The sequence below is a fragment of the Suncus etruscus genome, chromosome X, assembly GCF_024139225.1.
Source record: "Suncus etruscus isolate mSunEtr1 chromosome X, mSunEtr1.pri.cur, whole genome shotgun sequence".
Lineage (NCBI taxonomy): Eukaryota > Metazoa > Chordata > Mammalia > Eulipotyphla > Soricidae > Suncus > Suncus etruscus.
In genome coordinates, this window is record NC_064868.1 from 79,526,297 (window position 1) to 79,598,385 (window position 72,089).

The window sequence follows — 72,089 nt, forward strand, 5'->3', positions numbered from 1 at the left end:
GAGATAGCACAGCGGCGTTTGCCTTGCAAGCAGCCGATCCAGGACCAAAGGTGGTTGGTTCAAATCCTGGTGTCCCATATGGTCCCCCGTGCCTGCCAGGAGCTATTTCTGAGCAGACAGCCAAGAGTAACCCCTGAGCAACGCCGGGTGTGGCCCAAAAACCAAAAAAAAAAAAAAAGAGTTTATATGGGATGCTGGAAATCGAACCTGGGTTGTTCATATTTAAGGCAAGAGCCCTATTTGCTGTACTCTCTCCAGACCCTCAATTGAAATGAAAAAAAAAAAAAAACCAATAACAACAAATACTAAAAGCAAAATTTATGTTCATTTAGTGCAGATTTTAAGTGCAGAAAAGGATAATTATTGTTTTGGCTTTTGGGTGGTGCTCAAGGCTCACTACTGGATCTGCACTCAGGAATCATTCAAGGCAGGGTGAGGGAACCATATATGGTACTAGGAATTGAATGTGAGTTGACAGGGACCCTATCTGATGTACCATCTCTTCAGCCCAAGAAATTATTTGAAAGTATAAACTCCTATGACTACAATATAGATGGGGTGGAATATATATCGCTAAGGACCCCAACAAACTCCCACATGAGTCACACTTGGAGGGTTACACCCTAGACTCTACCAAGGTCTGCAAGGGCTTCCCTTTATTTATGAAGCCTCTTTCTTTTGTCCATTGTTTTGCAGTTCTGGGAGGGAACTTTTTCCCATTCCCTCAGGGAGGGAATTTTGTCCTTGCTTTCCTAACTTTGACTCTTCCCAAATAGGGACAAAGTTTTTCTGGGGAAGCAGCAGTTTATTGTTTGTTGTTGTTGTTGTTGTTGTTGTTTTTTGTTAAATAAAAGAGAGACCAGTTTGGGGATTGAAGTTAGAAGGACCCTCAGTTGTATTTCATTTCTCTATGTTTGGGAGGATGTTTTGGGCCATACCTGGCAGTGCTCAGGAGTTACTCATGGATTTGTGTGTGGGAAGTGCTGGGGGACCATATGAAATGGCAGGGGTTGAATCCAGGCCAACCCAACCATGTGCAAGGCAAACAACTTACCCACTGTACTATCAGACAGGCCCCTTTTATTTCTCTTTAACCCTAATTTCCTCACTTTAGAGAACAAATCATTTTTTACCAAATCATTTTTCTTTTTCTTTTTGGGTCATACCCAGCAATGTTCTGGGCTTACTCCTGGCTCTGAGTTGAGGAATCACTCTTGGTAGAGATAATGGGAATCTATGAGAAGCTGGAGATTGAAATCAGGCCGGCCATGGCTATAGTCCATCTGCTATTGTTATGACCCCTGAACAAAATAATTTATTAACAAATGATATATTTAACCAATATGAAATGCATCTTCTCCCACTCAGCTAGTCCATGTTTGCAGCTTAGGGAGATAAGGTCATGCCAAGCCTTTGGAATCTCAGATTATGGGTCATTTATATATTTTAAATTTTAATGGAAAAACTTTTAAACTTAGGGTTTGAACCTCTTTTGATTTTAGGATGCAGTTTGTGTCTGCAATGCTAATATGGGTTTTCCCACTTGAAAGGCTTATTAGTAGCTGGGATTAAACAAACTCTTTTATTAACGGTGGAACATCTTAAAACAATCACATATAGTTGTTAAAATAAAGAACAGTTCATTAGTTTTATATCTTAAAGATTGAGCCCTTCACCATGATTAATAAAGGAGAGTTGTTATCTGCTTTGGCCACCAAAATTCATGTACAAAAGAAACACTTTGGCAAATTAAAAGAAAAATGGTAGTATGAGCACTTGTATCAGTGCTGCTAATTAAAAGACTTAACTTATTAAGCCTTGAAAAGGGGGGAGGAAAAAAGAAATAAACAAGTATAATTTGCTAGATTAATTCTGTGGTCTGTTCCATTTAATCAAAGTATACCTTAGAGTGAAAATGACAAATCTGACTTGTCAGAAGGCTGTTGATAAGGAAGATAAAGGTCATATATTTTAATGTCACGGAAGGTCTTATTAAAAGAATCTTAATTACCTTAGGTACCCCTGAAACATTAATTAAATACTGTCCAAAATAATTAGGTCCAAGTTACTGATGGTTTAATTAAACCCCATTTCTTATTTTATAAGAAAACTAAAGGTCCAGTATCTCTCGTGGCAGCATAATTGATCGGATGTCAAAAAAGCAAAATAGTAACCTTGACCAACCACAGTGGAGAGGGTGAATGACTAAGGAAGGGCTAACTGGTTTTCATGGTGGTTCTAGCTGCTGTGCCCTACTAAGAAGGTGCATCTTTACAACTGTTCAGCTTCTGGGGAGCAAAATATGGGGGTGCTAGACTAGACTAGAGAAGTTAGGCACAAAGCCAAGGTGCATCACTGTTTAGGACTTGATAAGTTGATGCCCCTGGGCAGAAAATGTGAGTCACTTTCTATCTGTACATCATCCTGTTGGGAAAGGGTCCTACATTTTGTCAACTCAGCATCACAAATGTACCTTAAAAACTCAACTTGTCCATACAGACAGACCATGCACAGAAAAAGCCTTCCCTGGGGTCGGAGAGAGTGCATGGGAGGTGGGATGTTTGCCTTACACACAGGTAAACCCCACACCACACACAGTTCTCTGAACATTTTCAGAAGTGATTCCCAGAGCCAGAGAGTAATTTTCTGTATCCTTTTTCTTATAATAATAATTTTTATTTTGACCAAAGTGGATTACAAATCTTTCACAGTAATATTTTAGGTACATAATGACATTGAATCAGGGGAATTCCCACAGGCAAAGTTGTCCTCCCTCCAACCTCGTACCCAAGATGCATCCCATATTCCCCCTCTTTTACCCCCTGGGCTGCTAGTATAAGTGATCCCCTCTTTGTCTAGCTTGTTGTAGATTGGGTATCGATTCTGTTGTCATTTGCTTTGGATTTGGTGTTTAAAAACCTTTGGTCCATTTTGGTTTGTATTTGGGATACACTCAGCTGTGCTTAGGGCTTACTCCTGGCTCTGTACTCAGGATCACTGTGTCTTGGTTTGGAGTTTCAGATGGGATGCCAGGTGAGTGGCATGCAAGGCCAAGACCCACCATGCTGTCCTATGTTTTTGCCCTGGTCTGGCTCCTTGAATGACATAATTCACGCAAGTTCTGTTTGGACTTTGGCTGCGGGCTGTGTCGTGTCACACACATTAGGTGGTGTACATCCTGGCTATGTTGCTCACCTACCATATTAGGGTTCTCACTAAGGATTGCACTCCTTTTTGTGGTGCCAATGTCCACCTGACTGTAGTGTGGCCAGAGCATCCTTCCAGGTGACATCGCCCTCGTCCACCACTGCTTCCTCCACTTCTGTCACTGAAGTAGGTGACTTCAGAGTCGTGAAGCGGGGTGTCCCTCAGATTGTCCCTCAGCACTGTAAGGTGGTCCAAAATTTCCTCACAGTTATCGGGTTGCTCCTTTAATCAGCCAGGGAGCAGTTTCATAGGGTCCAGCACAGCAGGGTTCGATATAACTTGGGGCTCATTCAGCAGTAGAGAATGATATCTGGTGATTCTGGCATTGCTGATCTATCTACTCAGTGGGATCCTCAACATTTTCCCTATGGCATGAGTTGGGCATAAACATCATCCGTTGTCCTAGTGTGAGTTTCCCCACATCTTGGATCAGTGCTGAGGAGGCTGCCACTATGTGCAGGCATGGAAGGAAACTGAAGGCCACTGGCTCCAGATTTATATTTAGGTATACCACTGGACGTTGCCAGGGCCCCAGTTTCTGGGACTTCCTTTGCTAGACCTGATTTTTCATCTACATACAGTTGGAAGGGCTTGATTACATCAGGGCTGGCTAGTGGTAGAGCTATTTTTTTAAAAAAAAATCTGGGCTGGAGAGATAGCATGGAGGTATGGCATTTGCCTTACATGCAGAAGGAATGTGGTTCAAATCCTGGCATCTCATATGGTGCCCCGAGCGTACCAGGAGCAATTTCTGAGTGTAGAACCAGGAGTAACCCCTAAGTGCTGCCGGATTTGACCCAAAAACCAAATAATAATAATATCTTTATTTAAACACTGTGATTACAAACATGACTGTAGTTGGGTTTCAGTCATAAAAAGAACACTCCCCTTCACCAGGGCAACATTCCCACCACCAATGTACCCCATCTTCCTCCTCCCACACCCCCTGCCTGTATTCGAGACAGGCATTCTACTTTTATCACTCATTAACATTGTCATTGTTGTTGTTAGTGTATTAATTCTCTAACTGTAGTCACCCCTTTTTGAGGTGAGCTTCATATTGTGAACCCGTCCTTCTGGGCCTCATCTCTGAGAAAAATAATGTCTTTAATTTTTCTAAAAACCCATAGATGAGTGAGACAATTCTGCTCTATTCTTTCCCTCTTACTTATTTCACTCAGCATAATAGATTCTATGTACATCCATGTATAGGAAAATTTCATGACTTCATCTCTCCTGACAGCTTCATAATATTCCATTGTGTATATGTACAATTTCTTTAGCCACTCATCTGTTGAAGGGCATCTTGGTTGTTTTCAGAATCTGGCTATTTATATAGTGCTGCAATGAATATAGGTGTGAGGAAGGGATTTTTGTATTGCATTTTTGTTCCTAGGGTATATTCCTAAGAGTGGTGTAAATGGATCATATGGTAGCTCAATTTCCAGTGTTTTGAGGAATATCCATATTGTTTTCCATGAGTGCTGAACTAGATGGTATTCCCACCAGCAATGAATGAGAGTTCTTTTTTCCCCACATCCCTGCCAGCACTGATTGTTCTTGTTCTTTGTGATGTGTGCCAGTCTCTGTGCCGTGAGATGGTACCTCATTATTGTTTTGTTTTGCATCTCCCTAATAATTAGTGATGTGGAACATTTTTTCATGTCTTTTGGTCATTTATATCATTTGTATTTCTTTTTTTTAATTTTTATTGTGACCAAAGTGAATTACAAATCTTTCACTGTAACATCTAAAGTACATAGTGACAATGAAAGAGGGGCATTCCCACCACCAGTGTTGGCCTCCCTCCACCACTGTTCCTGGCATGCATCCCATATCTCCCTCCTTTACCCCCCAGCATGCTAGTGTAATTGGTCCCCACTTATACAGTTTGTTGTAGATTAGGTATCAATTCTGTTTTCGTTGATTTTGGGTTTGGTGTACAAGTCTGATTATTTTTTATTTCCGTTAAATGTTCATACAACTGTCTGGTCCTGGTAACATCCATTTTTCCTCCTCAATTTATGAGGTTGAATAAGACGATTCAGGTTATGTGGTCTGATGGAGATAAAAAAAAAAGAAATAAAGGAGGAGAAAAAAAGAAAGAAAAAAAACCTGTCAGGAGTATGTCTGGTTATTATAAATATCAATTTAGAAAAAGAAAGGGGAAAATAAGAAAAAGGTAACAAAACAAAACAAAAAACAACAACAAAGCAACAATTTGCAAAAAGAACTAAAAAAGGAACAAAAAACCAGGGGACCTGAGAGATAGCATGGAGGTAGGGCATTTTCCTTGCATGCAGAAGGACTTTGATTCGAATCCTGGCAACCCTTATGGTCCCCGGAGCCTTCCAGGAGTGATTTTTGAGTGTAAGCCAGGAGTAACCCCTGAGCGCTGCAGGGTGTGACCCAAAAACCAAAAACCAACACATAAACAAAAAAAATCCCACAAAGAAACCCAAAACCACTAGCTAAAAAAACAACCAACAAAACAAACATCAAAAGCAACAAACAAAAAGCGACAAGAAACAAAAAACAATTAAACATCCAAACCAGCAACTACATAAAACACTTTCTTCTTCTTCTTCTTCTTTTCTTCTTCTTCTTCTTCTTCTTCTTCTTCTTCTTCTTCTTCTTCTTCTTCTTCTTCTTCTTCTTCTTCTTCTTCTTCTTCTTCTTCTTCTTCTTCTTCTTCTTCTTCTTCTTCTTCTTCTTCTTCTTCTTCTTCTTCTTCTTCTTCTCTTCTTCTTTTCTTCTTTTCTACTTCTTTTCTTCTTCTTTTCTTCTACTTCTTTTCTTCTTCTACTTCTTTTCTTCTTCTTCTACTCTTCTCTACTTTTTCTTCTTTTCTTCTTCTTCTACTTCTTCTCTTCTCTACTTTTTCTTCTTTTCTTCTTTTCTTCTACTTCTTTTCTTCTTCTATTTCTCTTCTTCTTTTCCTTCTTCTTTTCTTCTTTTCTTCTTCTACTTCTTTTCTCTTCTTTTCTTCTTCTACTTCTTTTCTTCTTCTTCTTTTTTCTTTTCTTCTTCTTCTCTTCTTCTTCTCTTCTTCTTTTCTACTTCTTTTCTTCTTTTCTTCTACTTCTTTTCTTCTTCTACTTCTTCTCTTCTCTACTTTTTCTTCTTTTCTTCTTCTACTTCTTTTCTTCTTCTACTTCTCTTCTTCTTTTCCTTCTTTTCTTCTTTTCTTCTTCTTCTTCTTCTTTTCTCTTCTTCTTTTCTTCTTCTACTTCTTTTCTTCTTCTTTTCTTTTCTTTTCTTCTTCTTCTTCTTCTTCTTCTTCTTCTTCTTCTTCTTCTTCTTCTTCTTCTTCTTCTTCTTCTTCTTCTTCTTCTTCTTCTTCTTCTTCTTCTTCTTCTTCTTCTTCTTCTTCTTCTTCTTCTTCTTCTTCTTCTTCTTCTTCTTCTTCTTCTTCTTGTATCAGGCATTTCCGCTCAGTTGTGGATGATAAAATCATGCCTCTCTAAATAGGGATCTTTGTTTGTATTTCTTCTTTGAGAAATTGTTTGTTCATTTCTTCTCCCCATTTTTGAGCATTTAAAGGAGCCTACTGAAGGTCTGTTTTGCTGGGGGCCTCAGGTAATAGCAGCTACCTTTGTCAGGTCATATAAGGGCTGTGCCATCTCTGCAAATTGGAGAATCCAGAGACAGTAGTACCCCACCATTCCCAGAAATTTTTTCATTTGTCTGGAATCTTGGGAGTGGGATACCATGTAATGACAGCTTTCCTGGAGGAGGACAGCTCATACTCTGCCATGCAGGTCAAAGGCATGGTAAGTCAGCTTCTCCTAGCAGAGCTGAACCTTCCTTGCCAACACTCTGTAGCTTTAGTCTTATAAGTTCTATAGGAGGACTTGTGTCCCCTTCAGACAGTCCGTTGGATTCTCCTCTGTTACTAGAAGGTAATCAAAGTACTGAAGGAGAGTTACAGAGTGTGCCATCTCAAAATTCCCCCAAGATCTTCATAGAGAGCTTCCCCAAATACAGTGGAGAAATTCTTGAACCCTTATGATAATCATGTCCAAGTTAGTTGCCCATTATAACCTTCATCAGGGACAATTCACTCAAAAGCAAAGAGGGGCTGGGAATTCTTATTCAGTGGGATACAAAAGAATGCATCTTTTTAAGTCCATGACAGTCTACACAGTTCTTCTCAGTCCCCACAGAGAGAACAGGTTATAGGGGTTAAAGATTTCTGGGTGAATGTCCCCCGTCCTATTTACTTCCCATAAATACTGTACTGGTCAGTACTACCCTGTCTCTAGCTTCTTGACCAGTAGCAGAGGGGTGTTTCAAGGCCACTGCAACAGGTTCAAGACTCTCACTTCCCGGAGGTAGTTGATATGTTCCCTTATCTCTTTCTTTGCCTCTAGTAGGATGGCTGTTGATGTACTCAGATGGGAGATGTAGAGGGTTTTATTTGGACCACCACAACGGGTCTATTCATTAGCCCTGGAGCCCAGACCTCAGGGAACTCTCTCTGTAGAATGGCAAAAAGAGGGCTTGGGTCATCCTGGGACACTGAATCAAACATTAGATGCTCATCTAATGCTGCCAGGACATCTAGGCTGCTGGCACTTCCCCCAAAGTCACTTTTACATCAGTTTCTAATAGCTGAATCCTGGCTCATAATTTATGTGGGAGGTCTCCCTAATAAGCTGTAGGGGGCTGTCAGGAGCTCGATGAACTGAAGGATACCTGGCCGGTTGCTAGGTCCAGGGCCTGGTGGGTGGTCCATTTACTCAGTTCAGTCCCATTAGCTCCTTGAACTCAGATAGTCCCCCCTCCCTGACCTCATACCCTTGTCCTTTTTTAGGGAAAAAATTAGACCCCAGTATTGAACAGAAATTCCACTGGCCTCCCCTCCACAGGGATAAGGGCCTTAGGTTCAGGGAGAGACTCTGAACCCCAGCCCCATTACTCTCCTGTAGGGAAGGTCGTGGCCCTTCTTTCAGGGCACTTGCAAGTCCATTGTCCCTTCTTGCAGTAGGCATACTGATCCTTGCTCAGTAGTTTTTGTTCCAGTCTTCTGACTTGTACCCATAGAAGTCCCTGACCTCTGAGCCCTTCCATCCTTTTCTCATGTAACACCAAACTCTTGGTCTTCCTCTTGGTCTGCTTATTGTCTTCCTTTTGTACCCTGTTATTAAAAACCCTCTCTGCAAAATTTTACCCTCGAACCCTTTTATCTTCTGGAGCTTCTTCCTCATGTCAGGGGTGACTTGTCCTGCAAAGGCTAGGTTCACTTCCCACTAATTTTCAGGGGCTGTCAGGTTGATGGGGCTGTGCATCCTATAGGCCCCTAAGAGTCTTTCCAGAAATGCTGCTGGGGAGACATCCTTTCCTTAAGTAACTGCTATAATTTTAGATAGGTTAATGGGCCTCCGGCTGCAGCGCAGAGGCCTCCCAAGAGACACTGGCGGTAGAAGTCCAAATATTCCCTATCTTTATTGGTGTTGTGGTTCTACTCAAGCACTTTCAAGGGAAAACTATTATGCAGGACTTGCTCAGTCACTTAGCAGCCAAGCCTCTCTGCAGCAACATTGCTATCCTCCTGCTAGATGTAGTCTCTCTCTTCCTCTGTGAAAAGGGTCATAAATAACTGCTTTAAGGCTTTCCTTCCTAATAGATATCCATGCCCAGTGTCACAAGCAAGTTTATATAGTGTTTGCACAAGGAAGTCCACAATTGGGAAATAGAAACACTCAATGGGATGGTCAAATGCCTTGGGTGGTTCCCTAAAGTTTATCACAGAAAAGAGGAACCTAGTCTCAAAAACAAGGAAGTACACTTCAAGAACAGGGATCTACACACATAAAGCAGAGGACACCCAAATGGTCTTTCTATGGCTTTTCTCTGGTTCAGAGCTCAGGGCAACTCAGTGTCTTTCATAGACCATTTGTACTGATATTATATTTTAAAACCAGATGTAAGTAAATGTTCCCAGATTGAGCACTGGGAAAGTGTAGCAGTACAAAAGAATTTGAAGTAGCCCCTCTCTTAGCCCAGAGAAGTGATTTGTCTAGTATCATGCAACCTGCTGGTTGGCAGAGGTGAAGGTAAGAGAGGAATGGTGCCTCAAGCGGTAGGGTGTCTGCCTTGCACAGGCTAATTTAGGACTGACCACAGTTCAATCGCCAGTAGCGATTTCTCAGCACAGAGCCAGGGTGTGGCCCAAAAGCCAAAAGAAAAAAAAGAGGAAGGAGCGGAAACAGGAAAGGATTGAAGGGGAGAGTAAAGAGAAGGGGAGAAGGGAGAGTAGGAAAAAGGGAGGAGAAGAGAAAGGAGAGGGAGAGAGGAGGGTTATAGGAGAGGAGGGACAGGGAGGAAAAGGGTGGAGAAAGGAGGAGAGGAAAGGATGGAAAGCAGAAAGGAGTGGATGAGTGGAGGGGAGTATAGGAGAGAAGAGAGGGAAGGGAGAAGAGAGAGAAAAGGAGGGGACAAGCAGAGAAGAGTGTGTTACTTTACTTATTTCTTCCCTGTTTCCACCCATAATATCCTTGACCAAGTTCACACACAGTTGGTTGTGGTCTCAGGCTTGCTCCTGGTCTATCGGATAGTGCCAGGGTTTGAACTCACAGCCTATGTGCAGAGCAGTCATTCATACTAAGACGTGCCCCTGATCATTTTTTTACATGTAGCACATACGTAACTGTGTATTTCTTGTTTGATAGTTCAAAGCCACAATAACTGGTCAGGCTCAAGAATTACTCTGGAATGTGTTTCTTGGGGCCCAATGGGATATCTGGATCAAACCAGAGTTAGCTGGTTGACAAGTCACATGCCTTATACACTGAACTATTAATCCAGCCCCCATGACACTATTTTACTTATAAAATACAAATAGACCATCATTTGCCCATTTTCACTTTGCTGTCAATGACTTTTATGGTTTTCCTTAGAGTAGTCATATTTATTCCCCTGGCTAATCTTTTGCACACACATATTTAAAATAATCATTTTTGCAGATGATGAGATAGTACTGGGAAAGGCACTCACTTGCATTCAGCCAATCCTGATTCCGTTCCCACAAACGAGCTGCCCTAACTAGCACCCTAGTTCATGGCCTGTCCCACTGACCCAAATTAACTAAAAACATGTTCAATTTACATTTTTTAAAAGAACATGTATCTGGGTCATTCTCCAGGATAGACTACATGCTGACATATGAAACATACCTCCATAAAATTAAGAAGATAGATATCTTGCAGGCTACCTTTGCTGACCACAAGCATCTGAAATTAAATGTGAAATACAAAGCCACACAGAAGAAAAACTTTAACAATTGGAAATTAAATACCCTGCTACTGAAAAACCAGTGGATCCGAGATGAAATCAAAAAGAAAATAAAAACTTTCCTGGAAACAAATGATAATGAAGACACAACTGCCAGAATCTATGGGACACAGCAAAAGCAGTCCTGAGAGGAAAATTTATAACTCTACAAGCACACATCAAGAAGGAAGAAGGGGCATACCTGAAATACTTAATGACGCAGCTCAAATAATTAGAAAATGACCAACAAAAGGAACCAAAAATAGGAAGACAGAAGGAAATAACAAAGCTCAAAGCAGAAATCAATGAAGTGGAAAACCAAAAAACAATCCGAAAGATCAACGAAAGCAGAAGTTGGTTCTTTAAAAAAATAAACAAGATTGATAGACCATTGGCAAAACTCACAAAGAGAAAGAGAAATCTGATAACCCATATTAGAAATGAAAAGGGGGAGATCACGACAGATACTGCAGAGATCCAAAGGGTAATCAGAGACTACTTTGAGAAACTTTATGCTACTAAACATGAGAACCTAGAAGAAATGGATAAATTTTTGGACAAGTAGTCCACATTTAACTAAGAAGGATGTAGCGTATCTAAACAACCCCATCACTACTGAGGAAATTGAAACTGTAATCAAACATCTGCCCCCCCAAAAAAAGCCCAGGCCCAGATGGATTTCCTAATGAATTTTTTTAAACCTTTCAAGAGGAGCTACTACCAATCCTAGCCAGGCTCTTCCATGAAATTGAAAAAACGGGAACACTCCCAAACAGCTTTTATGAAGCCAACATCACCTTGATACCAAAACCAGAGATGCTGCCAAAAAAGAAAATTACAGACCAATATCCCTGATGAATGCTGATGCAAAGATCTTCAACAAAATCCTGGCAAATAGGATCCAATCCATCATCAAGAATATCATACACTACAACCAAGTAAGTTTCACCCCAGGAATGCAAGGATGGTTTAACATCTGTAAATCTATCAACATCATACACAACATCAACAAGAAGAAAAATAAAAATCGCATGATCATATCAATAGGTGCAGAGAAAGCATTTGATAAGGTCCAACATCCATTCTTGATCAAAACTCTCAGCAAGATGGGAATGGAAGGAACCTTACTCAATCTAGTTGAAGCCATCTACCACAAGCCAATGGCAAATATTATCCTCAATGGAGAAAAACTAAAAGCCTTTCCTCTAAATTCAGGTACAAGACAAGGCTGTCCGCTCTCACCACTCCTCTTCAACATAGTACTGGAAGTTCTTGCTATAGTGATCAGGCAAGAAAAAGATATCAAGGGAATCCAGATAGGAAAGGAAGAAGTCAAGCTCTCATTGTTTGCAGATGACATAATACTCTGCTTAGAACACCCTACAGACTCTACCAAAAAGTTTCTAGAAAAAATAGACTCATATAGCAAGGTGGCAGGCTACAAAATTAACACATAGAAATCAATGGCCTTTTTACACACCAATAATGATAGGGAAGAGAAGGAAGTCAAGAAGGCAATCCCATTCACATTAGTGCCACACAAACTCAAATATCTTGGAGTCAACTTGACCAAAGACGTGAAGGATATATACAAAGAAAAGTATAAAGCCCTGCTCCAAGAAATAAGAGAGGACACAGGGAAATGGAAACACATACCCTGCTCATGGATTGGCAGGATTAACATCATTAAAATGGCAATACTCCCCAAAGCATTATACAGATTTAATGCTATCCCCTTAAAAATATCCATGACATTCTTCAAAGAAGTGGATCAAACACTTATGAAGTTCATCTGGAACAATAAACACCCTCGAATAGCTAAAGCACTCCTAGGGAAAAGGAAAATGGGAGGCATTGCTTTCTCCAACTTTAAACTGTACTACAAAGCAATAGTTATCAAAACAGCATGGTATTGGAATAAAGACAGACACTCAGATCAGTGGAATAAGCTTGAGTTCTCTGACATTGTCCCCCAGACATACATTTACCTATTTTTTGACAAAGGAACAAGAAATCCTAAGTGGAGCAGGGAAAACCTCTTCAACAGGTGGTGCTAGCAGAATTGGTTAGCCACTTGCAAAAAAGCGAACATAGACCCCCATTTACCATCATGTATGAACGTAAATCCAAATGTATTAAAGACCTTGATATCTGACCTGATACCGTAAGGTATATAGAACAACACATTGGTAAAACACTCCATGACATTGAGATTAAAGGCATCTTCAAAGAGGAAACTACACTTTCCAAACAAGTGGAAGCAGAGATCAACAGATGAGAATACATTAAACTGAGAAGCTTCTGCACCCTCAAAATAAATAGTGCCCAGGATACAAGAGTCACCCACTGAGTGGGAGAAACTATTCACCCAACACCCATCAGATAAGGGGCTAATATCCAAAATATAGAGGGCACTGACAGAACTTTACAAGAAAAAAACATCTAATCCCATCAAAAAATGGGGAGAAGAAATAAACAGACGCTTTGATAAAAAAGAAATACAAATGGCCAAAAGGCACATGAAAAAATGCTCCTCATCACTAATCCTCAGGGAGATGCAAATCAAAACAACGATGAGATACCACCTCACACCACAGAGATTGGCGCACATCACAAAGAATGAGAACAATCAGTGCTGGCGGGGATGTGGAGAGAAAGGAACTCTTATCTACTGCTGGTGGGAATGCCGTCTAGTCCAACCTCTATGGAAAGCGATATGGAGATTCCTCCAAAATCTGGAAATGGAGCTCCCATTCGACCCAGCTATTCCACTCCTAGGGATATACCCTAGGAACACAAGAATACAATATAAAAACCCCTTCCTCACACCTATATTTATTGCAGCACTATTCACAATAGCCAGGTTCTGGAAACAACCAAAATGCCCTTCAACAGAAGAATGGCTAAAGAAACTGTAGTACACATACACAATGGAATATTATGCAGCCGTCAGGAGAGATGAAGTCATGAAATTTTCCTATACATGGATGTACATGGAATCTATCATGGTAAGTGAAATAAATCAAAGGAGAGAGAGATGCAGAATAGTCTCACTCATCTATGGGTTTTAAGAAAAATAAAAGTCATTTTTGCAACAATCCTCAGAGACAATGAGAGGAGGGCTGGAACTTCCAGCTCATTTTATGAAGCTCACCGCATATAGTGGTGAGTGCAGTTATAGAAATAACTACACAGAGAACTACCACAATCATGTGAATGAATGAGGGAACTGGAAAGCCTGTCTGGAGTACAGGTGGGGGTGGGGTGGGGTGGAGGGAGATTTGGGACATTGGTGGTGGGAATGTTGCACTGTTGAAGGGGGTGTTCTTTACATGACTGAAACCTTATCACAATCATATATGTAATCAAGATGTTTAAGTAAAGAAAAAATCAGAAGAAGAAAAAAGAACATGTATCACATAGTTGACATAGTTGACCATAATATATTTATTTCCTAATAAGTGAAAACAACATTACTTTAAAATAATAGAAAGGGGGGATGGAGCGATAGCACAGTAGTAGGTTTTTTGTCTTACACATGGCCAACCCAGAATTGACCACAGTTCGATTCCTGGCATCCCATGTGGTCCCCCACGAGTGTTAGGAGCAATTTCTGAGTACAGTGCCAGGAATATCCCTTGAGCTCCACCAGGTGTGACCTAAAAACAACAACAACAATACATAATAATAATAGAAAGGAATAAGAAGTAAGAGAAGAAAATAAAAAAAATTAAAATTACAGAGACTATCTCCTCTCCTCTCTTTTCCTCTCCTCTCCTCCTCTCCTCCTCTCTTCTCCTCTACTCCTCTCTTCTCCTCTCCTCCTCTCCTCTCCTCTCCTCTCCTCTGTTCTCTTCTCTTCTCTTCTCTTCTCTTCTCTTCTCTTCTCTTCTCTTCTCTTCTCTTCTCTTCTCTTCCCTTTTCTTCTCTTCTCCTCTCTTCCCTTGCCTTCCCTTCTCTCCCTTCTCTTCATTTTTCCTTTTTTAAATTTTTAAATTTTTCCTTTTTTAAATTTTTAAATTTTTCCTTTTTTAAATAAAATCTTTTCTAAATTCAGAAAAATATAAAAAAAGAAAAAAGTACAGAGACCAGTAAATTTGTGAAAATTATTTTATCTTTAATGAGATAATTAAGTCATTGTCAGAAGATTTAGTAAGCTCTTGTTACTAGCTGACCATTCCGTTATTACATTTATTACATTTGTTTCTAAACATTAAGAGACTTTAGACACTGACATCTAAGTTGGTGTGTTTCTACAGGGATAACAGTATTATACAAAAGAAGTTGTAGCTCGGTCCAGGAATGTAAAGCATTATTATTGATAATGTGGCTTTTGTGGGGCATATTTTAGGCTGTCAGGTCTCCTGGAAGTAGGGGGACATGGGGAAGGGTACATACACCCCAAAAGTACTGGTGATATCAGCCCCAATACCTGCATACCTGGTGTCCAATTGGTGTCTCTGCAGAGAGACTTAGAGGAGTGGTAAAGCAGGGCCATAGGCAATGTGTTGACTATGGGTGATGGATACAGCAGGTGTGGCTGCAGCAGTGTGGGGACTTGGTACACTATTTCCTCCCAAGATTTCCAGCTTTCAACTTCATGGCAAGTGTACCTATGATTTTTCATGGCTTGATTTATATCTCTTTCAAGAACAGAGTGAATCTATGGAACTAGCTTAGTATAGACATGGTGACTGCTAAAATCATTGTAAGGGCTGTAAACGTAGTAGAAGTAAGTTGATTGCCTTACATGAAGCTGACTCTGATTCTTTCCTGGCACTATATGTGGTTCCTTGAGCACCATCAATAGTGGCCCCAGAGCACAGATCCAGGAGTAGATCTGGAGCACAGCTGGATATTTAGACACCAATGGCCCCTACAATCCCAATGTCCTTTTGGAAGGAATAGCTCACAAACATAAAATATTTGAGTTTTCAAATATTGCTAAAATATGCAAAAATGCAAAACTCAACCTTCTCTTGCCAGGAAACCTCTCAGTACCATTTCAGAAGGAGGGTAAAGCAAAACTTAGAAAACGTTAAAAATCTTGCCAGCCTGATAAATTAGAATGGTTTATCAGAATGGCAAGGGACATAGGATTTGTGACTCTAAAGTCACATTCACTTTAGTATTGTGGGGAGAGATTTTGGGCCGCACTCAGCTCTGCTCAGAACGGAATCCTGGATTTATACTAAGGGTTCATTTCTGGAGGAGCTCATGGGACCATATGAGCTGCTAAACTGGAGCCAGTCACATGCAAATCAAGTAATTAAACCCCTGTAGTGTCTGCTCTCCCCAAGTCATACTTTTGAGAGTCTAAATGATGCATTTTCATCCATTTCCAAAGCAATTTGATTTGATTCCAATGAATAGCTATACTATTTTTTTTGTTTTGTTTTGTTTGTATTTTGGGGCCACACCCGGTGACGCTTATGGGTTACTCCTGGCTATGTGCTCAGAAATCGCTCCTGGCTTGGGGGACCGTATGGTACATCGAACCCAGGTCTGTCCTGGGCAGCTGTGTGCAAAGCAAATGCCCTACCATTGCGATATATCTCTGACCCAGAGAATATACTATTCTATAGTATATTTTATAGTATACCACATAATATAGTATTTGATAGCTATACTATCAAATATTTAATATAGAGGGAAGGGAGTTCTCACACTTGGCAATGCTCAAGACTTCTGATTGTGATCAGAGATATCTTTTGATGGGCATGAGGAATCATTTAGGGATTGAACCTGAGTCAGCCACATGCAAGATAAATGCCTTATCCACTCTATCACTTTGGCTCTTATTTAATATTTTCATGTAATATGGTCACAATAGTATTTTTTATTAAATATATTTTTTATTTAAGTAACATGATCATATTTGGGTTACAGTCATAACCAGAACACCCCCCTTCACCGGTGCAACATTACCCCCTCCCCCCTTCCCATCCCCTACCTGTATTCGAGACAGGCATTCTATTACAGTAATTTGTTTTTAAGTTCAGTAAGTTGTATTTTTTTCCTTAAAGGATAAGAGTAAAAAAATATAGTAAAGGTGTGATAGTGGCAATCGCCAATGTTTGCATAGGTCCAGAAAAATGGAGAAAATGGGGAAAAAAATCCTTGACCTGATTACAAAAAGGCCTCACCCTGGAAGTTTATTGGCATAAGAGAGACTCTGGGTTCCAGGCATACCAGTCTATCCAACTCCAGTCACAATAGTATTTTAATGTATCATACAAAGTCCAAAGCTATTGCACACAAGCACCAAAATTCATTGTATAAAAAAGATGCTTTTTTTTTTTTTAAATCATGCCCTTGTGTAAAAGGATACTTTTGTTTTCTTTCTACCATGGGTGGATGAATTTGGAGTTCAGGAAAGAGTGCTTTGCTTGGTTGCTGTCCCAACATCCAAATTTAGATTTATTCAGCCAAGTGGGTTTAACATGCAGCTCAGTGTGAAAACCTTAATAAGTTGCTTTTGTCATAGGAGGTTGTTGACCATGTAAGTGGGTAGTTAGAGAGTATTGCTGAAAGCAAAACAGTTTTTCTTCCTATAGTACTAGGGGTCAAACTCAAGACAAGCAAAGCAAGTGGTCTGTCACCGAGTCACGTCACAGGCCATTCAGAAATAAAATAAGTAAGTAGTGGATGTGGCAGATAGTCATTTATTTGTATTTGCCCTTCCTGAAGTCAATGTATGTGAAGTCCTAAGGAGAAAACGTTAGTCTTGGGCTGGAGAGATAGCATGGAGGTAAGGTGTTTGCCTTGCATGCAGAAGGTCAGTGGTTCGAATCCTGGCATCCCATATGGTCCTCCGAGTCTTCCAGGAGTGATTTCTGAGCATAGAGCGAGGAAAACCCCTGAGCACTGCCAGGTGTGACCCAAAAAAACAAAATGACCAAAAAAAAAAAAAACCAAAAACAAAACTTTAGTCTTTGCTAGTTTATTTTACACATTGTCTTCCTAAAGCAGGAAATGACTTGTATTTTTCACATGGTGCCTAGATATCCCTTACTGTTATATGCCAACCAAGCTTGTTTGAATTTTGGGACTTGAGGCCACACGTGGCAATACTCAGGGCTTACTCCTGTCTCTATGACCAGGGTTCACAACTGTTGAGCTCTATATGGGTGAAATGCCAGAGATCAAACCCAGGTCAGCCAAGTGCAAGGCAAGCATCCTACCACCTACACTATATTTTTGGCCCCCAACCAAAATTTTACTTGGCATTACATCCATTTTTGTTTTGGAATCTCACTTGGCTGTGCTAGAGACTACTTCTAGCCAAGTTCTCAGGAATCACTCCTGGTAGTACTCTCAGATCAATGGACCACATGCCCAAGTGTGCATACAGCCCATGGGGCTATGTCTCCCACCCTATGATGAATCTGGATGGCTGCCCCGCTGGTAATAGATTTACCATTACCAGAAACCTTGGACTAACTGTAGCTTCTGTCTATGGTGAAGCAATTGCAATAGGAATCCCTGAAAAACATCATGGGTATGGGACAAAGCGATCATAGTTTGGGAACAAATTAACTTGGATAATCTGATGGCTCTTTGTGACTTAATTTATCTCATAATCACAGAAGACCTTGTTTCCCTGGCCTTTAGATTTTAGGATATTGCTTGAATCACAAAGAAGGAACTTAGAAGAAGGGGTTATCTCTTTCAGTTTTTTGGGCTACTCTCAACAATGCCCAGGAATTACTCCTGACTCAGTGCTCAGGATATACTCCTGGTGGTGCTCAGGCTCAAATGTGTTGAGGGTCAAACCGGGCTTGGACACATGCACATGAATGAGCAAGTGCCTTAACCTATGTACTGACTCTACAGTCTAGTATTCTTTCTTTTTTGAAACAATTTTTTTATTTTTGTTTTTATTTGTTTTCTTTTGGGCCATACTCCATGATGCTTAGGGGTTACTCCTGGCTATGTGCTCAGAAATCACCCCTGGCTTGGGAGACCATATGGGATGCAGGGGGATAGAACCGCAGTCAGTCCTATGTGAGTGCTTAGCAAGGCAAACTCCCTACTGCCTGCACCACTACTCCAGCCCTGAAAAAATTCTTTTTAATTGAATCACAGAGAATTACAAAGTTACCAAGTTATTGGTGGTTGAGTTTCAGGCATAGTTCCAACACTGAAGCCTTCACCAGTGTCAGTTCCCTCCCTCCATTTACACTCCACTTGTTAAAGTGATGACAGACTAGCTGCCCTGGATTAGTGTCTCTCTCTCTCTCTCTGTCTCTCTCTATCTCTGTCTCTCTCTTTATCTCTCTGTCTCTGTCTCTCTGTCTCTCTCTGTCTCTCTCTGTCTCTCTCTCTCTCTCTCTCTCTCTCCTGTTTTTGTTTTTGGGCCACACCTGGTGATGCTCAGGAGTTACTCCTGGCTCTGTGCTCAGAAATTGCTCCTGGCTTGGGGGACCATAGAGGACTCAGGTGGGGGAGTGGGGGTGTGGGGGCTGGGGAATCAAACTTCGGTCCATCCTAGGTCAGCCACATGCAAGGCAAACACCCTACTGCTGTGCCACCGCTCCAGCCCCTCTCTCCTGTTTAATGCAAGCAGCCACTGCGACTCTTCTTATTTATGCAGGGTGCTAGGATTCAGAGAGGACTTGGTCTCATCTTTCCTAATCAACCAGGCAGCCAGTCCTCATGGAGATAAGTAGTTCACACAAACTGAGTTAATCCTGACAATTGCCAGATCTTAGCAAGGTTTCCCCCAGGGATTGTCCTTCGTTTATTTTTATTTTCTTTTATTATAATTTGTTATTAATTATTTCCTTATTTATTTATTTTTGGTTTGGGGGTCACACCTGGCGATGCTCAGGGATTACTCCTGGTTCTGCTCTCAGAAATTGCTCCCGGCAGGCTCAGGGGACCATATGGGATGCTGCGGATTGAACCGAGTTTGTCCCGGGTCGGCATTATGCAAGGCAAACACCTTACCACTGTGCTATCGCTCCAGCCCCATGGTTTATTTATTAACACTCAGATATGCCATCAATCTCATTGTCTAATTTCAATTTCATTACCTGGGATTTAACTTGATATAGAATGCCCAGCAGTCTTTTGCCCTTTAAAGTGATAGAAATGTGAAATACTTTTTATCTGAACTTTTGTTTATCTGAATAATGTAAAAAAATAAAGACCCTTTCTGAATCAGGAGCTTTATGCAAATGCAGAAAATTATAAGCTGGCAGTACATGGAGTTCCCTCTGGGGGGACTAACAGCAGCGTTGGCAGAGCAGGCACTTCCTAATCTACCTAGTTTCCACTCTAGCCTGGCTAAAGGGAAAACAAGCCACTGGAGCCAACTGCCTGGAAACAGAACCCTCAACATTGAGCCGAAATATTTACCACACAGTGCGAAGTTCACTCACTCAGAGTTGTTTCTTCCTGTTTTGGAAATTCATCCATGCTGTGGAGGCTGTCACAAGGCTAGAGAGACTAGGTAGAGAGATCTGAGTGTCCAAGAAAACCACGACTTAGCAGGGGGCAGCTGGATCGACTCCTGGAACCCTTGTCTTCAGTCTTGCCCACTTTGCCAAATGTGGAGGAGAGAGAGTAGGAGAGAGTGGCCAATGAATTATGGAGCAGGAATGTAATAGAAGGTAAAAATGTGTCCCGTTATCAGTCACACACATTCAAACCCAGCCCAAAGCAGCACAGTAGACTGGACTATAAGCTTGAGGATCTTCTCATTCAACCAAGATTGCTTCATACAAGACTTAACAATGACTGCCTGAAAGCCATTGTTGATATTCAACATTTGTTCAAATAGCTGAACAGACTAGACAATAAGGCACGGCAGAAAACTTGGAAAGGAGGCTGGCTTGGAGTCTGGCTGAAGAAAGAAACATGCTTTTAAAAGTAGACAAAAAATCACACATCTCCACATGCTTGATTTTTTTTTTTTAAATAAAGCGGAACCTCCACCATCAAGTGTTTTCCCATCTCGAAAGGCAAAAAAAAAAACAACCTGGAAGTCCATTGCACTCACTCATTAGGGTATTTCTCTGGTCTTTCTTTTTAACATTGAAACACTCCTGTGCAATATGGCTCTCATTGCCATTTCCGTTGGATGAGTCATGGAGGGACGTAAGCAGATGCCTGAATATGATCTTTTATAAAGGCAATGTAGCACTTAGAATCTTCTGGAGACATCATGAAGTCATGTATTGTGTGTGTGTGAGGGTTAGGTTTTTGAGCCATAACTCATAGTGCTCAGAGTTTTCTCCTGACTGTGCACTCAGGGATTTCTCCTGGCACTATTTAGAGTTCCAGGGATCAAACTCAGGCTAGCCACATGCATGGCAAACACCCTATCCTTGGTAGTATCACTCAAGTTTCCTTGCTTTTTCTTTAATGCATTCAGCAAAGATTTGCTCAAGTGCCCATCATGCGCTGTGGGTAAAGAAAGGGAAACTCATTTGTACATTCTTAGCTGTCATCCAGTCATCTGCATTGTGCCCACATTGTTTCATGAGGTGCCTATAACCATAACGACCCAGGACTCCTGTCAAAGGTGGTAGAGAAAACTAAGTGAATTGTGGCATCGAGGCCTGGTACTAGGTAAGCTTCTTACTAGCCCCATGAATGCAGTTTGGAGCCTTATGTGAGTCTTGTTTTTTCATTTACAAACCAGATAAAGAATATCTAATTCCTAAGAGTCAATTTCAGATGTAAAAAAATTCCATAATATCTACTGGATCCAGTTGCCATGACAGTATTTCAGTCAGTGATTGATAGTGAGGGTGATAGATCTGCACATGTTCCCATGAATAGGAGGAGAAACTTTCAGACATCAGGCAGTAGTCTCTCATCTCTAATGTTTAGATGAGGTGGTCTCAGAGCTCCACAGCTTTGTTGGGGAAAAGGATGGACACACTCAAGCATAGGACCCACTTCCCTGCTTTGTCTGCTGTAACAGGAAAGAAAAGCAAGTGCCTTGTACTCAAAGTCAGGCATTGTTCTAAGGAGGAAAGAATGAATATGAAAGGGAGACATATACCATCCCAATTTAACCCCCCACTCCTACTTGTGGTTGGTTTAAATCTTCTTTTTTGTTTGTTTGTTTGTTTGCATTTGGGCCATCCCCCATGGTGCTCAGGGGTTACTCCTGGCTAACTGCTCAGAAATAGCTCTTGGCAGGCACGGGGGACCATATGGGATGCCAAGATTTGAACCAACTACATTAGGTCCTGGATTGGCTACTTGCAAAGCAAACACCGCAGTGCTATCTCTCCAGCCCCTAAATCTTTCTTCTTAATGGAGCTCATTAATATACCTTTTTGCTGTTGTTAAGATCTATGCATCTATCTATTCATCTATTCATCTATCTAGATATCTGTCCATCTTTCCATCCATCCATCCATCCCTTTATCTATGTAACTATCTAGCTAAACCTCTAATTAAATATTAAACTATCTAAATACTATCTATCTAATTAAATATCTATCTACTTACTGATCAATATATACATATCCATACATTTTGTTTATTGGGGCCACTCCCAGCAGTGCTCAGGACCTACTCCTGGCTCTTCACTTTCTTGGAGTTGCTACCCACTGTACTATGGCTCCTGAAAAAGACTTTGTTCTTGTCTTCAAAGAGTTTGATGATTTAGTTGAAAACACACACACACACACACACACTCCAACAGATCACACAAGAGTTTGAGAAAAGTTTCATTTCTTGTTTATCCTGTTGTTATTTGGGGCCACATCCCTTTGTGCTCAGGGCTGACTCCAGGTTTTGCTCAGGGTTTACTCCTGATGGTGCTCAGAGCTGAAAATAGATTCAGGGTTGGCTATATGCAGGGTTGGTCATAAACAGGATCAGAAGCATACAAAGTGAGTGCCTTAACCCCTTACCATTTTTGTTTGTTTGGGAGCCACATGGCATGATGCTCAGGGATCACTCCTGGCAGTGATTGTGAGACAATATGGGATGCTGGGGATCAACCCAAGCCCTATATGTTGCACTATCTCTCCAGCTCCCTGGACCCTCTAGATCCCCTTGTTTTTTTGATGATCATTGTGAGGTCTTTATTTCCCATGGCCTCCCTTTCACCACCTCATTTAACATTACTTCTTTTTTTTATGGTTTTCTGGGCCACACCCAGTGATGCTCAGGGGTTTCTCCTGGCTATGTGCTCAGAAGTCGCTCCTGGCTTGGGGGACCATATGGGATGCCGGGGGATCGAACCGTGGTCCGTCCTAAGCTAGTACTGGCAGGCAGACACCTTACATCTAGCGCCACCACGCTGGCCTTAACATTACTTCTAAGACTCAGAGAGACCATCTTGTCAGGAATCTCGGGCACTATTTTGCTTGCTTTTGTTTTTGAGTCACACCCAGCAGCGCTCAGGGGTTACTCCTGGCTCTACGCTCAGAAATTGCTCCTGGCAGGCTCGGGGGACCATATGGGATGCCAGGATTTGAACCACCATCCTTCTGCATGCAAGGCAAACACCCTACCTTCATACTATCTCTCAGCCCCTATTAATGTCATTTTTTCCTGCATCACATGGCAAAGAAATGTAGTTCTTATGATGAAACTTCATTAGTTCATACAAATGTGGGCCAACTTCATAGACTCACTCTTTTCTTTTCTTCTTCCTTTTTTTTTTTTTTTTTTTTTTGCTTTTTTTGGGCCATACTTGGTGACGCTCAGAAATTGCTCCTGGCTTGGGGGACCATATGGGATACCAGGGGATCAAACTACTGTCTGTTCTAGGTTAGCGAGTGCAAGACAAATGCCCTACCACTTGCGTCATTGCTCCAGCCCCTCATTCTTTTTTTTTTTTTTTTGGTTTTTGGGCCACACCCGGTGATGCTCAGGGGTTACTCCTGGCTATGCGCTCAGAAGTCGCTCCTGGCTTGGGGGACCATATGGGACGCTGGGGAATTGAACCACAGTCCATCCTAGGCTAGCGCTGGCAAGGCAAACACCTTACCTCCAGCGCCACCACGCCGGCTCACGCATTCTTTTTTTTGAACAAGATGTAAACTGAGCTGTGAAAGATTATGACTACACCAGACCATGCAGCAGAAAGCTGGTCTTCTCAAGAGGAGAGCATGGGCCAAGCTCCAACCTTGCTGAAGCCACGCTTGCTTCCTCCATCATGCAGAATCACCATTTTCCCAATGGCCCTGCCTCATCACTGACCCTCTACAATTCCCTTTGGAGATGCCAATCTGATCACACTTCTGTACTTAGGTTTTTGAGCTAATATAACTAGGGACTTTTGGATTTAATGCAGGCACCATCCTCCGATATTTACTTTCTTTCAGGAGGCCTGCTAGCTGAGTACATGCCCCTAAAAGCCATAGTATCAGTAATAGTCCTTTCAATTTCTGCACAACTTTATATGTTTGATACTTTCATCCTTAAGGGAACACCCCAGTCTAACAATAAGGACAGCTAACAGCAAGAGCTTACTAAATCATCTGCCATTGTATTAATGACCTTATTGGAGATACAATAATTTTCACAAATATGCTTACTACCATACATTTTCTTTTCTTTCTTCCTTTCTCTCTCTTACTTCCTTTCTCTCTTTCATCCTCTCTTTCTTTCATTATCTTTTTCCTTCCTTCTTTCTCTTACATTTTATTATTTATTTTTTCTACTTTTCAATAACTTTGCTTTTACTTATCTAAAACAAATAAATTATAAACAACTATGTCAACTATGTGATGAATTTTACATAAATAAAAAATTAAAAAATATGTTAAATGATCTACATTTGATTTGTGATTGTATAGCAAGTAGGTTGTTTGACTTGCATGTAGCTGCCCCAACTTGAATCCAGGTACACATATGTTCCTCAGCATCCACCAGGAGTGATCTCTGATTACAGGAGTGATCCCCCATTGCCCAAAAACAAAACAAAAATTTCCCCTAAATAAATTATCTATATAATATGAATATGGATGTAAAATGATTATGTCCTCTGAACCTAAATTAATTTGAAAACTTAAAGGAATATAAACCACTATGGAAATAGAATTGGTAACAATGACAACTGAAATGGGTATATATGGTTCTGTGGAGCTGAGAAAAGATACCTAAAGGGTTGAGTGCATGCTGTACATGTGTAAGTACAGGCTTGGTTCCCCACCACAACATGGCAGAGCTAACAGCAACCCTGAGATGGGTGTAACCCATGAATGAAGTGGAAGCCTCATGCTTCAATCCTAAGGGAATGGGGAGCAGAAGTCTGGAAGAAAACACTGACACAGAAAATAAGGTACACAAAATTGAAGAGAATAAAATAGATCAGAAAATTCTAGCACAAGCTCTCTGCTCAGCAACTAATGCCTACAGGCAAATAGACTAGTTGTGGAAACTGAACATGCAAGCACCTTCTCCCTGAGACACTTGGTCTTTATTGGGAAGAGAAAGACCACCCCCTTGGATGGAGAATATGTAGGAATAAGAGACCAATAGAGAGTTACTTCCAGTCCATGAGTGACAATGACCAGCAAAGAATTATCTTGAATAGAATGCAAACTGATTACTACAACAATTCCCCCTTCAAAATTTTATAGATAATGCAGAAATATTAGCTAAAACAAAGTAATTCATGTCCCAAGGTTCTAAGAAAAAGATAAAAGCTCCAATCTAAAATATAAAAAAGGGTGGCAGTTTTTTGTATAGCAAAATTTGGAGAAAATATAAGGAAAAACCTCTGGGCTAAAAACAGGGTGTTCTCACCTATGAAGCATCCTGCCATAAGACCAAATACGGGCTCCAGACAAACTAATTTGTCTAACCTCAAAGTCTTTATGGTCCCAGGAAATTTTCTCCTACCACGGTTGTCACAGTCAAACTTCAGTAATTAAAGATCTTGGATTTTGCTCTGATCCTTTGTCGAAGTCAGTGTCACAAAGTGTTTCCTGGTTTCATATCACTTTTAGGGGGCATGGCAAGGAAACCCTGTTTTGGAAGCAAGTTGTTGCTGATTTCTAAGTCATCATCAGGAGCCAACCCTGGAGAAAGTCGGTATCAAGGCAGCACTAGGACCTGCCCTGGTAAGTCTCTTCTGGGTGATGGTGCAGAAACAGTACCGGTTACAAATTTGGGACCCAAGTTTCAGGGGTGAATGGCTAAGGTCTGAGTAACTGAAGCTTAAGTTAAGTCACTATGACAAATGTTCAGTGTGGAAAGTACCCTAGCAACAATAAAATTTTGAAGTTCCCATCCATAGTAGATAGGAACTTCTCTTCATACCTAAGCTTTCCTATTTTATTGTGCCTATGCAAAAAGTAACAATGCCACTGGATACTATATGGGATTAATAATAACCAGAGGTACTTCCAGTTCATGAGTGACAAGCACCAGCAAAAAAGAATTATCCTGAACAGAACAAAAACCAGTTACTCCAACACATAAACAATCTCAAACGGGTTTACCAAATGCAAAAGCATATGAATTTTAAAAAGATAAAAGTTGTAAATGGAGGGCCGGCGAGGTGGCGCTAGAGGTAAGGTGTCTGCCTTGCGAGCACTAGCTAAGGAAGGACCGCGGTTCGATCCCCCAGCGTCCCATATGGTCCCCCCAAGCCAGGGGCAATTTCTGAGCGCTTAGCCAGCAATAACCCCTGAGCATCAAAAGGGTGTGGCCCTAAAAAACAAAAAAAAAAAGTTGTAAATGGGCCAGAGTGTTAGCTCAAAGGGGTAGAATGCACATTTTGCACACAGCAACCCAAATTCTGCCCTTGGCACCATATGTTCACCAAATCCTGCTGGAAGTGACCCCTGCCTGCACACTGAAGGTATATGCCACAAAAAAGAAAAAAAAGAAAAATGATTCTGAGATTAAGAGAGAACTTCTTCAAACCAAAGACAGGATATGTTAAAGCAATAATTCATTAAGAGAGGCCAGAGCAATAGGACAACAGGCAGGGCAATTGCCTTGCATACAGCTGGTTCTGCTCCAATACCTGGCACCCCAAATGGTCCACAGAACACCATCAGAAGTGATTTCTGGACACTAAACCTGGAGTAAGCCCTAAGCACAACTCAGTGTGGCTCAAGAATAAAACAAAAATATTCATTAAGAGGAAGAGAAAGATATTTTTTAAGAGATGGTTAAAAATTTTAAGTAGAAAGAAGAAGTTGGGGCCGGAGCAATAGCATAGCTATAGGGTGTTTTTTCTCATGTAGCAGACCTGGGATGGACCCAGGCTTGATTCCCAGCATCCCATATGGTCCCCCAAGCCTGCCAGGGGTAATTTCTGAGTGCATATCCAGGAATAACCCCTGAGTACTGCTGGCATGGCTCCCCAAATACCCCCAAAAGATAATTACTATTAAATTTATACAAATAAAGATTGACAGAGAAAGACAGATGGAAAGAAAGAAAGATAAAGAAAGTAAGAAAGAAAGAAAGAAAGAAACAAAGAAAGAAAGAAAGAAAGAAAGAAAGAAAGAAAGAAAGAAAGAAAGAAAGAAAGAAAGAAAGAAAGAAAGAAAGAAAGAAAGAAAGAAAGGAGGAAGGAAGGAAAGATTTTATTTATTTATTTATTTATTTTGGTTTTTGGGTCTCACCCGGCAGTGCTTAGGGGTTACTCCTGGTTCCATGCTCAGAAATTGCTCCTGGCAAGCAGGGGAGACCATATGGGACGCTGGGATTCAAACCAATGACCTTCTGCATGAAAGGCAAACGCCTTACCTCCATGCTATCTCTCCAGCCCCGGAAGGAAGTATTTTTAAACAATCTGATAATGTGTCAATTCTGACACAGCTTGACTTATTTGTAGCAGGCTACCTCATGCCTCTCCACTATAAACTGAAGAACAGGCTGTGTGAGGACACAGGACTGTGAGCAAGAAACTTGTATGTTGAGATTATTCTTTCAGTCTTAATTTTGACTGAGGACTTGGGTCTTATCTAGACCAGAATGAATGGGGGGTTACACTTTGAATTTGCTTGTTTATTTTCTTCTTCATTCATTCATTTCTTTCTTTGTTCTTTGGGGCTACACCCAGCCCAGATGTGCTCAAGAAGCTGTTTTTGGCTGTGTTCAGGAGTGACCCCTCTTAGTCCTTGGTGGGAATTATGCAATGCTAGAGATTGAACCAGGGCTCAACTACATGCAGGGCAAACCAATGTGCTCTCTCTGTACCCTGGAAAATACTTTTTTTTGGGGGGGTTTGGGTTACACCCGGCTCTGTGCTCAGAAATCGCTCCTGGCAGGCATAGGGGACCATATGGGATGTCAGGATTCGAACCACCGTCCTTCTGCAAGAAAGGCAAACGCCTTACCTCCATGCTATCTCTCTGGCCCCTGGAAAATACTTTCAAGAAAGGCTCGGTCAGTGCAATTAATGATACCACAGTCTCAAACCGGCACAACTGAAATCAGTGTCTTTTGTAACTTTGTAGTTGACAAAGTGCTCAGGACTCTTTCGTGTACATCATTTCATTTAAAGATGTCTGACATCCAATCCCTGCTCTAAACCACAGCTTCTTTATGTCTTCCACTAGTGAGACATTTTTGCTCAAGAAATGCAACCCAGGTGAATGCAGCTAGACACAGTTCAACACTCAGGATTCAATAAATGCTGCCCAAAACATTTCAAGATTCCGGACGAGGCCAGAACGCTGGCGCAAGTGGTAAGGCGTCTGCCTTGCCCAAAGTAGCCTAGGACGGACCGCGGTTCAATCCCCGGTGTCCCATATGGTCCCCCAAGCCAGGAACGATTTCTGAGCGCATAGTCTCCTGAGCTTTACTGGGTGTAGCCCAAAAACAAAACAAAACAAAACAAAACAAAAATAAAAACAAAAGAATCCGGACATGGATAGCAGATTTTGCATTTGTTTTGGATGGCTGCATGATCAGAAGCTTTTTATTTTGGTCAAACTGTTCATAACCCCCACTTTCATTGCCGTGACCCCTATTTCAGAAAATAGACACAGGGCCAGAAAGAGCACAATGGATAAGGTGGCTTGCCTTATTCATTTGGGTTTGGTCTCTGAAACCCCATATGGTCCCCTTGGCCCTCCAGGAGTTATCCCTGAATGCAGCAGAGTCAAGGGCAAGCCCTGAGCACAGCCAGATGTGGTAAAACAGGCACACACATAACAAAATTATGGAAATTCTAGCTCAAGGGCAGCCCTACCTGCAAAATGATGCAAGGTTATAAAGAAGCTCATGATTGTGGGACAGCAAACACACACACACACACACACACACAGAGTAGCTGCTTTGAAGAGAGCAGAGTAGCTCTGAGGGGCACAGGGGGGCTCTGGGCTGGCAGGTAAACACCCAAGATGTTTGCATGAGACCGTGTGCCTGTGGATTGAGGCAGACCTAGTCTGCAGCCCCCTGAGTCGCGCTGCTGCTGGAGAATGACTCATGTTTGCTCTCTATTCTTTCATGGCCTCTGAATAGCCTTCCGATTCAGGCCCACACTTTCCATCCGCTCTTCCTATTTGCTGCCATGGTGATGAGCTGCTCTTGAGCGTTTGTCCACCCTCGCAGTGTTTTCTACCTCTTTGCTCATTTTAATCTCCACTATACTTCAAAATAAGTTCTGAATGTTCTTTTATAACTTTCCCTTGTACCCATTTCCTTCTATCTTTCATTATTAGAAGATGGTTTGTACCTTCTCTAGTGCTACTGCTTCTTTCAAATGCTCTGGAAATGGCAATGGCTAAGAGGTGAAGGTTGAGGGCACCTCGATGAATATAAAAATGTTCTTGGCTTGGATGGCAACAAAGACTGGGGCTCATGTAGGAGTTCTGAATTTAATCTCTGTCATCACGTAGCACCCTGAATAGCAGAGCGTCTCCCCACCCTGCAGTGGCCTTCTCAGTCACATCATGACGTCACTGTTTTTGCATTTTGATGTCTAAGGATCTTACATAGATCATCGATAATTTTTAATTTATCCTTATTAATGAGGCATTATTACCTTTATTTTGTAGGCACAGAAAGATCATTAACTTGCTTAGTCATTCAGTTAGTGAATGGTTTATAAACATAAGCATTAACGCTAGACATTTTTTAATTTATAATTTTTTTTTGTTTTTTGGGTCACACTCGGTGGTGCTCAGGGGTTACTCCTGGCTGTCTGCTCAGAAATAGCTCCTGGCAGGCACGGGGGACCATATGGGATACCGGGATTCCAACCAACCACCTTTGGTCCTGGATCGGTTGCTTGCAAGGCAAACGCCACTGTGCTATCTCTCCGGGCCCTAATTTAGACATTTTGATTGAATTAGCCTGACATGCACAGTTGCCTAGTTGTTCATGATTGAGTTTCATTCATACAATGTCTAGCACCCTTCACCACACACATTTCTCATCTCCAATGTTCCCAGATTCCCTCTTACCTACCCCTAGTCTGCCTCTATGGCAGACATTTTCCTTCTCGTTTTTTCCCCATCCCCCCACATTTTCCTTCTCTCTTTCTCTGTCTTCCTCTTCCCATTTTTCTTTTAGGCACCATGGTTTGCAGTACTGTTACTGAAGGGGAAGCATGCCTATCACGTTATCTCATTTCAGCACCCAGTTCTTGTTGAGAGTGATCATTTCCAACTATCATTGTCATAGTGGTTCCTTCTCTTCCCTAACTGCATTCTCCTGCTGTTTGTAGCAAGCTTCCTACCATGGACTACCTTACACATTTTGTTTTCATTTTTGTTAGTTAAGTGTATGGGCTATATCCGTAGGTGCTCAGAGCTTAATCTTGACTCTGCATCCTATGTGCTCAGAAATGATTCCTGGCAGGCCTCAGGGGACCATGCAATGAAGGGAATCCAATTGCATTGGTCACATTCAAGGCAAGTGTACCCTCTGTACCCAAAATTTATACATTGCTAGCTAAAAAGTTCCTAGAACAAACTTGTTAAATATTATGAAACTTGTTCCTACCAAGTCTATTTTAGCAAAATTATTATTATTTATTATTATTATTATGAGTTTTGGGGGTCCATGCCTGGTGGTGTTTCGGGCTTTCACTTGTCTCTGTGCTCAGGTATCACTCCTGGTGGCCTAAGAGGACCATATGGGGTGCCAGTGATTGAACCCAGATTGGCCACTTATTGTACTATTGCTCTGGTCCCCAAGGTGACTATTTATATTTTTACAACATACAGTGAGAAAACCTGGATATTTCCTATATTAAGAATTTATGGGCCCGGAGAGATAGCACAGCGGCGTTTGCCTTGCAAGCAGCCGATCCAGGACCAAAGGTGGTTGGTTCGAATCCCGGTGTCCCATATGGTCCCCCGTGCCTGCCAGGAGCTATTTCTGAGCAGACAGCCAGGAGTAACCCCTGAGCACTGCCGGGTGTGGTCCAAAAAAAAAAAGAATTTATATATTTATATATATTTTTGTTTTGTCCTACTATGAGTCCAAGTACAATATTTTAAACAAGCTTGTAAATTTCCTTTAGGATTTTAGTTTGGGAGCCACATTTGACACTGCTCAGATCTTTTTCCTTGCTCTATGCTCAGAGATCACTCTCAGACATTCTTTTTTTTTTTTTTTTTTTTTTTTTTTTGGTTTTTGGGCCACACCCTGTGACGCTCAGGGGTTACTCCTGGCTATGCGCTCAGAAGTTGCTCCTGGCTTCTTGGGGGACCATATGGGACGCCGGGGGATCGAACCGCGGTCCGTCCTAGGTTAGCGCAGGCAAGGCAGGCACCTTACCTCCAGCGCCACCGCCCGGCCCCACTCTCAGACATTCTTGGGGGACTACTTGGTACTAGGGATTGCAGGGGGACAAGTACCTAACCTCTGTACTACTGCTCTGAATCCTTATTTATCTTAAAAAGAAATAGCTCTCAGCTATCTTCCTACTGGAGAAGGACAATCTTCACTTCTCATGTAAATGTAGAGAGCTTGTGACTTCCTGGCACATATACCCACAATGTGCCCACAATGCTGGCCCAACACTATAATATTCTAAAATGTTATAACTGTTATTGCAGTCTAGAAAATTGTGTGCCTGGTTCTTTTAGAACAATAATATTCATCACATTGCACCAGCACATTTGTCTCATCCCACCTACCAATTTATAGACAACAGATAGTTCCAGTTGTTTTCTACCTTTTATACCTGTGGATTGGCTCCTATCTATAAACCAGTGGTGGAAGACCACTTTTTTATTTTTGTTTGCTTTGGAGTCATTTCAGCAGTGCTTAGGGGGTTACTACTGGCAGGTCTCAGGGTACCTAAGTGGTCAGTACTGGGATCAAATCAGCACTGGCTACATGAAAAGCCAACACTTTATCTACTGTAAAAGTTTTAAGGCACCTGAGAACTGCTCCTTTTTTTAATTTTTATTTTGATCATAATGGCTTACATATCTTTCACAGTAGTATTTTAGGTACATATAACACTGAATCAGGGGAATACCCATCACCAAATTTGTCCTTCCCCCATCTCAGTTCCCTTTCTGCAATCCATATACCCCACCATCACCCCCCAGGCTGCTAGAGTAGGTGGTCCCCTCTTTGTCTAGCTTACTATTAGTAATCATATATCTGTTTAGTCCTGGTACCCTCCCTTGTTTCTCCCTCTATTTATGAGGCAGAGCTAGGTAAATCGAGTTATGTGGCTTTGTTTGAAGGAAAGAAAAGCAATAGATTGGGGTACAAAATAAGAAAAAAAAAGAAGTTTGGGGTCGGGAAGGTGGCGCTAGAGGTAAGGTGTCTGCCTTGCAAGCGCTACCCAAGGAAGGACCTCGGTTAGATCCCCCGGCGTCCCATATGGTCCCCCCAAGCCAGGGGCAATGTCTGAGCGCTTAGCCAGGAGTAACCCCTGAGCATCAAATGGGTGTGGCCCGAAAAACCAAAAAAAAAAAAAAAAAGTCAAGTACGCTGAAAATGGGCGGAGTCCGAGGCTTTCAACCTCAGTTTGAGAGAGGATGTGAAAAAGGTAATTGAAACACCACAACAGGGCCCGGAGAGATAGCACAGCGGCTGCAAGCAGCCAATCCAGGACCAAAGGTGGTTGGTTCGAATCCTGGTGTCCCATATGCCCCCCACCCTCCGTGCCTGCCCGGAGCTATTTCTGAGCAGACAGCCAGGAGTAACCCCTGAGCATCGCTGGGTGTGGCCCAAAAACCAAAAAAACAAAAACAAAAACAAAAACAAAAACCAAAAAACCGAAACACCACAACAATACAGAAAGAAATATCAAATTAATATCCAGTGAGCACTACAGCAATAAAAACAAGCACTACACAATAGTCTCGGTTCTGAAATCAAATCATGCTGGAGTGCAAAAAGAAAGAGAAAGATAAGATAAAATAAAATAGGGGCCGGGCGGTGGCGCTGGAGGTAAGGTGCCTGCCTTACCTGCGCTAGCCTAGGAGACGGACCGCGGTTCGATCCCCCGGCGTCCCATATGGTCCCCCAAGCCAGGAGCGACTTCTGAGCGCATAGCCAGGAGTAACCCCTGAGCGTTACCGGGTGTGGCCCAAAAACCAAAAAAAAAAAAAAAAAAAAAAAAAAAAGATAAAATAAAATAAAATAATATTGGAGACATCAACTTCAATATCTACACCAAAATAAAGACGTCAAAAAATTGATCAATTGATAAATAAATATGTGGAAAAATGATTGTATTGTGCTTTTTTTCCCTCCCCCCCCTGCATAGGCACAGTAACTATTGGGGATATTATAGAGGGAATTCCCTTGGCCTAGGAGATACAGTATTTCTCCACCCATGAAGTATACTGTCATGAAATTAACTATAGACTCCTTGCATGATCATTTACTCTCCCCTCGGTGCTTTTGTGGTGTATGGAAGACGTCTGCTTCGTCTTGGATGGTAAAATCAGACCTCTGTATCTAGAGATCTTGGTGACTGTGCAGCTCAAGGAATGGAGCTTATGATGAAGTCTTTGTGGTTCTAGCAGTTCTGCTTCTTCAGTGTCCTTTTAATCCATCTTCTGTAGTTGGTGGTCTTGGTCACTATGTTGCTCCTAGGATGGAGTCTTTTGTTGTTTCCGAAAGACCCGTTCAGTTGCGGTTGTCTCAGTCAGACCTCTGGAGTTGGAGATCTTGTTTGTTGAACAGATCTTAGACCAAAAGCTAGGCTAGAGCTTTTTGTTACTGTTGTTGTTGTTGTTGGTCCCTGGATGTGTACTGTCCAGTCCTAGTCGTAACAACCAGTCATCTGTAAATAGCGATCTTGGCTTTCACACAGATCAAAGGGTGACATGTTTTCTGATGTTGTCTTACTGTTGGCTGATGAGGAAGGACAACTTGCTCTTAGATCAAGTTGTTCCCATTTCCTCATTGTCAAGTCATAAATTTAGAACTAGCCATGTTGTCATCAGAGCAGCATTATGAATGCCCTGGAGGGGATTTGGTTCCTGGAGCTGTTGTGGAGCTCTTTTAAAGTGATTTTTTGTTTTGTTTTGTTTTGGTTTGGTTTGCTTTTTTTGGGGGGGGGGGGGTCACACCGGCAGTGATCAGGGATTACTCCTGGCTCTATGCTCAGAAATCCCTACTGGTAGGTTCAGGGGACCATATGGGATGCCAGGATTTGAACCACCAACCTTCTGCATAAAAGGCAAATGCCTTACCTCCATGCTATCTTTCTGGCCCCTAAAGTGATTTTAGTTGAAGAGTTCATAATTATGAACCATGATCAAAGAAAATGACAGTTTTACATAATTTAAAAAATTGAATCATCATAAAATAGTTACAAAATTTTTCATAATTGTGTTAAAGTCATATAATGTCCAACACACATTCCTTCATTAGTGCACATTTCCCATTACCAGTGTCCCCAGTTACCCCCACCCCCAACCCCTCCTGCTTAATGGCAGACATTTTTCTCCTCTTTCTCTTCCTTTTTACTTTTGGGCACTGTGGTTTGCATTATTGTTACTGAAGGTATATAATATGTCTCTCTTTATTTTGGGGGAGTCATAACCGGCGGTACTCAGAGGTTACTCCTGGCTCTGCACTCAAATCACTCCTGGCAGGCTGGGGACCATATGGGATACTGGGATTTGAACCACTAGCTGTCCTGGATCAGCTGCATGCAAGGCAAACACCTTATCGCTGTGCTATCACTCTGGCCCCTCATGTTTTTATCTACTTTTTATCACTTTATCTACTTTCAGCACCCAATTCTTGTCCAAAGTGATCATTTTTGCCTATTATTGTCACAGTGGTCTCTTCTCTGCCCTGATTGTACTCCCTTACCCTTTGTGGCAAGCTTCCAACAATGAACTGGTCCTCTTAGCTCTACTTTTTATTATCTGGGTATTATTAATTACCATACTATCATTTTATATATATCCCACAAATGATCATTTTATATCTATCTCTATGACTATCTCTATGACTCATTTCACTCCACATAATACTCTCCATATTCATCCATATGTAAGCATGATGGATTTCCTAACAGCTGTGAAGTATTCCATTATGGATATGCACCACTGTTTCTTTATCCATTTATCTGTTCCCAGACTCTTGGGTTTGTTTCCAGATTCTGGCTATTGTGAATAGTGATGTAACGACCATAGGCATGCAGATTCGTTTCTGCAATGGGATTTTGGGCCCCTAGGGTATATTCTTAAGAGTGGTGTTACTGGGTCATATAAGAATTCGATTTCCATTTTTTTGAGGAATGTTTAGATTGTTTTCCAAATGGCTGGACCAGTCAACATTCCCAACAGCTATAGATGAGTTTCTTTTGCTCCCTGTACCTATGACACTTTGGTTGCTCTTGTTCTTTGTGATGTGTGCCAGTCTCTGTGGTGTGAAATGATATCTCACTGTTGTTTTGGTTTGCATATCCCTAATGATTAATAATGTGAAGCAGAAAATGACATTATATTGGGGGGTGTTGGACCATATCCAGTGGTGCCAAGGGACTACTCCTGACTCAGTGGTCTACTCCTAGGGGTGCAAAGGAACAATGTGGTGCTAGGGATGGAACACAGGCCTCCTCTTTGCAAAGCCTGAACTTCAGTTATTGACTTAGGGACACTTCTTGGGTTGTCTGTGTTTTTCGAAAGTATGGGTCTCAAATCAGCCCCTAATTCAGACTGCATTTTGAAAGGCTATTTATCTCCAGGACCCACAAACCTGATATTTTGGGGGAGAGAAGGGGTGAGGTGAGATGAACCACAGACTTTTTAGTGATGCATAAGAGCAATAAAATATGCCTGTGCTTCTCTTCTCATTCAGGATGGGCCAAATCCAGCAAAATCCTACAAGTGGACAAGATTGAACTGTTGGAGTCATTCTTGCCTCAGGTGACCCAAAGAGAGGAGAGGAAGTGGGAAAAGTATAGGGGCTACTGTTTTGTCTCTTTCAAGGGTTTGGGGTGAATGATGCAATGGAGAGGAGAGGCCTGCTGTTCTGGGAACCATTATGGGAAAGTCAGAGCCTGAGCTGGGAAAGGAGGTGCTGTCTTTTTCTTCTCTGGCCAAATTTAACCCTTTCTCCACAATGGCCTATCAGTAATTACTTTCTATTTTTCTCCTCCACCTGTTCACAGAGGATGTGCCATTAGGAATTTTCTAATACCGTTTCAGAAATGACCCTGAAATTGTGTGGTGTCTGGGGTCACCCTGTGCAGCTCAGAGGAGAGACCTGGTGAAGCTTCTGGGGAATTCCCTGGGATTGATTTATCTTAATGAGATGTAGATAGGTGTGTTGCTCACAGCGGATGGTGCTTCACTGTATTTTTCCCTCTTCCCTCTGGGAAGGAAGCTGAATAATGAAGGTGCTGAATAATTAAGAAAGAATCATTGCTCCACCCTTTGGAGTTTCTAGAAGGTAGTCCCTTGTGATGTGAGTCATCTATTACCAACCTCCTTTCCCTTCATCATATACAAGGTGATAGCATTGGGCCAAACTTACAATGAATGTGCTCAATAAATATTGATTGGATGCCTACTATGTGCTCAGCAGGACACACTGGGACAGATGTGAAATCTATCCTGGGACCTGAGGAACAGTACAAGGGTTAAGGCACTTGCCTTACATGCAACTGACTTGGGTTTGACCCCTTAGCATTGCTTATGTTTTCCAAGCCCTGCCAGAAGTGACCCCTGAGCACAGAACCAGGAATAGCTCTCAACACCGATGCTCAGATGTTCAGCGCCAAACCAGAACACACACACCCATCCCTGATCCTCATACATGTTACACTCTAGTTGGGCAGAGATAGAAGATAAACAGAAAGGGAAATAACATTTGTGAAGTATTTGTGGTTTCCCCTTTATTCCAACCAGAAGCTCCAAAGAGAAACTAATAACAAACAGGACAAATGAGGATGAGGTGTTTGGGCTTGGTGGAATTCCAGGGTTCTATTGCTCACTGGGCCATTTTTCTTTCTTAGTAGCTGAGCAATTTTTTTTTTTTTTGGTTTTTGGGCCACACCCGGCGGTGCTCAGGGGTTACTCCTGGCTATCTGCTCAGAAATAGCTCCTGGCAGGCACGGAGGACCATATGGGACACCGGAGTTTGAACAAACCACCTTAAGTCCTGGATCAGCTGCTTGCAAGGCAAACACCGCTGTGCTATCTCTCCGGGCCCAATCTTTTGTTGTTGTTTTTTTGGGCCACACCCGGTGTTGCTCAGGGATTACTCCTGGCTGTCTGTTCAAAATAGCTCCTGGCAGGCACGGGGGACCATATGGGACACTGGGACTCGAACCAACCACCTTTGGTCCTGGATCGGCTGCTTGCAAGGCAAAAGCCACTGTGCTATCTCTCCGGGCAGTAGCTGAGCAATTTTGAATTGAATTTTGTTTCATGTTTCCTGCACCAGGGACCCCCCTCAGGAGCTACTTGGCACACAACCCTACTCTTTCTTTGAATTAACAATATTTTTAAAAATTAAATCACCCTGAGATACACAGTTACAAAGTTGCTCAAGATTTTCCATCATACAATGTCTAACACCCATCCTTTCATCAGTGTTTAGTTTGCTTTACCAGTGTTTTCAATTATCCACATCATCCCTGCCTCCTTCTATGGCAGACATTTTTTTCATTCTCTCTTTTTTTCCTCTCTTTCCTCTTTAGACACTGTGGTTTTCAGTATTGCTACTGATGGGGTATCATCATGCATATCACTTTACCTCCATTCAGCACCCAGTTCTTATCCAGAGACCATTTCACCCTTGCTTCTTAAGCTGCTGAACCCTCATGTGATCCCTTTCTCCCTGGGCCTTCTTACCAGCAGGACTGTCACCCCGCCTCAGCATGTGTAGACAGCATGAGCTTTAAATGAGTCAGTCACTCAGTGCTTGCCTGGTGATTTAAGCCACTGAGCCATCTTTCAACTTTTGAACTTTAAACTTCTTGGCAGTCTTTCCATGGCCATCACTAGGTTATTTATGCCACCTAGGCATTCTTTTATTTATTTATTTTTGGTTTTTGGCCACACCTAGTGACACTCAGGGGTTACTCCTGGCTATGCACTCAGAAATCGCTCCTGGCTTGGGGAACCATATGGGACACTGGGGGATCGAACTGCGGTTTGTCCTATATTAGCTACGTGCAAGGCAAATGCCCTACCACTCGAGCCATCACTCCAGCCAGTCACCTAGGCATTCTTAATCAATGAACACATTCTTGGCCTTTTGTCATTTTGCTTTCTTTTTGTTGGTTTTTAAAAATAGTATGTTGGCACAAAGATCAAATCGAATTGTATTAAATATCTTGATATCTGATCTGAAACTATAAGGTATAGAGAAGAAAACATAGGCAAAACACTCCATGACATTAAGATTAAAGGTATCTTCAAGGAGAAAACACCACTGTCCAAACAAATGGAAGCAGAGATAAACAAATGAGATTATCAAGTTGAGAATCTTCTGCACTTCAAAGGAAACAGTAACGAGGATAAAAAGGCAATCCAATGAAGTAGGAGAAACTATTCACCCAATGTCCATCAGATAAGGGGCTAATATTTAAGATATACAAAGTACTGACAGAACTTAACAAAAAAATCTAGCCCCATCAAAAATGGGGAGAACAAACATTTCCTGAAGGAAAAAATACAGGTGGCCAAAGGGCAAATGAAAAAATGCTCCACCGCACCAATAATTATGGAGATGCAAATCAAGACAACATTGATATATCATCTCATGCCACAGAGACTGGTACACATCACAAAGAAAAAGAACAAACACTGCTGGCATGGATGTGTGGGGAGAGGAATTCTCATTCACTGCTGGTGGGAATGCCATATAGTCCAGCCTTTTTGAAAAAACAATATGGATATTCCTTAAAAAACTGGAAACTGAGCTCCAATATGATCCAGCAATACCACTCCTAGGGATATATGTTAGAAACACAAAAACACAGTGCAAACATGCTCTCTGCATTCCCATGTTCATAGCAGTGCTTTTTACAATAGCCAAAATCTGGAAATAACCCAGATGCCTGACAAACAGATGAATGGCTAAAGGAGCTGTGGCACATATACACAACGGAATACAACGCAGCTGTTAGAAAAATTGAAGTCATGAAATTCGTCTGTACATGAATAGACATGGAGTGAAAGAAATTAAAGGGAGAGAGATAAACACAAAATAGACTTACTTATCTGTGAAGTTTAATAAAATAAAAGACAGCATAGCAATAATACCCAGAGACAATAGAGATGAGGGCCAGAAAGACTAGCCCATGATATAAAGCTTACCACAAAGAATGCTAAGGGCAGTTAGAGAAAAAAACTACACTAACAACTACCATGACCATAGAGAGAGAAATATAATGCCTATCTCAAAATTATTATTATATTGTTATTCATTATTATTTTAACCATATTTTTATTAACATTATTATTTATTATAATTATCATAATAATATTTATTATATAAAATAGTATGTTTGGAAATACATAGGGTTTGCATATCAGGTAAGGTGCTTGTTTTGAATGTAGCTGACTGAAGTTCAAACCCCAGCACCACATATGATTCTCAAAGCACAGCCTGGAGTGATCCCTGATCAGAGTGCCAGGGATTGCACCTGGGTCAGTCGTGCCCAAAGCAAAGGCCCTACCCACTGTGCTATTGCTCCAGATCCTCTTTTTAGTTTTTGAAAATTGTTTAATTATTATAGTTTATCTACAATACTGTTAGCAATTTTATTTTTGTTGCACAATGTTATTGAATGACCAACGAAGGGTCCCTGTCCCTATAATACTGAAAAAAATATTAGATTAGGTCATACTTGATTATGTGGTTTTAAATTGAATCAACTTGTGATACTCAGTTACAAACTTGCTCATGATTGAGTTTGAGTCATACAATATGCAACACCCTTCATCAGTAGATGTTTCCCACCACCAATGTATGCAGTCCTTCCCACCCCAGTCTGTTTCCATGGCAGGCACATTTTTTATCCTTTTTTCCTCTTTAGGCAATGTGGTTTGTAATACTGTTACTAAATCAGTATCATGTATATCACTTTACCTCCTTTTAGCACCCAGTTCTTGTCCAGAGTGATAATTTCCAATTACCATTACCATAGTGGTCCCTTCTGTGCCCTAACTGCATGGTTCCCATTGTGACAGTCTTTTTATCATGTTTAGGTTCAACTAGTCCTCCTTACTATTATATTTTTGTATTATTCTCATACTATTTTTATATCCCACAAATGATTGTGATCGTTTTATATCTGTCTCTCTAATTTTAGTCAACCTGATACTCTTCAAATCCATTCACGTATTTCATGACTTTATTGTTTTTTTCTAGAAGTTGTGAAGTAACAAGTTGTGTAGATGTACCACTGTTTCTTTATTCACTTATCTGCACTTGGGCACTTGGGTTGTTTCCAGATTCTGGCTATTGTGAATAGACAGAAGAGTTCTGCAATAAACTTAGGAGTGCAGATATATTTTCAGCATTGTATTTTTGGATTCTTGGGTACATTCCAGGAGTGGTATTTCTGGGTCATATGGAAGCTCAATTTCTAGTTTTTTGAGGAATATCCATATTGTTTTCCCAAAAGGCTGGAACAGCCAACACTCCCACCAGCAGTGAATGAGAGAACCTTTCTCCCACATCTGCACCAGCACTGGTTGTTCTTGTACTTTTTAATTTGTGCTAGTCTCTGTGTTGTGAGATGGTATCTCATTTTTTTTATTTGCATCTCCTTGATGATTAATGATGTGCAGCATTTTTCATGTGACTTTTAGCTACATTAATTATGGTTTTTATGTATATAGTCAACTCATCGTACTACCACCAAAGTGTCCCTTACTCTCCATCAAAACTTTACTCTTACTTCCAATCTATTACTTCCATATTGTCTCCAAATACATTTCCTCTAACCCAATATCCTTAGTTCTATAATGCAAGTTCCATTTTTAAAATCGATTTATATTGTCTATATCTTTGACCTGTGTCTCTATGTAGCACAGGGAAGTGAGAGTCTCACTCACTGTTGATATGTATGATATCTGTATGTTTGTTGTTATCTATAAGTATGTTGAAATGTATGCTATGTATGTTATGTAGTTCACCCTTTATGGGAAACAATGTGTAAATCTCTCAAAAATGTATGGGCAGAGACCCAACAATTCCATTTTTTGACATACTGCCCTCAACACACACAAAAGTAATTGAAAGAGACATATGTATCCTATGCTCATCGCAGCACTAAGTTCAATATTTAGGTAGGACATGAAAATAACACATGTCCATTACATATCTATGGATAAAGTTATGGCAAATATACACAATGGAATACTATAATAATCATGAGAAAAGATAAAATTATGCACCTCAGATGGAACTAAGAATTACATCATGTTGATATCATTCACTTTTTATTATATACATTTTTTTTTCAGCCACACCCTGCATTGCTCAGGGGTTACTCCTGGCTGTCTGCTCAGAAATAGCTCCTGGCAGGCACGGGGGACCATATGGGATACCGGGATTCGAACCAACCACCTTTGGTCCTGGATCGGCTGCTTGCAAGGCAAACGCCGCTGTGCTATCTTTCCGGGCCCATAGACACATTTTTTTTTTACTTTGAAAACTTAGCCTTTAATTTTTAATTAAAAACAAATTTGGTCTATTTTTAACACCATGATCTTTCAAGTTGTTCATAATATAACTGTTTTAGGCATTAAACAGTTCAACTCAATCCCACTGCCAATGTGACCTTCCCTCTATTATTGTCCTGATTTTCCTCTCTAACATACAAGTCTGTCCCCTTGTTGGCATGAACACATTGACTTCATATTGTTTGTTACAATATTGTAACATGTTGTTACAATGCAATATGTTACAATACAAAGGCAATTGAACTACCAAAACTTAGATCACTAAGAGTTAATTTGTAGTTGATATTATAACTCTAAGTAGTGTCACTAAAATCATTGTCTAAGGATTTACTAGTATGTGCTTGGTGGTAATTGAGCCTTCTGTGTTATTGTTTAGGCTCAAAGAGCTGGGTGGAGATATAATTGTAAACAAAACATTTCCTTTAGTATTTTTTTTCTTTTTCAAATTAAGAGCTAATTATTGAACAGCAACTCAGATGTGCGTCACTGAAAATAAACATGTGCTAGTAAGTCATTACTAAAATTTCAATGTTCCCCTTTACTATACTTCGGTTCCCTTTGTCCTGGTTTACTTACCCCTTCTCCTTTCTCTGTGTTAATCACTAGATGATCTTATTTTTTATTTATTTTTATATTTCATATTATTTTTAATTTATTTGCTTTATTTCACTCTATGCCACATATGAATGAATTTAGACATTGTGTGGCTTTTTTGGTTTAATTGATTTCACTTAATATAGATCCATGTTGTAGTGGAAGAACTTTTTATCTTTTCTTATAGCTAAGTCATATTGCATTGTGTGTATATACCATAAATTCTTTCTTTACATCTCTGCCTTTGGGCACTTGCTTCCAGATCTTGGCTATTGTGAATAATGCTCCAATAAAGAGAGGTGGTGCAACTTCACTGTTCAAATTGATGATTTTGTATTTGGGGTAAATATTCAGAAGAAGGATAACTAGATTGTATGAAATTTATTCCTCTTCTTTTTTTTCACATTGCTTTTCATGTGGCAGCATAATTGTAAGACCTCTGGAACTCAAATATGTTATATAACTAGACAGTTCCCTATAAAGAAGGAGAAATAGAATGGAGGGGGTAATGACAAATGTGAAATAATGAGGGCAGGGGTCAAGGGGTTTCATGTCCATTGGTACTATTAAAGAAGAACAGAACTAATTATCCAAACCACAGAGTCACCATGAGGCCCAAACTTTAACAGCCAAACTTAAAAAGATGCCTGCAAAAATGGCTGGCTGGATGGGGCTGGGGGATGTATGGGATGGACTCTGGGAACATTGGTGGAGGGAGTTTGACACTGTTGGTAAGATTGGTGTTGAAACTTTGTATGTCTAACACTCAACTATAAATAACTTTGTAAATCAAAAAATAAGGAAGGGGCATTGGTGGTGGGAATGTTGCACTGGTGAAGAGGGTATTCTGTTTATGACTGAAACCCAACTACAAACATGGTTATAATCATGGTGCTCAAAATGATTTATATAAAAAATAAAGATGCTATAGGGGAAATAATTGCAAACATTTTAATTTCTTGCAAATGAGCCTGGTTCTCTGTCCACCTTAGTTTTTGTTCTGGGGCAAGATGGGGTTTGGGCCACACCTGATGGTGCTCAGGGACTATTCCTTGTTCTGTGCTTAGGTCCTACAGTTGCTTTGGAGACCATATGGTGTGCCAATTTTCAACCCAAAGTCAGCGCAGGTAGGACAGAAATCTAACTTGCTGTACTATCCATGATGGTCCATTTGGGGTTTTTCATGTTCAACTATCTTTCGACACCTATTTATGGGATTTGCCCAATCTTTTTTGAATTAATCTAAGAGCATTTCAAAAGTAGTTATTAGTGTGCACCAAGAAGATGGTCTCTGAAAGCCTATTTCTGCATGATTCTTTTTTTCTGATGAGAATGATCCAGGGGTTGAGACAGCTATTAAATATTCTTCCTCCTTTGTGAAGAGGAGTGTGCTTCCAATCCATGGAAGAAAATCTGATGAGAAAAGAAGACCCATTTTTTTCATGGGGCATTAAGATACTCCAAAGATTTTTTAACCCCCAGATTGGTTTCCGTTACTGAAGACAGCAAGAGGCACTGAAGTTGAAATTTTTCTGAGCTTTAGATATTAGGACAACAGGGATATCCCTCCATTTCTTTCTGCTCTTTGGAATTTCACATTATTATAATGATGACTCTTATTTTGATGGGAGAGGGGTTTTGAGGGGGTAGAGCCTGTTTGAGTGGTTTTATTTTCTTTCCCCAGGAGGTATGGTAATGATGGCTAGGCAAATTGCTTTCTTGACCTATAGTCCTAGTCAGTCTCTGGTTTCCACAGCTCTCAGACATAGGAGGAGGGACTAGTGAATGAGAGTGGTTCACATCTGGAATATCCTACACACTTCAAAGCTCAGATGACCTAATAAATTCCAACCACCTGATTAACCTCTTGGATAAGGAACTTAAAATAGCAATATGGAAGATGTTTGAAGAACTCAAAGAAAGCATAGATCGATCTGAACAGAACACAAAGACAGAAATCAGAAAACTCTAAACTGAAAAACACGGCAGATCAACTGAAAACCTCAGTTGATGGCCTCTCCAGCAGGGTATCAGCAGCTGAGGAGAGAATCGGAGTACTGGAAGATGTGATGCAAAAAAACTCAACACAACAGAAGAAATTGGAAAAGAACCTTAAGACAAATGAACAGGCAATAGAAAAAGTACTCAAGGAATGCGAAAAGATGAAAATAGAAGTCTTTGATAAACTCAACAGAAACAACATAAGAATCATCGGAATCCCAGAGACCCAGGTAGGAGATCTCCAGAAAGAATCAACTGTCAAAGACATCATCAAAGATACCCCCAGAGTTAAAGACTACATGTAATCAAATCCTGCATGCCCGAAGGGTAACAGCTAAAAGACCCAAAGAAAAACATCCCAAGACACATACTGGTTACAATGACAAATCCCACAGATAGAGATAGAATACTGAAAGCAGCAAGATCAAAAAGGGAAATTACATTCAAAGGAGCATCCCTAAGACTTACAGCAGACATGTCACAAGAAACTCTCAAGGCCAGAAGACAGTGGTGGGATATTGTGACAAGACTGAATGAAATGAATGCCTCACCAAGAATACTGCATCCAGCCCGACTCACGTTCAGGTTTGAAGGAAGAATACATAGCTTCATGGATAAACAACAGCTCAGAAACTTCACAGATGATAAACCAGCCTTCAAGGAAAAACTGACAGGTCTACTCTAAGACAAGAGAGACCAACAAACACAGCAAACTTATCTACAAAGATAACATTATATCCTATGACAATCATCTCCCTCAATGTCAATGGACTAAATTCACCAATTAAAAGACACAGAGTGGCAAAATGGGTCAAAAAGATGAATCCAACCTTCTGCTGCCTACAAGAAACACATCTAAATAGTCAGAACAAACATAGACTCAAAATCAAAGGCTGGAGGAAAATCATCCAAGCAAACAACACTCTCAAAAAAGCTGGGGTGGCCATATTAATATCTGATGACACCATTTATACTCAGAAAAGTGGTAAGGGACAAAGATGGACACTATGTACTAATCAAGGGATATGTGCAACAGGAAGAAATCAGACTATTAAACATATATGCACCCAATGAGAGACCAGAAAATTATCTAATACTAATTATTGACAAATCTGAAAGAAGAAATCAATAATAACACAATCATTGTGGGAGACCTCAACACGGCCCTATCAACACTTGATAGGTCAACCAGACTGAAACCCAACAAAAACATACTAGCCCTGAAAAGAGTAGTGGAAGAAAGAGGACTAGTATATATATATATATATATATATATGACACTCCATCCCCCCAAAAAACTGGATACACATTGTTCTCCAATGTACATGGGTCATTCTCCAGTATAGACTACATGCTGACACATAAAACATACCTCCATAAAATCAAGAGGATAGAAATCTTGCAGGCTACCTTTGCTGACCACAAGGCTCCTTCAATTTTTATTGAGGTACCATGCTTTACAATTCTGTTAATGATAAAATTTCATGCATACATGGTTTCTGCACCACATCCTTGGCTGGGCGTCCACTTCCAGTACCCTCCACTATTGTCTCAGGGTCCCTCCCCACTGCTACCCCACTACAAAACTCACTTCTTCAGACCAACACTCAGATCCAATTGTCCTGGATCATTGGCATTCATTTAGCCTAAGAAGCTGATTTTTCCCTTTCTAAAAAGGAGCATCAGATGTTAATTTTAGGGCCATTTCCAGTGGTGCTGAGAGATGGGATACTATCAGTTCAGTGCTCTGGATGCACAGTCAACAATGCTCTAGGGGTTTTAATTGGGCCTCTGACTTGCAAAGCCCGGGCTCCAGTCTTTAGAGCAATCTCCCCAGAGCCAAGCTCTTATGCCAGTTGCTCGGGCAGATGCTGGCAAAAAACGGGGAATTTATTCACTCTCCCCAGGTCTTTATGTCTATGGGGCTGCATTGCCTTCTATGGCCACAGCCTTGGAGTAGTCAGTAACACTGTAGGCGGCTCTATGGAGGTCAGGTAGAGGCTTAGCGGACTCAGGAGAAAGTTTTTTTGTATTTGTCTTTGTTTTGGTTCCCAATTAGTAGTGCTCAAGGCTTACTCCTGCCTCTGTGCTCAGCTATCTGCTAAGTTTCAGGAGTCCATATTTGGTACTGAGGATTGTTTTAGATTCAGCAAGTATTCCTGGCATGGTTCTATGGCAGCATGGGGCAGGCTGGGCAAAGGGCAGGCACTATGCAGGAGAACACTGAGATCCTGCTATATTCTCCTGGCTGAATCCTCAGCAGCCCAAGGTACAGACTAAGGACAAGAGATTCCACTAGAGATGCAGCTGCAGGGATGTGGTGTCTTGTGTTGATAAAGGGCAGAAGATTAATTGCAAGTAAAGGGGCATGAGGTCCCCAGACCTGGCTGCAAAATTCTAGCAGATGCAGCATCTAAACAGGATGCAGGATGAAATAGAGTTCTGGGGACCACAGCAGGGTGGGGTGCTTGCCTGGCATAATGCTGACCTGGGTTGGATTCCCAGCACCCCGTAGGGTCCCCCAGCACTGCTAAGAATGAAGCCTGAGTGCAGAGCCAGGAGTCAGTCTTGTGCACTGTCAGGTGTGACCCAAAATAAAAACAAAAACTAACCAAAAATGAATCTCCTGAAATCAGCTGTCTCTGAGCTTCGAGGCATGCATGTAAACGGTGGCACAGAAGTGAGTATGTGGTTCTGGGTTTTTCTGTGAGAGGCCCAAGGGGACCCTGAACTCCCTCAATATGGGACTGAAAGGTTTGAATTAATTTTCTCTTCACAACCATCCTTTTACATTTTTTTCTGAACTAATAGGCAATTCTGTCATTTATTGGTGTTTTATACCCAATCATTAAATGCTCCAAGTTGAACCAAAGCTCTCCTTTCTTTGCCGAGTGCACATTCTTCAGAGGGTTAGTGGGCGAGGCCACGTGGCCACCTCGAATTAAATACTGCTTTATTGCAGGTTTGCTTTGACTCCTTCAAAAGCCTCTCCATTCACAAATTCAAGGTAAACCTGTTTTCTTCAGCAGAAAGCTTTACTCTTTGTTAGGCTTTAATAGACCAATGTCACCCTGAACCACGGACTCTGAGTTTCCTTTATTTAAGCTATTGGCTGGGTTAGCCATGGTGGGGGGAGGGCAGTAGAGAAAAGGGGGAGGGAAGGCAAAAGGAACAGTGGTGCCCATGAAAAGTCATTATGTGCAATGAAAGACATTTGCTTTTGCAGTTTTTCCCTTTTTTCTTTCTTCTTTTTCTTCTTCTTTTTTTTAGTCAGCATGAAATTATAAAGTTCTTCTCGATTGGGTTTCAGGTACACAATGTTTCAACACAGATCCCTTCACCAATGACCACTTCCCTCCACCAATGCCCTCATCCACCTTTGCTTCCTACCTACCAGTCTGCTTCTTTGAGAGGTACATTTCTTTTGAGTTTGTGCCGTGATTTGCAGCACTGCTGTTGACAGGGTTTCATACATGACACTTTCAGCACTGCCTCTCCTCCCGGTTGAACAATTAAGCTCCACCATAGATATTTGCCCCCTCCCTATTCTATCCCCCAGTTTCTCAAGTGGTCTGTTCCTTACTGAAGATCAGTTCTCACATTTTTTCTTTCCATTGTTCATCATCCCATCATTATGTTTCTTTATATCTCATATATGAGAGACATCACTGTGTCTGGGTCTCTCTGACTAATGTCATTCAGCATGATACTTTCCAGCTTCCCTTCATATAGCAGCAAATTAATTTCATGGCTTTATATAATTTATAGCTGTGTAGTATTTCATTGTATAGATGTACCAGACTTTCTTTATCCAGTCCAGATTTTGGCTATCGGGGATAGTGCTGCAAGAAACAAAAAAGGATGCAAATGTGTTTTTTTCCATTTTATTTTTGGGCCCTTGGAGTATATTCCAAAAAAGTGGACTTGCTGGGTCAAAGGGAAGCTCAATTTCTATATTCTTTTGACCAATGTCCATATTGTTTCCAAAAGGGCTGGACCAGTCGACATTCCCAACAGTAGTATATGAGAGTCCCTTGCTCCCTGTATCTATGACATACTAGTTGTTTTTGTTCTTCTTGAAGTATGCCAGTACCTGTGGTGTCAGATTAAATCTTATTGTTTTGATTTCACCTCCCTGAGTATTAGTGATCCAGATATTTTTTTCATGTTCCTTGTGACTATTTGTATTTTTTAAGGAAGATTCTGTTTAGCTTTTCTCCCCATTTTTTATGGATTGGATGTTTTTCTTGTAAAATTCTACCAGTACCTTATATATATTTGATATTAACCTCTTATAAGATGATTGGCAGGTGAACAATTTCATCCAATCCATGGGTTACCATTGTATCTCGCTCATCATTTTTTTGAGGTACAGAAAATCTTCTTTATAAAATTTATTTTGTTGGTTTTGGGTCACACCTGGCGGCACTCAGGAGTTACTCCTGGCTCTGTGCTCAGAAGTTGCTCCAGGTAGGCTCGGGGACCATATGGGATGCCGGGATTTGAACCAGGGTCTGTCCTGTGTTGGCCAGGTGCAAGGCAAAAATGCCTTACCACTTGCTGTGTTATCACTCTGCCCCCCCTTTTCTTTTTTTCTTTTCTTTTTTCAATAATATCTTTATTTAAACACCTTGATTACAAGATGATTGTGTGCCCCCCGTTTTCTATGTTTTTGGGCCACACCCAGTGCAGAAGCTTCTTAATTTAATGTATCTCATTTATGTATCTTTGCTTTCACTTGCTTGGTCTGTAGAGTTTCTTCCTTGAGGATGCCTTTAACTTCCATGGCTGGGAGATTATGCCTATATCTCCTTTATGGAAATATGGAATCAGGTCTGATTCAAGGTCTTTAATCTATTGTTATTATATTTTTGTGCATGGTAATAGCAAGAACATGGAGTTCATTTTACTGTATGCAGCTAACTAGTTTTCCCACCACCATTTGTTGAAGAGGTTTTTCTTGCTCCATTTCATATTTGATGTTTTTTTAATAGGAGATTGGCTAATCATATACTTGAGGGTCTCAGGATATTCAACTCTATTTCATCCATCTGATGATCTGTCTTTATTCCAGTACCATGCTGTTTTATCATATTTATTCAAATAAAATGTGCATCCATGTGTAATGTGCACCCCTAATTTTTAATTAAAAATCGGCATAAAATTTTGTTTCACACCAAGCATTGTAATGGACAAAAAATGCTGTTTAACACGTGCGGACATGATACAAATCATTTATTGACAACGTAAACTGGTATAAACATAATACCGAAATAAAATTACCGGTAAGTCAGATTCATCATCAGATACACTAAAGAGTTGTTCCCATTCTTCTCGAGTTAATTTTTCATCAGTGTCCCAGTAGGCAGGAACATCTGTTTCTCCAGTTTCTTCGCTTTCTTCTGCATCTGAATTCCACAGCAGGTCGTCTTCTGAGCCGTCCATTTTATTGCTAATGCCTGTCTTCAAAAAAATTCTTGTTGATCATTTCTTTTGGTATGTCTTCCCATGATGTTTTAACCCAGGATGTCATGTCATAGGCCAGGTTTCTTGAGGTTTTCTTTTCTTCACCCTCTCGTATAGTGCGTGGCTGAGCCCAGAAAAGGCACAGTGCAAACTCACAATTCGCCTGTGCCCTCATTGGACTGGCAGCCACTGCCACCCCACCCCAGCCCTCATTTATAACGCACACCCAAACTTGGATTTCTTTTTTTTTTTTTTTGGTAGAAAATTCTACGCATTATACTTGAATAAATACGGTAATTATGACTACTTTGTAATACAATTTGAAGTTGGAGAAAGTGATGCTTCTTAACTTCTTTTCCTCTAAGATTGCTTTAGCTATTTTAGGGGGAATATTTTTTCAATATTGATTTCTGAAGTGTTTGGTCTATTTCTTTGAAAAATGTCAGGGTATTCTTATATGGATAGTACTGAATTTGCAAAATGCTTTGGGGAATAAGGCCATTTTAATTATATAACCTTCCCAATCCATGAGCAGGAGATATGTTTACATTTCCTCATGTCCTCTTTTATTTGCAGGGTGAGGCTTTGGGTCACATCCAGCCATGCTCAGGGGTTTCTCATGACTCTGCATTCAGAAATCACTCCTGGCAGTTTTGGGGAATGATCTGGGATGCAGGATAAATGCCCTATTTACTGCTCTATCACTTCATCTCTCTTATTTTTGAAGCAATGTTTTGTAGTATTCTTTACTAATATTTTCACTGCTTAAGTCTTCACCACTTTAAGAAAATAAGTTTTGATATTCTGAGGCAGAGTTTTGAATGGGATTTAAAAAGATTTCTTTTTTTTTTTTGGTTTTTGGGCACACCTGTTTGATGCTCAGGGGCTACTCCTGGCTATGTGCTCAGAAATCGCCCCTGGCTTGTGGGGACCATATGGGACGCCGGGGGATTGAACCGTGGTCCATCCTACGCTAGCGCTTGCAAGGCAGACACCTTACCTCTAGGGCCACCTTCCCGGCCCCAGATTTCTTTTTTATTATTTGCAGATACAAAATCTGTGGATTTTTATATTTATTTTATAGCCTACCAATATACTATAAAACCTATTATCTGTGGAGCTTTTATGTAGAGACTTCTGAATCCACAAATACTGAGAGCTTGACTTCTTCCTTTCCTATTTCAATGTCTTAATATTTGTTTTTTATGTCTAATTACTAGGAAAGTACCTCAAGAATAGAATAAAAATGGTGAGATTGGGTAGCCTTGTCTAATGTCTGATCCTAGAGGGAAGGCTTTTATTTTTTCCCCATTGAGAACAATTTCAAAGTGGGTTTGTATTCAATGCCTTGCCTATGTTGAAGAATGTTCCAACAATTATCATTTTGTTGAAAATTGTCTTGAATTTTGGCCAAATATTATCAAATGCTTTTTTCTACATGTATTTTTATAATCATATAATTTTTACCTTTCTTTTATTGATGCAATGTATTGCATTAATTGATATTTATTAAACCATCCTTGCTTTCCTGTGATGAATCCCACTTGGTCCTAGTGTATGATCTTTTTGACGCGTTGTTGGATTCTATTTGCTAATATTTTGCTGAAGTTCTTTGCATCTGTGTTCATCTGCAACATTTACCTCTAATTTTCTTTGCTTGGAATCTCTGCTTTTGGTATCAGGGTGATCCTTGCTTCATATGAACTGTTTCAAAATGTTTCTTTTTAAAAATTTATTTAAAGAACATGCATTACATAGTTGATATAACTGATAATAATACATTTGTTTTAGGAAGACCAAAAGCAATATGATTTAAAAAATAGAAAACTGAAAGGAAAACTAAAGAGATGGAAGAGAAAGGAAAGAATATTTTTGAAAATTATTGAATCACACTGAATTCATTAAAGCACCAGCAGAAAGTTTAGTAAGCTCTTCTTTTTCTTTAGAAAGGATAAGCGTTTAAAAAAATACAGTAATGATGGTGTGAGTGGCAATTGTTGTTTGCATAGGCCCAGCAAAATATGGGGAAAATGGAAAAAAAGCCATAGCCTAAATACAAGGAGACCTTATCCCTGAAGTTTTCTGGCATAAGACTGACTCTGGGTTCCAGGAATACTAGTTTGTCCCAACCCTGAGTCATTCTCTGTGGCCCCGGTGAAATATTTGAAATTTTTTTTGCATATTAGCTGTTGTTGGTGTCAGGTTTCTGTAGTTAAAGATTCTGGTTTCTGTGCATTTCCTTCATCGAAGTCAGGATGATGTGGAGCATCCTCTAGTTTCACCTCACTATTAGATGTTGAGCATCCTGCCCTGCAAGCAGGTTGTTGCTGTTGCTGAGTCATTTGGGAATTAAGGGAACACTCCTTGGAGTAAGTCAATGCCAGGGTAGCAGTAGAGGTTTCCTTTCTGGTGATGTTGTAGACAGTTGTGGTTGTTTCCATAGATGGTCAATGATACAGGGGTTTATGGGCAATGTCCATTCTTCTGAGGCCTGAGCCAAGTCATTATGCCAGTGTTCAGGGTATAAGGCCTAACTGCATTACAAAATTTGTGTTCCCATCTCTATTAGATAAGAATTTGTTTGCATATGTAATATTTTCCCATTTTAATGCATCTATGCAAAAGAGGAACCATGCCACAAGACATTGGTGCCTCTGGGGGCAGAGGGAAAAAGTCCAACAATATCCTTAACTTGGTTCTAACAAGAATTCTAAAGCGAAAGACTCATCTACCAGAATACCTTATTGAACAGATCACAAAAGAAAAATAACAGTGGCTCAATTGTCACTGTGTAAGAGGATATTCAGTAAGTTATAGTGGTTAAGGGAATACATCTGAATACTCAAAGGAGATATGCATGTCTCTTTTAAGTCATTAGAAATAGTCAGTGGGAGGATGCTGAATCCTGGACTCCACTTTGGTCCATGATTTGGCCTTCTGGAGTTCACAAAATGACTCCTAGCAGCCCCATATCTGGAAATGTCTTTGAGAGGGGAGTAATCAGAAACCTAGTATGGTAGCAACCACAGTTACACAGTGAAGAAAGGTGGAGGACAGGAGGTCGCTGAGCGTAGATAAGTAGGAACAGAGTACTAGTTTCTTGTCAGCCTGAGAGTCTATTTTTTTCACTTTGGTAGCTGGTTGCCAGCTGGCTTGAGTGGGGATAATGATGTGCTTCGTGGGGAACCAAGAACTGAAGGTAAAAATGGTTAAATGGTTAAATGTGAAGTAATAGGCGGTGGCAGTGAGGGAGTAAAGGACTAAAAATGAGCTTCTGGTTGGTGATTCAAAGGGGAAGGAAAGTATACAACATAGACATTCTGTATATGACAAAAAGATTAAACCCAATAATATCCTAAGCAATTGTCCATACTGTTCCTGCGGGGGCATTAGCCCCCACACGGTTTCAGAATGGACAATAGTAGGAAGGAAAGCTGCCTGTGACTTCCCAGAGCCAGCCCCTCTTATGTTGTGTAGGAGTTGGGGAAAGCCTGGGGTCCCCTTTAAACTCCTTGCCAGCACCCACCTCACTGGCCCCCTGGGCATACTGCCCAGGGATAGCCCTGGAGTTCGGGAGGAAGGAGATGGAAGGATGCTGGGGTGATCCAAGTCCAGCACCCCACTTAGGCTTGGTGGAAAGGCCTTTGGCATGAAGGCCTGCCATTTCCCATGCTGGCAAAAGCTCCAGGCTCGCAGAAAGGAAAGACTTGAATTATTTCTGTTTCTAATTTTCCTGAAAAATCCTGGAAAGAAATCTCAGTTGGGCATTTTAAAATTTCAAGGAACTCACTAGTGAATTAATCTGGGTCTGTGATTTTATATCTGTGTATATATTTTTGATTACCATTGCAATTTTTTTTGTTTCTTTTTTTGGGCCATACCCATCTGTTCTCAGGGGTTACTCCTGGTTCTGAACTCAGAAGTCACTCCTGGAAGGCTCAGGAGACCATATTGAAAGTCAAGTTTTGCTCCTAGGTCCGCTGCTTGAAAGGCAAGTACCATATCAGCTATACAATCTTTCAGACCCTGATTATCATTTCTATTTCTTTGAAAATGACAGATCTGTTCAAGTCTTTCATATTTTCTTGGTTCAACCTCTAGAATGTGTGACTCTAAGAATTTATTCATTTCTTCTATGTTCTCTCTTTTTCTAGCATAAAGATTCTGAAAGTAATGAAGTATTCCAAAATATAATGCTTTTAATTTCTGTGGTATCTGTTGCTCTTTCATTTCTGATCTGGCTTATTAGGTTTATCTCTCTTGCTTTGTGAGTCTTGCTAGTCTTGCTCTTGATTATGCTTATTTTTTTTTAAAGAACTAGCCTGTTGGTTTCACTGATTTTTTTGATTTTTTTATTCCATTTCAATGACTTCTGCTTTAATTTTCTTTAGTTCATTCTCTGATTTCTTTGGACTCATCTTGTTTGTCATTTTCCAGTTTTTAATATTGTGCAGTCAATATATTTATGCAGGCTCTTTCTTCTTCCTTCATGTATGCTTGCATATCAATGGACATTTCTCTTTTTGTTTTTTGGTTTTTGGGCCACACCAGGTGGTACTCAGAGGCTACTTCTGATGTCAAGGATCACTCTTGGAGGGCTTGAGGGACCATATGTGGTGCCAGGTATCAAATAGGGGATGCATGCAAGGCATGCACCCTACCCTCTGTACTATTGCTCTGGCTTCCTGAACTTTTCTCTTAACAAGCATTTGCTGTGCCTGTCATACAAGTTGTGATAGGTTGTGTCCTCTTTCACGTTTGTTTCCAGGAATCATTTGATTTTCTCTCTGAACCACTGTTTGTTCAGTGGTGAGCTGTGTAATTTCCAGGTGACTGTGATTTGTTGGTTTACAACTTAGAACTTATTTTCACCCAAAACAAAGATGCTTGGTTCTTTGTGTCTGTTTACAAAGTGGTTTTTACCCAAAACAGAGATTTTCCTACTTTTTATATTTTACATGTGTCATGCAAACCTGGGTAGGACTGGCTCAGGATTGGCCTTCCATCCTTCCTCCCTCACTCGGGGGTGGCCTCTGTACTCAATAATAATTGCAGTTCTGGCAGGCAGCTCTTTCTTGCTTGATGAGGCAGAAAGCTACCCAGCCACATATGTTTTACCTTCAGCCTGGTTTGGGTTATTTTCTGTGGCATCCATTGCTCCAGTCCTGCTTCCCCTTTCCCCCATTTGATTATGACACATGGAGTTATCCAGTGATTTGCTTATATTTTCAGTGCATCATAGTCTGAGAAGAGAGTTGGTACAATCTCTATTCTTTTAATTTTATGGAGGTATATTTTGTTTCCCAGCATGTGGTCTCTTGGAAAAGAATGTGCATTGAAGAAGAATGCATATCAACTTTGAGAGGATGAAAAGCCATATACATATAAGCCTTCTTTTCCATTTCTTTGTTTGAAGCAAGTATCTCCTTACAGAGCTTTAATCCAGTTGATCTATCAAGAGGTGACAGAGCTGTGCTGAAGTCTCCAAATACTATTGTATTTAAGTTAATTGATGTCTTTCTTCAAGACTGTTAGCAATTGTTTTAAGTATTTTTCTAGTCCCTCTTTTGGTGCATATATGTTTAAGAGTGTGAGTCCTACCTTGTGTACATATATCTTGATCATGAAGAAATGACTCTTTCTGTCTCTAATAACATATTTTTAGATATAAATCTATATAATATGATATGAGTATGGCCACCTAAGTCTTTGTGAGGAAGTTGTTTGCTTCAAGAATTGTCTACCATCCTTTGATTTTGAGTTCATGTTTATTCTGATTATGCAAACTTGTTTCTTGAATGCATCATAATATTGGTCTCGGTTTTCTTGTTTTGTTTTTTTTTGTTTTGGTTTTTCGGGCCACACCCATCTGATGCTCAGGGGTTACTCCTGGCTAAGGGCTCAGAAATTGCCCCTGGCTTGGGGGGACCATATGGGACGCCGGGGGATCGAACCGCGGTGGTGATCTTTCCTTGGCTAGCACTTGCAAGGCAGATACCTTACCTCAAGTGCCACCTCGTCGGCCCCTGGTCTCAGTTTTCTAATCCATCCTGCCACTCTGTGTCTTTTAATTGGTGTATATAAGACTATTGATATTGAGAGAAATTGTCATGAAGTTTTGAGCCATATTTCTGCAGGAGTTTTAATATGTTAAGGGGATTTGTCTTGTCTTAAAGTAGCCATTTTAGAAGTACAATGATATGCATATATATCTAAGATATACAAGTCACTAGCCCCATCAAAAAATGGGCTGAAGAAGTGAACATACATTTCCTCAAAGAGAAATATAGATGGCCAAAAGGCACAAGAAATAAATGCTCCTTTATTGGTGGCCTGTTCCATTCTTTCCTTGAATGAATTTAATTTCTCATTAAATGTCCTAAGAATTTTCATTCTGAAGTCCTTTTCAGAATGACTGTTGCTGATTGAGTCCTCAGGATTGCAGTCTTTGTCCACAACCTGTTATGGGATTTGTGCTGCTTTACCATGCACTGTAGTCTCAGGGTATATCCTTACCACTTCATTCTCAGTGTTCCTTCAAAGCCAGGGAGATTTCTGGGGAATATTCTTTGAAAAAGAGGAATTATACTGCATTCACGCTAGTGGGAACTGCTTTGGGAAACTACTGCCCTGAACCAGGGTTCATGGCTCAGGTGCTCCATGTTTTGTGGACCTCTCACTCTCTCTGCAAGGAATATGTTTTGAGTATTTCAAAATAATGACATTCAGTGCTGAAAAGCAGAGGGCTAAAAGAAAGTGTGGGGGCCGGGCGGTGGCACTAGAGGTAAGGTGTCTGCCTTGCCTGCGCTAGCCTAGGACGGACGGCGGTTCGATCCCCCGGCATCCCATATGGTCCCCCAAGCCTGGAGCGACTTCTGAGCGCAGAGCCAGGAGTAACCCCTGAGCGTCACCGGGTGTGGCCCAAAACCCAAAATAAATAAATAAATAAATAAATAAATAAATAAATAAATAAATAAATAAATAAAAGAAAGTATGGATAAACCTGGGAGGGAGCATCTGAAAGTGTTTTTCAGATCTCAGTTTCTCCAATGTGCATCATGGCAGGATGCTGACGTACTTTGTAAGACTCACAATACAGTTGTGATTCTGGAACCTGACTTCCAGTCTATTCACTCTTTTCTGTGAGATTTATGGTGGGTGGTGGTGGTTGTAAATACCCCGCAGTGCGCAGGGGCTATTTTCTGTGCTCTGTACTCAGGAGTGACTCCTAGGGGCACCTGTTACTTTTTGGAAAGATGTTGAGGTCCAGTGTCTTTGGAGATTTCTATCTAGCAGCTTAGCCTCATTCTGTTATCATATATTAGGGTACAAAAAGAGCATAAAATATGCCAAAAATTTTATGCCAAAAATCTATTTATGTAAAAACAAAACAAAAACACTAGAGCATTGTTGTGTATGTAAATATTTTAGGGGATTACTATGTTACTCACCCTAACCTGATTGGTGATTGTGCCCTACCCTAGGGTGTGACCTGGCATTCTGCCCCCACCCTAGGGTAGTACCTGATTCTGCTTCCACCATTGGTTGGTATCTGATCCCACCATTGGGTGGTACCTAATTCTGGGGGATAAAAACAAGGGTCTGTGGAAGGCCGGGGCTTTTTTGCTGGAACTGAGGCTGAGTCTTTGGACTTCAGTCTTGTCCACTAAATAAAGCTAATATTTCCACAAGCCTGACTGTCTGTGAGCTGTTTACCTGCCGTTTCACCTTAGAACTGTCGACTAGACAGGGTGGCAGATGTGTGCTCCGAGCTGGAAGAGAGAGGCCTCATCCTCCATCCCTCTATCAGTCAACCTCTTCAGGGACTGATTTGCAACAGAGCATGACATTTCAGTGGCAATAGGACCAGGCACATAGTACAAGAGGTTATAACACTACATGTAGCCTCTTCCACTGGCACCCTGGATCAAATTCCTAGCACTGTATGTGGATCACTGAGCACTACTCCTGAACACAGAGCCATGGAGCCAGTAAAAGTTCCCCTCATACTAGATCACAGGGTGTGGCTTTACTCATACCACACCACCCACCCAAAGATCTCTGAATTAATGTCTCCTGGGAACTAACACCTGTAAGTGTGAGAGTGAAGTGCTGTGATGCACCATGGTCTTTCTTCCTGGGGCCCTTATGTAGCAGCTGAGCAACAGAGGGTAGGCTCCATGACTTCTCTGTACCTTTGTCTCAGTCCGTTGTCATCATAGCTTGTCATTAAGAGGTGAATAGGGTGTGAGAAAAGGTCCAGCCCAGCACCTGGGAGGTACGTGCTCTGCATTCAGCAATTTGTGCCCTGTTTGCAATTGAGGCTTGGGTAGAAGCTTCAGCCCACTCAGTCCCCATTCTGACTTACAGGCAGGGGGCAGGACCAGGTGGGACCTGATTTTAGCACGCGCATGCACTGCACTGGGTAGACAAAGGCCCCTTTTCAGTGCTTGCTTCGAGATGACCGGACTCCATATGGTCATCACCTGCTGCACACTGTTCTAATTGCAATCAGGATGGATCTTATTAGGGCGACAATGGCCCAGAAAAATGAAGAATGGTTACCATGGCCTACTCCCTGGGTTTCCCAGCCCAGTGGTCAGAAAAGAAGCAGAGGAAACAGTTTCCCATAATTACGGTACCCAATAAGGCATCCCAAGAATAGTGGGTGCTAAATAAACAGCTTTTGAGAATTTTTCTTTCTGTGTGCCTAAGTGTTTGTTACAAATAGTGGAGTCATATTCAATGGCATTGTACATGCTTCTTCCTTGACTTGGGCTCCCTGAAACATATACATGTGTCAGGGAGCCTTCGAGTATGGAAGAAAGGTAGTTGCTATGTATACATCCTGCATGGCTAGACAAAGGGTTTCCAGTTGAATTAAATGAGCTACTATATTGTTTTAATGTATTATACATCCTGAGGGTCCAGTGTTGGGTCCATAGTAAACAGTTTTATCTATTGGCTGAGGGAATTAACAACGAACTCAGCTGTGCTCTGTTCCAGGAACAGATGATGCAGGCACACACCTTCGCAGTGACATATGAGTTGCTCAGATTGCTTGCAGGAGGACAAAATGAATGTGCATCGTCCTTTGCTCTTCATTGGCCAGTGATTTAGCTGATGCCCTTTCCTTTTATGTCTGTTTGCTTTTGTGTCTTGGGTAATGGAACTACAATCTGGTTATTTCCAACCAGGTAAGTACAAGGGGTGCCTCTTAGTTAAGAACTGTGGGGTTCCCTAAATAATTAGCTAAGGAGAAGGAAGAAACAGTGTGACAGTTTGTCAGTCACAGTTTTTATTGCTGTTTTGCTTTCAATTTTAATGCTCGTCATTCAAGGTTCATTTCTGGAGGACTCAGAAAAATATACGGGATACTAGGGATCAAATCTGTGTTTGACTTGTGCAAGGAAGGCATCCTACACTCTGTTCTATTTCTCTAGCTCCAACTTTTTCCTTTCATCAATTTTTGGTTCGGAGACACACTCCTCAGCTGTGTTCAGAGATTACTCCTGTCTCTGGACTCATGGATAAGTCCTAGCTATCATCAGGAGAACCTATAAGGTACTGGAAGTTGAACTCTGAACAGCTGCATACAAGGTAAGTGTCTTAATCACTGTACTGTCTCTCTGACCCTATCACAACTTTTTTTTCCTGAAAAGCTGTGATAAACTCCACGTAACAGCACAATATTATGGCAATACAAGTTTAAAAAGATTCAATAATACACGCATAAACATATGACTTAAATCAACTTTAGCATCATGTATATTGGTCGGAAAGATGGGTGCTATTTGTATATTGATATTGTCTTTCTGTCATCGGGCATAACGTAGGTGATCACTGTGAGTTTAGATTGTGTGCCTCATCTAACTGCCTCATCTATCACAGGATAAAGTAAAAGATGTTCTTTTTCTTCCCCGGAAGCTTTTCTTGAGCTCAGAAATCTGGGCTGCTGTTTTTAGCTCTTGTCCAGTGGTGTTAATCACTGCCTCGGAGTAGAAGTCCTTAGGGTACCTCTGCCTGGCTTTACTTTACAGAGAAAAGGCCTTAATTTGCTTGCTCAGCTTTTTTCTTTCATCCCTAACACTGCCTGTGCCTGCTGCCTCCTCTTGATTCGGCTGCATTTGTGTTCGAGGAAGAGATGGCTTTGCACTTCTCTGGGGCTGAGGGTGGTTAGGACTCTGGTATCAGCCAGCTCTGAAATTCCGTGAGATTGAGGTAGTTTCCAAGGCTCCTTATTCCACCTCTAAAGACTCTCTAAGGCCCCAGGGAGGAGCAGTAAAAGGGTGCTTTGCACAGATTATTGTGTACCCAGGAGAGTAAGCTGAATATCTCTGCCAGCCTGTTCACCATGTGCAAAGAAAGTTGGGGAACTCCTGGGGAGGTTAAACTGAGGTGGGAGAGAAGTGAAGGGCTCTGGCACCATGTGGTAGCCTGGCAGAGATTTGCCGTGCAGACGTGGTATGGCCCACATGGAAAGGACATACTTGAAATTTGGCTCAGTGACATCAGTTCTTCTTTGTCATATGGACTTATTTACAGGAAGAAGCATGAGGGAGCCCATGAACCCTTCAGGTCTAAACCTCCTAAGGTCACTTGGGTGTGATATATTAGGAAAAAATCTGCTTCTCCACAGACTAACAAGAGCACGAAAATTGTTTCTTCCCTCTCATTCTCAGTTGTATAATCATCTAGAATCCAAAATAGGGACTTAACTGAGACAACTAGGAGAAAGGGCTTAGGACATACTAGTGATGTCTAGTTGTCAAGTTGTGCTTGTTTTCTATATCTCAACCACAGAACCAACCAATCAGAAAGCACGGGGTTCAAACTACCACAACCAAACAGACCAATGGCCTTGTCAGGGAAGGAGGGAACAATGATAAAGTGAAGTTGGCACTGATAATGGGAGGGTGGTTGGAACATAATTTATCTAAAACTCAACTCTAAATAACTTTGCCAAGAGAGTGCCTTAATAAAAAATTAAAAGTAGGGGCTGGAGTAGTGGTGCAGCAGTGGGGTGTTTGCCTTGCATGCAGCTGACCTAGGATGGATTGCTGTGCGATCCCCCGGCGTCCCATTTGGTCCCCCAAGATAGGAGTGATTTCTGAGCGCGTAGCCAGAAGTAACCCCTGAGCGTCACTGAGAGGGGTCCCAAAACAACACAACAACAAAACAACAGCAACAACAAAATTAAAAGTAAAGAAATAAAACATGCATACACAAAATAAGGTAAACAACTGTGGATCACAGGAGTAGAATCAGGCTGGCTGGGTCGTAGCTGCAGCAATGACAGTTGTGCTGTAGAGTAGCCAAAAACAATAGTACATAGCTCAGAGAGAACGTTCAAGCAGAAGGAGATAATACAGTAGAAAAGTGGCACTAAGGCATGATTCGAACTCACTTGAAACAAAAATCTAATGATTGTATGCCAGCACTATGCTATTTTTCAATTTTATTACTAGTTTCTCCTAATTATTATTATAACAATGTGATTTACCAAGTTGTTCACAATACTTTCATTTTAGCATTACAAATTCAAACACCAATCCCACCACCAGTGTGACCTTCACCAGTATCCCCAGTCACTCACCTTCCACCACAGCCTGACTACATGCAGGCACAAATGTACTTTATATTGCTTGTTGTAACAGAAAGGCCACTAGAATGATCAATTCTTAGATCAAAGCAGGTCAATTTATATCTCTCCCTAGTACTACTAAAGTCAGAGATACAGATTTACTGGGCTGTGGCTTGGTTTGGTTGAGCCTTCTGTATCACTGGTTAGGCCCAGGGAGGCAGGTAGAGCACTATGTGACTCTCCCATTAGATTTCCTGATATACTACTGGGCTGACACTACAGTATATTAAGGTATCATGTGGCCTCAATGCCCAGGATTTATAGATAGATCTAAAACAAACGAGATGGCTTGGCAGTTTATGATAAGGCCAAGTCGTGGAGCTAGATCCTTTCTATAGGAGGGTGTAGGGTGTGGCACTGGGCTGCTGTAATTCATGTAGAAAGGGGAATCTGCCTCCTTCCTTTGTGAGAAGGCCACAGTGGTATTACCTTAAATTTAAGAACCTGAGTACTCGATTTTGTTATTACTTTGAAATGGGGGGCGCCTGAGCAATATCCAATGGTACTCAAAGGTTATTCCTTGCTTTGTCCTCAGGATTGACCCCTGATTTTGTTCACAGAGACACCTACAGTGCAGGAATTAAACTAGAGTCGAATCTCTGCATGACAAGTGCCTTACCTCTTGTACTGTCTCTGACCCATATTCCATCAAGTCTGGAGGCATATTATTATTATTTTTTTTTTTTGGTTTTTGGGTCACACCCAGCAGGGCGCAGAAATCGTTCCTGGCAGGCTCTGGGAACTATATGGGATGCTGGGATTCGAACCACCATCCTTCTGTATGCAAGGTAAACGCCTTACCTCCATGCTATCTCTCGGCCCCTGGAGGCATATTATTTAACTGTTCCATTTATTTATTTATTTATTTATTTATTTATTTATTTATTTATTTTGTTTGTTTTTGGGTCACACCTGGCGGTGCTCAGGGGTTACTCCTGGCTGTCTGCTCAGAAATAGCTCCTGGCAGGCATGGGGGACCATATGGGACACCGGGATTCGAACCAACCACCTTAGGTTCTGGATCGGCTGCTTGTAAGGCAAGCACCGATGTGCTATCTCTCCGGGCCCTAACTGTTCCATTTAGAAGATGTTAAGTTTATCTAGTCTGACTAATCTATCCATTGTTAGGCTGTCTACCAAACTATGACTGCATGATATAAGCAAACAAAGAACCTTTGCTTAAGAGAGGGCTAACTCTTACTTTTGAAAATCAGTCCTGCCAGGACAAAATGATGTCCCGGCACATGTGAAAACTGGAAAAACAATAGGAATACTTAAAAGTGTATGAGTCAAAATAACATTTTATTATAATAGAATAAGTAAATTTCTTTAGTCATATCATTTGTTCCTTGTAAATTTCTATGATTGCATAAACATTGTTTTTATTTCAATATTGGACTGAAGTAAAGCTGTACATTGCATTTGGTTAATATGTGTCTTAAGTCTCTTTCTTATTTTTAATATAGCATCCCCCCAAGCAGCATAAATATATTCCATTTTAATGCCATTTATTTGTTGAAGAAATCAGTTTAATTGTTCTTTAGAATATCTCACATGCTTGATTTGGCTGATTACATCTATTTGTGTTGTCTAACTGGTTCTTTTATAGCATATATTTGCTGTAATTAGGTAGTTATAGAGGCTTGGGTAGATTATTTTTACCTTTTAATATTCTCATGCAAAACAATTTTATATTCTATTTCTTATAAATTATAAGGATACATAATTGTTTGGATTTTCCAATTTTTAGTGATGTTAAGATTAATTGATCTGTGAATTCAATACTGGCAGCTTGATTTATCAGTTATAAATTACCTCAGCAATTTCCCCATCAATTTCCCCAATGGTTTGATAATAGGTTATATCAGTTTCTAGATTCATTATTTTATAATGGTCATGAAATTGTAACTTCCTATGTCTATTATCCCTTTTGCATTTATTAGCTGGATTTTTTCTAAAAAGAAGTACTTTTTTTGTATTAGCTATTTGGTTTCCCTAAAGTAAGGTTCATATAAGTGAGGCATCTTAAATGCCCCTTATTTAATAACTTTCAAAATAAGGAGTACGTATTTTTATTAAATCCTAACAGTAATAATGAGACTTTTCAAAAGCATTATGAATGCATGGATTTAGTAATAACCACTCTTTTAAGCCATTAAAGTTATTGTTTTCAAAGCTAAATTATCTCAGTTTTGGCCAGAGTAAGCCTACTAAGTTGGACTGTGTTTAATTTTTAACAGATTTTATAGTACTTGATATCTTCCTCTCTTACTAGCAAACTAAGATGTTAACAACAATCATCTTGAAATTTTATTTCTCTATTCTTTGTTCATTCATTTTTCTAAAGAGACTTGCTTCTTTGGTAGACAAATGTTATGTAGTTGAGTGCTAGGGATTCTTTTTTACTACCAGGTTGTCATTATTTTCAGAACTTTCCAGTAAGCAGAACATGCAACTGGTGTTTAGAAAGATGAAAGTGGACCATCAGTTTATACTTACGTTTCAAAGTCAAATACAAGATCTCAGATTAATGAATTCCTTTGATTTTTATACAAATGTCCTTGCTACTTTATGGTACTTGACAGACAGGTATAAGTATGTTTATTTGTATATATGTGTATTTGTGGGTATATGTATTTTATAGTTTATATCAATTTGCCACAATATTAAGTGAATGTAATTTTATTCATATTTATCTTGTTTGAATTTTATTTATCAGCTTAAATTTGTAAATCTGTCTTTACCATATTTAAAGGATTTTCAGTCCTTCCTCAAATTTTTTTCTTTTGGGCCAGAGGCTCAGGGGACACTTATGTTAGTGATCAGGAACCATATATGTAATGCCATGCTCAAACATGATTTGACTGCAGAGAGCATAAATACTTGATCCTCTTTCTTCTGCTCGAACTGTGATTGCATTTCTATTAGATTTTGAAATGCACGTGTTGATTTAAACACCAAGTAGTTATAATTATTAAAGAAATCACCTCTGGTGTAAATAAAAAACACTCCTGAAGCATATGTATGCCAATGCTACACTAATTTACATAAACATCTAAAAATTCCTCCATTGATTTTATCATAATATTTCTTTCATATCATAATGGCAAATATATAAAAAAAACAGTACTGCTGACAAAAAGCCAGAAGTGCCTCTTTACATTGTTTCTGAGGTTTTTTGTTTGCTTGTTTGTTTGTTTGTTTGTTTTTGGGCCACACCTGGCGGTGCTCAGGGGTTACTCCTGGCTGTCTGCTCAGAAATAGCTCCTGGCAGGCACGGGGGACCATATGGGACACTGGGATTTGAACCAACCACCTTTGGTCCTGGATCAGCTGCTTGCAAGGCAAACACTGCTGTGCTATCTCTCCGGGCCCTGTTTCTGAGTTTTGATCACTCTTACTTATCTGCATTAAATTTGCTTACTCTTTTTATTTTCATTCTATTCTTAAATACCTCTAGTAAACCTTTTTGTTTGTTTATTTGGGGTTCAGAAATGGCGGTGCTCAAAGCTTATTCCTGGCTCTGCACTCAGGAATTTCTTCTAGAGGGCTTGGGGGACCATATAAAGTGCCAGGGATCAAACCTAGCACTGACCACATACAAGGCAAATACCACATCCACTGTGCTATCTCTCTGGTCGCTCAACTCTTTACTTGAGATATTTTACTTTCAGTCCTAAAATTTTTATTTTATTTTATTTATATTCTTGCTTTCTTTATTGAGGCTTTCTCAGGGATGACACTTGCTTTGAAATGCTTGCTAGCCATTTTAACATCTTTATTATATTGGAATCTTTATTACACTATACATCTTTATTATTGTACATCCTTATTATATTGGTTGTATTTTCTCTTGAGAATTGGTCTTATTTTCACCTAGCTATCACTTTTTGCTATGTAATGTGAAATTGTTCTTATATGTTATATAACATGCTTTTTCTTCTTCTGTATAATTCTTGTGTTTTTAAGTTAAAAGTTGTCTTTAGTGATTTTATTTTTATGTGACATGGTGTAGTAACATTCTTTCTGAGAGTCTTTCAATCTGTGATTTAGAGCTCCTATTAAATTTGGACAAAATTGACTATCTTCTCCATAAATATTCTTCATTTCAGTGAGGTTTGGTTTTGGGGTCAGACCTGACTATGCTCAAGAGTTACTAGGGACTTTGTGCTCAGGAATTACTCCAGAGGGGTCAGAAGACCATATAGGGTGCCATAGATTGAACCCAAATATTGTCACATGCAAGGCAAACACCTTATTTCCCATACTATTGCTCAGGACCTCCTAAACATATTTCCTAGATGAGTCTAAATATATGTAGATATGATTGCTTGATGTTCCATAGGACAAGGATGTACTCATTTCTTTTAATTTTTTCTTTATACTTCAGTCTGGACAGTTCGTACTTTTTTCCAACTCAAATATTTTTTCTTTCTTTGGTGTTTAATCTGGTGACCTTGACATTTCAGATATTGTAATTTAGATATGTAGACTTATTTTGTCTTCTGATTTTTGTCTTTGTTTTTGGGCCATACCTGGTGGTGCTCAGGCTCTGTGCTCAGGAATTACTCCTGTTGGGCTTAAGGGTTGGGGATCATATGGGATGTCAGGGATCAAACCTGGATTTGAGCATGCAAGTTAAGTGTCCTCCCATTGTACACTAAGGGCCCTCTTTTGGCATTTTTATTGTCTTCCATTTCTTTTCTTATTAATTTAATCTCTTAGAGGCCAGAGCTATAGTATTGTGGTTTAAGTGCTTACCTTTCATATAGCCAACACCAATTCAAATCTCTGGCACTACAGATGGTCCTCTGAGCATTGCTAGCTCAGAGAATAAAACCAGGGATAGCCTCTGGGAACTGCCAAGTGTGCCTCTAAACTTTCTCTCCCCAAAATAATTTTACCATATCTAAATAGAATAGTTTTTAATTCCTTGGCTGCTCACTCCTTGTCCCTTTAATGTTGGAATGTGTTTCTTTAAAAATAATTTCTTTATTTAAGCACCATGATTACAAACATGTTTGTAGTTGGGTTTCAGTTATAGAAAAGAACACCCCCCCCTTCACCAGTTGCAGTGGTGAACCTGTTCTATTGACATAATTCAATGCATCTTGACATGATTTAGTGGTTTACATGAAATTACTATTTCATTTTTGCCAAGTGGTAGCTCTTGTGTTTCTTTAAAGTGTTCTTCACTTTTTTTTTCTATCGAGCATTTAATTCATGAGTGGACCAGTTTTATCTTGACAAGACATTGCTCTTTTATCCAATGGTATTCAGGGCTTACTCCTGGCTCTGTGCTCAGGAATCCTCCTGGCAGTGCTCAGGGGATCATATGGGGCCCTGGGGAGCAAACTTGGGTTGGTTGTATGCAAGACAAAGACCCTTTCCACTGTACCCCTTCCACTCTGACCCCTCAAGACTTGCTTTATTTTTGTTCAGGTAATGTTGGTTTACAGACTTTGTTTTCAGAGTTCAGAGTTCAGTTTTCCTCAAATGTAAACTGCCACCCCTCACTCACCAGTAGTGTGAGAATATTATTATTGGATTTCAATAATGGAATCATTACAGGCCACTGGGCCCCTGAGATTTTTTTATTTTCCTTTGTCCTTTGGTACCTTCAGTTCTGCGGTCAGAAGTCAAAGATTAGTTTGACTTCACTGTCTATTCCTTTGTTTTTTATTTTCTTATAGCCCAGCATGAGTGAAGAAAAAATTATGTAACTTCTGTCTTTATCTTTCCAACTTATTTTGCTTATCATAATCCCCTTCATCCATGTTTCCATCCATGAAAGCAAAAGATATGCTTTCATCTTTTCCTAGAGCAGAATAGTATTGTATTATGTACATCTTTGTTACTCACTGGTTTATCTTTTTGGGCAATTAGACTGTTTTCAAATCTTGTTCCTTAGAATAATGCTGCAGTGCATGCGAAACCTGTGCATATCTTTTAGAATTAATGTTTTGAGCACTTATGGGTCGATGCATAGGAGTGGAATCATCGGGTCATAGGCAAGTTCTATTTTCAAGTTATCAAGAAGTCTCCTTATAGTTTTCCACAGAGGCTCAGTCAGTTTACAGCTGCAATGCTTCGAGCTGAGTGAGCCACTGTGTGTGTGGGACAACTCACCAAACCAGAGTGAAGGCTCTTCTCACTTCACATTCTAGGGACATTTCAATGATATATCTATCTTTATCAGATCTCTTTAGCTCCTGAGCCCCACCTTCTGGGTTGTTTTTATTTTTAGTCATAAGCTTCTCCAGTCTGTTTTGAATATTTCCCAGCTATTGTTTAATTCTTGTATTATTTTCTTTTGTCAAAGTTCTAAAAGAGTTCTTCTCCAGTACTTTATCCCCCAAATTTCAACATCTTAAAATGTCAACAAACCTTCCAGACTTGAACGGGAGAGATTGTACAGTGGGAAGGATATTTGTCTTGTATGTGACCATCCTGGGCTCAGTCCCCAGAATGCCATATGGCCTGAGGAGCCCGCTAGGAGTTACTCTTGAGTGCAGAGCCAAGGAATAACTTGTGAATTTTGCCCTCCCCCCAAAAAAAGAAAAAGAAAACAACCCAAAAACAACCTTCTAGATTCTGCTTGTATTCCTCACTATGTACCTTATTGTAGTTCGCACAGTGATTTCAGGAAAGGAATCTAAGAAATGGTGTGGCTTGTTTTGTATCTTTTTCAATCCCTCTCTCTCATCTCACAGGGATAATAGTTTTGTGATGTGTGTGGTCCAGTGCCTAAAACTTTGTTTCATATATTTGTACAATTTTCCAACTTCTCACAGCAAGTAGTTTGTTCTAGCCCTAGTTATTCCAACATGGCTGGAAGCAAAAGCTAGCAATGCTTTTTTAAAGATCTAATTTTGTTGCTTTACTTAGAACATGCACAATGTTCATCCCTAGAATTGTCTTGTATTGAATGATTTGAATTTCTTTATTTACATAGGTTAAATCATAGAGCAATCAATCAAAACAAATGGAATTTTATTGATTTGTTTTCTGATATTGTATTTGCTATTCCTTTAAGATTATTTGGAACAGGCAATATAAAATACATTTGCTATATGCCTGCTCAAAGACAGGAGGGAAGTTGAGTGTGATGCAACCTGAAGACTTTGGTGGAGGGAAGGTCACACTGTTGGAATGTTTTTGGAACATTGTATGCCTAAAACAACTTTATGAACAATTTTGTAAATTAGTGATTTTGTTTTTGTTTTTGTTTTGGGGCTGCGCTTGGTGATGCTCAGGGTTTACTCCTGGCTATGCTCTCAGAAATCGCTCCTGACAGGCTCGGGGCACCATATGGGATGCTGGGGATAAAACCCAGGTTTGTCCTGGGTCAGCTGCATGCAAGGCAAACACCCTACCACTGTGCTATTGTTCTGGCCCCTAAATCACAATAATAAAAAATGTCCCAATAAAAATAAAATTTAAAAATACCTAGAGTTGTACATAGGTAGTCTATACCACTAATTGCATGCTTCAATTTTTGAGTGGGGTTTTGGCTACACTATTTGGTACTTAGGGGGTCCTCCTGGCTCTGCACTCACAAATCACATCTGGTAGGCTTGGGGAACCATATGGGATGCTGGGGATAGAATCCGAGTCAGTCCCAGGTTGGTCACCTGCAAGGCAAATATGTCCTACCACTGTGCTATCACTCCAGTCCCACTTTAATTTTTTTTATTTCCTTTATTTAAAGAACATGCATCACATAGCTAATATGTGGAATCATATTACCATAATACATTTGTTTCCAGATATGTGAGAGCAAAATTATTAAAAAATAATAGAAAGAGGGGAGGGCAATGGGGGAAAATAATAGAAAGAGAACAAATAATAAAAAGTAAAAAGAAAAAGAAAGGAATAGAAGAAAGAAAATTAAAAAGACAATTAAAAAAGTATTTAAAAGTGACAAGCAAATTTGTGAAAATTAACATATCTTCAATGATATCATTAAGACATTGGCAGAAGATTTAGTAAGCTCTTGTTGTTAGCTGACCATTCTGTTATTTCATTTGTTTTGAACATTAAGTGACTCAGTTACGTATTAGCACCTAAACTTGTGTGTTCCGATGGGAATGATAGCATCATACAAATGAAGTTGCCTAGGATTTCAAAGCACTGTAAGATACTCTGGCTTTGAGGGGCAAGTTCTTAGCTGCCAGGTCTCCCAGAAGTAAGAGAATGTGGGAATTGGGGTGGGGAAGGAGTCCTCATTCAGTCAAAAAAATCCCTGGTGGGCCCAGAGAGATAGCACAGCGGTGTTTGCCTTGCAAGCAGCTGATCCAGGACCAAAGGTGGTTGGTTCGAATCCCGATGTCCCATATGGTCCCCCGTGCCTGTCAGGAGCTATTTCTGAGAAGATAGCCAGGAGTAACCCCTGAGCACCGCCGAATGTGGCCCAAAAACCAAAAAAAGAAAAAAGATCCCTGGTGATATCAACCCCAATACCAGCATATCTGGATTTAGGTCAGATTGGTGTCTCCACAGAGAATCAGAAGTGTGATGAAGCAAGACCATAGGCAAAGCAGCGATTCTGGGTGATGAATGAAGCAGGTCTAGCATTTCAGGATGAGGACTGGGCTTCCTTCTCCTCCCAAAATAGCTGACTTTCAATTTTGTGGCTGGTGTACCCATAATTTTTCACTGCTTGGTTTGGATCTCTTTTGAGAAAAGAGGGAGTCGACAGAACTGGCCCAGTGTGAACATGGGAACTGTGTTTGTGCATACCTGAATTTATAGATGCAGTCTTACCTCATCTTCTCACCTAATCTCCAATGAACATTACTGAACTGAGCAAAGTCGATTTTTCTCAAGAATTTCCATAGAGACTACTTCTATTTTTGCAGGTACTACTCTTGCAAACATGGTGTATATTACAAATACCTGCAGGACGTTTTTGTAAGAACTGTGGCAAGCATCAGATCCAAGAAGTTTCACAGTGCAAAAAGGGTATGGAGTTTCTGTATGGCTAGGGAATGCAATCAGAATGGCTATGGAGGTCCACCTAGATAGATTTCCAGAACAGGGCTAAAATTACAAAATGATTGCGTTGAGATAAACTGCAGATCTAAGAGAATGTGAGCCAATAAGAGTTGCAGAACTTTTAAACGGGAGATTTTAAAACGAAAGACCAAGTGACTCAGTTCTAAATTTCATCTTTTATAATGAAAACCCTTATATATGTCATAATCTTATTTATATCATGCATAAAGTTACTCGTGTGAGGATCTTGGCATATACCAAAAAGATTTAACAGAACCTGGGGATATAGTTCAGCTTGAAGCTTTGAGACTACAAGTTGGATTCCTGGCACCACAGCAAGTGTGTGAATCCTGGAAAGCAGCATGAACAACAAAGGGAAGTGGAGAGAAAGGGGAGAAAGGAATTTCTACTACTTTATTCATACAAGCTCATAAAAGCCAGTTAATTTTCAAGATTGTACAAACTTGATATAATTATTATTACATAATATATTATCTAAAGCTGTGAATAGATAAATTATGTCCAAATTAAAGGCAATCCACATTCAAAGCATAGTAGCTGACTCCAGTTCAATCTCCAGCTACTCATATGGTTCCCTGAGCACAGCCAGGAGTAATTCCTGTATGCAGAACCAGGAGTAATCCCTGAGCATTTCTGGGTGTGGCCCCTCCTAAATGAAAGGACATAACTTTTCAACTATTTTACTGCATGGGTTGATTATCTTTGCTTTTATGGGGGGCACACACTGCATTGCCTAGGACTTACTTCTTGGCCTAAACTTTCTCTAAATCATTTGTGGTGGTGCTTGGAAGACCATAACGGTTCCTGGGCATCAAACCATGATCAGTTGCACCCAAAGCAAGAGCCCTACACACTGTACTATCACTTTGGCATCTGATTATCTTTGCTTCTACTATTTTATTGAATTTTAAAATTTTAAATAAAGAACACGATTAACAAAGTTACTGATAATCAGTAACTGATAATCATAACCATGATTTACATAATTACCTATAATCAAATTTACAAGTTTTAGGCATATCATATTTCAATACCAATTCCATCAGTGTCAACACCCTCCACCATACTGCACCATCTCCCTTTCCCTTCCCCCGACTGCCACCTTGACAGACACAGTACAAAGTTCAGTGTTTGCTTTTAATGTTCCTTTTTTATGTTGATGAGCCACACTGGCTGGGCTCAATGCTCCCTTGTGGAAGGGCTCACTTGAGAGATATATAAGGGTGCCGGGGATCAACAAGGTTCAACCCTGTGCAAAAGCAAGTGCTTTTGATGACTTGCTCCTGTCTTGTAGAAAAATTGTCTCAAGGTTTTCTACTGCATATATCTTCTCTACGTTATGTCCAGTGACAACCAGTTATAGCAAAACACAGCAACTGCTGCCCATCAGGTTTGGATTTATTGGAATGGTGACTTTCCATCTTCTGCTTCTTTACCACCTATTTGTTTACACAGTACATATGGTGTCTTTCAGGCCATCAACAGGAGAGGTGAGCAGTTTCACAGTAATCACAGTGCCCCTCAAAACCTCATACACTCACTTAGCAGGCCCTTAACAGAAAAGGGTTGGATGAATGACTTATTTGTTCTGTTGATTGCCTGTGGCTTTAGGAAATAGTTGAAATAAATGTTAATGCACACAGAGTTTAAAAGTATGTGGTGTCTGCAATTGTTACATTGCAGAGAGCTCAAAAATTTGAGGAAATAGTCCCCTCGTATTTGAAAATTATTATTTGAGTCAGCAAAGAAATTGCTTTCATCATTGAGAAACATGCTCACATATAATTTCATCGTTTCTCTTTTATCTTCATTCTTAATATAATCTAAATTATCCACTAACATTCATATTGGGACTA